This window comes from Oryzias latipes, chromosome 22 (genome assembly GCF_002234675.1).
Source record: "Oryzias latipes chromosome 22, ASM223467v1".
NCBI lineage: Eukaryota > Metazoa > Chordata > Actinopteri > Beloniformes > Adrianichthyidae > Oryzias > Oryzias latipes.
This window is the reverse complement of record NC_019880.2, coordinates 2,888,850-2,960,340: the sequence shown is the minus strand read 5'-3', so window position 1 is coordinate 2,960,340 and position 71,491 is coordinate 2,888,850. Positions and strand designations below refer to the sequence as shown.

Genomic DNA, 71,491 nt, shown 5'->3' with positions numbered 1-71,491 from the left:
ATGCTTGGATCATCTCCAGGGAGGTGTCCAGGTGGCGTCAAGACCAGATGCCCGAGCCACCTTAACTGGGTCCTCTGGACGTGGAGGAGCCCCCCCTCTCTGGGTGACTAAGGTTCTCCTCCTATCACAAGGGCCACCCTCCAGAGGAGGATTCTTTCAGGCGCTTGTATTTGGCGCCTTGTTCTTTCGTTCATGAACCAGAGTCCATGACCATAGGTGGTTAGTGGAATGAAGATCGAACGGTAAATTGAGATTTTTGCTTTCTGCTTCAGCTCTCTCTTTGCCACAACGTACCGGTAAAGCAACTGGAAAACAGCGGCCGCTGCTCCAACCCGCCTGTTAATCTGCCGCTCCGATCTTCCCTCACTCCTGAACAAGACCCCCGGGGGCAGGGGCACTTCACCCACCCAGAGAGGGTAAACTCCCTTTTTCTGGTCGAGAGCCCTGACCTCAAAAAAAAAATGCCCTCAAAATATGAAATAGTTTACATGGATTCTTTTCAAAATGAAACGCATTGTGCCATCATCTAAATCCAGCAAATGGTAGTTAGTCATGTCAGCACTGACTAAAACAAAGAAAAAATAATGAATACAGTTAATTTTTGTTGGTCCACCTCAGCTAAAATGTTAACAAACTAAACATTAATCAGACCTACATGACTCTTATCAACCATGAGTTGCACTTAAAATAGACAATCCTGCTTGTAATCTGGTGAACCGTATGTATCAATTCTGACCTCAAAGCATAGGTCATAGGTTTTAGTCAGACTTTGGTCAACTATGAACGAGTGCAGCTTGATGGATTGTTGAAGGCTTATGGGTACCAGTCAGGAGCAACACATAGGATTAAAGTTTGACTTATTTTTTTTTCTTTTGCTAGAGGAGACTTATAGTCCAAAAAAGTTACTTTTAAAACTTTAGAACTCTTAGAAAGCCACATGGAGGGGTAAAGGAGACACATCAGGCTCAGGAGCCTCAGGTTGCAGAGCCTCTGCTACTGTGACACAGATGTCACAAGAGATCGGCCTTTCACTAGAGCAGAATTGTACTTTTTAATTCTTTTTGGTCCAGTTGTAAACCCAATTTGGTTTTCTTTCTGTTTCAAAGGTGTTGGCCACAAAACCCCAGAATGGGCTTCCAAAATCTCTCCAGCAGAGGACTGTGGTGTTTTCTGTCTATAAATGTCAGCATCTTGACGTTCTGCACCGCAAGTTGGTGTTTGACAGCTTTTGTTGCTAATGTCATGCATGTGGAAAGCGCTCAGATGAAAAGAAAATAAGATCTCCTTGATGTTGCCTGCTTTTCATTAGGAATCCATTCCAACAGCAGAAGCAAAGGTTTCCACTCTAAAGAAAACCACCTAAATTACAAGCATCAGTCAAAGTGTCATTTATGCTGCTAATGTCAGTTAATGACGGGAGCCTTGCGCTAAGAAAAGCTCAGTCCGTCGCGGTCAGACGGCATGTTTGGTGAGGAGAGTCCAGCTTCGCTCCAGAATGAGCTCAACGGCCAATAACAGGCTCAACAATTAGGGGCGCTGATTGCAGTACGAGGGGCTGCCAAGCAGTAATTTCCATTGTTAATAACCAAGAGAAAACATTTATGTCTGATGCTGAAAATTGTGTTGCTTTTTGCAGCGGTGGCTGTCAGCCATTTGTGGTATTTTATCATAATTAGCTAGACAAACATCATACTCATGGACCAGAGTACCCCGAGCTGCTGCAGCGACATATTTTTTCAATTAGGTAGCATTCCATGTCGGACGGCAAACATGTATGACCGCATTTCATGAGAAAACCACTCATGCGCACACATACATACAAATATGCAGTCAGAAAACAAGAAAGCTGATCCTGCTGCAGCTGAGTGGGTCTGACGACCCAAAACCTGAGGGAGGAAACCCCCTTTTAGAGCTGAATCAACGAATATAGCAACCAAACACACATTTGGGGGTACAACAAGCTTCTTTTCATGCACACAAACTGGTTTTATTGACAAAAACAGGACTTAAGGGTGGAAATTCTCACTGCAGGTCGGATGTGGAGACGTGGAAGCTGGAAACGTTTTTGTTTTCGTACAAACACTTTTGATTTCATCCTCTCCAAAGATGACCTTAGCTGTGTGTTTGTCCTAAACCAAGTGGACACAGAACATAAAAAGTCAAAAGTTACTTGTGCGAAGTAATTACACAACTGACGTGCGCATCCATGGCCGCTCTGAAGTTTGAAAGAACTCCCCAAAGTGCTGCTGCAGCTGCAGCTGCAGGCTGACCTCATGGGAGCAGCTCCATCTGATATCAGCCCTTAACGCTGAAAAAAGGTTCTTCTCTAAACAAGTTAGGAAATGTTGAATACAAGATGTTTTCCCCTGTTTTAAGAGAAAACAATTAATCAAAAGGAGAAGTGGAATGCGTTTTAAATTCCTAAAAAAATTGTGCTCTGCCCTTTTAAGACCAAATTATACATTTAAATTAGCTCATTTTTATTGCTCTGAATAGAAAAACGAATAGTAAAAAAGTGCATGTTTCATAAAAATAATATATGTATTCAAAAAAGGTAAATTTCTAGATAATAAATCGTCTTAAAATAAAAAGTACAATAATTTTACACATTGGTAAATCAAATCTAACTCTTAAGTCAGTGCCTTGAAGCAAGACCACTGATTATCTTAAATATAACAAATTGTTCAAGATAAAATAAAATAAAAACATTTTTACTAATGATATTGCTTTAAAAAAGATCAAAAGACTCAAAATAATATATTTTTTTTAATCCTAAAGCAAGTCATTACATTTCATTGAAAAGTTACTATAAGTAAGTTTTTGTTCAAGTACAATAAGTTTTCTAAGCTAGACTTGGCGGTGAACTTTTTTTTCTTCTTCTGAGAAACGCTCACAAAAAAACAGATTTTAGAACAGGAGGCGTTTCTGTGGCTTTCTGTTTCTGTTTCCTGCCTGATGCTCACTCAGAAAAACTACAGTTATAAAAACAGGGTTTGGCTGCAAAACTATGGCAGTTCTCCTTCTATTAAAAAAAAAAAAACTAAAACTTTACACCTGAAACAAACATTTACAGCCCAGAATTGTTTCTGATTCCAACATATTTATTCATTCTAACTGCTTAGTGTTTTTTCCCTGGCCATCACCTGTTCACAAGTCCTCAAAGCCAGGATCAACAGACTAAAAAACTGCTATTACCCATGACCCATCAGGCTCTGAAGCCTTTCCAACACTTTGACATTTCTGTACATATCTATACTGCTTTTATTATTCATTTGTCCGACTCCTAATACACTTTGCATGATGGCTGCGTTAGACTTTGTTGCGCTCCTTGTAATATGACGATAGAGTATCTATTTCTATTTCTAGTTTTCTCTATTAAGCCTCCAAATTATGAAGACATGTGGAATCTTGATTGCAGAAGTCAGTTGCAGCCTCCGTCCGTCTGACTTCACAGCATGAAGAAATGCAGGATGGATCCAAAAGTGTAGGATGGTACATTTCGAGCTTAAACTTCAAAACTTATTTCTGTTGATCAAACAGTGGGTGTTGTCTTTTGATTGACAGGCCCCTCCCTGTTTCTGAGAGCTCTCTGTTTACACTTACAGCCCCTCACACCCCTAACCTAATACTACCGGTGCAGGCGTACAGTTTGGAGCCAGATTCCAGCTCAGACGAGGAAAACAAAGACGTGGATCTCTGTGTCTGCAAGTGAATGAATCAGGATGGAGTGGAGAAGGGAGATGTTGCCCCGCCCATTGTGTTTTCTACGTCACAAATGCGCTTTTTCCAGCTGCATTTTTTTGTCTGCTCCTTATTTACGACGATTTGAATAAAAAAAGACTCAGAAATGCAATTTTAGGCTTCATGTCCTTTATAAATATCCTCCATCATGAGAAACAAACTGTCTCAAAAACATGTTAAAATCACCAAAAACACCTATTTCATTGGAACGGGTTGTTAAATGTTAAATGAAAGTCGGGGCTTAGTGGCCAAAATGGTGACGTCCACCAAATCCTCAAATATCCTCTTCAGGATCATTTGGGTGTTCAGTTCACTGATGGCTCCGAGTCCCGGGGCTGCGAGGTCTAACCTGCACCTAACGGGTGACCTTTGCTTCCATGGTACCAAGCTCAGGATGTGAGGCGCCACCGCCGGGGTCCCCCACCTGTACACAAGGACAGGATATCCTCACACCATCGTCAACACATCAGCAGATGGCTTTCAGACGTGTGGAGATAACACGCTCATGAGCAGCAAAAGCACACGCAGACCGGGCGGGGGGTGAGCGGCGGTGGAGCCGCCGCAGATGACAGACGACATGTAACACTTTCATGATCCGAACAGCCGGACCCTGGCTGTTTACAGGTGGTCAGCGCGGTTTAGCTCGCTCACGCATCCGCTGCTGCTCACATGATCTCTGTGGATCCTCCAGCTGCTGAAATGAGTGGAGGGATTCTCAACAAACAGGGCTCCTCTCTGAAGGAAAGTTCTGGGGGAAGGACCATGCTGCTTTGAAGTTTTACTTCACTTTCCAGCAAATTTCTTTTAATGGCATTTGAGTTTATGTCCAAGTGGAAGTACAATAATGTAAATAAATCATTTGTTTCTCCTGAAAGTCATTGTTTCTTCAATAAATAATTACCTGTTTGCTCAGGTATTACAAGCTAAAGGCCTTTGAAGATCAGAAGCTCAGGTAGCAAAATGGGGCTCAAGGATCATTTTAGACCATAATATAGGATCACGGCAGAGTTTTACTCTGCAGAAGCAAACCTTAGATTATGCAACAGAGATCTTTACTAGGATTCATCCTCTATTTCTGACAAAGTTTGGCACTGCATTTTGCTCCCAGTCCTTAGAAAAGACTACCCAATCTCTTTCAGAATCTTCTCCTTTCTGACTTCTCTGAAATAATTTCACCAAGGAATCTTTACAGGATCCCAATTTTCTTTTCATCTGCTCTCCTGGAAGAGTGGAGTTGTTCATGTGCTGCCCCCTGCTGTTGGTAAATATACTGTCAAGTGGTTTAAACGTCCCCTTCTGGCTCTGACACCTGTCCCTGACACCACGCATTACCAACAGATGCTGAGCAGTAGCAGCTTTTTCCTTCCGTCAAGCAGCCAGCAGGCTTTTCTGTCTTTTTTTTTTGTTGTTGCGGACTTCCAGGCTGGCACTCTTCGCGTCAGCGTGGCCTCCAGCTGGTGTCTCCTCTCTGAAGGTAATGTGGTGAGAAGCAGCCGTTCTCTGTGAGCATCAGTCTCGTGTCTGAATGGAGAAGAGGATGAGGAGGGAAGGCTAATGCCTCACGGCTCCACGCGTCAAACTGACATCAGTCACAGATGAGGATCATTTATCTGAGCTGTAAAGTGCAGCTCTGCAGAGGCTGACATACTGCATGTGGAGCTCTGAGAAAGGCACTTCAGGGACGTACTCACATCTTCTGTCCACTTCATCAAAACCATTTAAGCAAAAACTGGAAGTTTGTTTTGCAACTATAAGATTTTATGATTTAGAATAGTGGAGAAAATTCAATTTTACTCATTTTATGTTTATGTTTGACTCCCTTTTTTTTCATCGCTTTACTTGGGGTCGGGAAAGTTTCTCCACCCTTTTCTTTTGTTTTTTTTCTCAAGAGATGAAAGTGTTTTTGAAGGTACTCAAAGTCTACTTGATGCCACTGAGGTGTGCGACGCCAGACTGATCTGGCTGACGCGCTAACATCTGTGCACTCCGATCAAAGATGCAGATCATTTTATTATTTACGTCATCTATAACCAAATTCACTTTTATTCTTCCATTTCCTGCCGCGACATCCTGTCTGGCAGAAACAAACCTGTCTGAGCTCAGCTCACCAACCTATATCTACAATTTATACCAGAGAAAACAGCCACATCTATAGGATAAATTACTCAACATGGCTCCTGCAATACTTGACCATGAAGTCATAATTCTTGAGTTAAATCTCTCTAAAGCTGTCCAACTCTGAGAAATGTTGGCAAACGTCAACTTTTTCTGTTTCTGCAGCAGGTCGGTGAGTTTGGAGTTTGCGTCTCAAATGTGGATCTCCTGATTGGTCAAAGCAGCAGGTTGGAAATGAAACTGCTGATGGCGGTCATCTCATTGCATCTCCTCCTTGGTGGAGCATATCAGATCCAGGTAATGAGATCCAGGTAATCAGATCCAGGTAATCAGCGGCAGGTCAGACACAAGCTCTCAAGATCTACAATCTTGTAGGAGAGTTGCTGACTCACCCTGATGTTGGACCTCTTCTGGACGTCATGCTCCTCTTCTGTAGCCCTAGTGGGGCATGGAAGAACTTCCCGGATCTTGTTGCAGATTTTTAACCCAGCTTGCTGTAAAAGTAAACTTTTTTTCAACGTTGCACCTTCATTTGAGACACGTTGAGGTCTAAACTGTGACTGAACCTTCTCAACACCCAGCTGTTTTTCTTTGTCACTGCTCTGATGTCAGTCTGCTTCTGTGTACAAGTGTAGATCTCATTTCATCATCTCAGTCATCTCACGATTCAAACTGTCACACGGATGAGCTCAGATTGGACTATTCTGGATTACAGGGAAGTGTATCTGCTTTTCAGGGATTTTAATGAGTCAAAAACAAGCCCACATCATCATTCACCCACCGTCGTCTTTGACAGTTAGCATGAGTTTCTGCTAAAGCACATTACAGTTTTTCTCAGTCGCTTTAGTACAATTCTCAGATCAGAATGAAATTCCCAAAACTATTTGTTCAATCTTCACATCATGATGTCACTTGTGCACATCATGTAAGCAGTTTCTCACTTCTTTGAACAAGTTGCAATTGCTTTGGTACATCCGTGCAAATGATTATGTACAATTCTCTGCTCTTTGCTACATTATCAATTGTTTATGTCATGTTGATCAAAATGTATTCTATAGTTCACTGTGCAATAGTCTTACTCCTCAAATCACCTAGTCATTAGTTCATCGTATAAGTCATTAACTGCAAAATGGTTGACCAAGTTGTCATAATGTGACAAACATATTTCGCTGCATTGCAAGAGAGGATATTTGCTGTGATGTGGATGAGAATTTGTGGCCTAACATACAGGAATGACAAGAGGTGTAGGAAGACCACACCAATTCCTACTGCACTGCCTGTACTGTTGGACAGAATATTGTCCTATCTTTTTTTCCCTTTGTGTTACTGTTACTTTGTGTGGGTTTTTTCTATGTTGGTATGACATGGTCTGTCAACAAATTACAATATGAACAATAAAAGTGTAAATGTGAATCTTGTCCAGTCTCTTGCAATCAAACAAAAAAGGTGTAACTTCCATTTGACAATAATTGTCATCAAAACTTTAGCCATAGTTTCCATCAGAACCTCCCTCTAAAGTACACAGTTATATTGACAACATGACTAAGTCATTTGACTGTCTTGTTCGTAGACAATGACACAAGGACCTGACATTCTGATGGCACTGACATGTTCAATGACATAAAGACTTAGTTTTGAGAGATGAACCAAAGATTTTGAGCAAGTTACAGGCTTTTGCAAGAAATCCATAGTGTTTTGCTGTTTGTACAAATTGTTTTGAGAAATGCACACATGTATTTGCAAACTTTAATTCTGATCTGAGAATTGTACTAAAGCGACTGAGAAAAACTATTATCTACAGAACATTATTCCCTGCAGTCTTTTTGTTTGTTGCTTGTTTCTGAATTTGTGTGGCTTTCTGATGGATTGGATTTGCAGGGTGACCCATCCAGCTATCTTCAACGTTATCCATCTAGACATCACAAAACGGCATCTAGACAGTGAAATATGAATCTGTTGAATCGATAAACTTTCATTTAGTTTAAATATCTTTGCCTTTAACTTGATATTTTATTTTTTTCAGAGAGAATGTGTCAGTGAGATGAAACATCTAGTACATGAATTACCTTCATGTTTCACTGCAGTGATCATTTGGGCCCTTGTGAGAACATTTGCCATCGTTCCCATTGAGGTGCTGGATTAAAGTGTCTGTATTTCTGCAGAAGATGTTGCTTGTGGAAGCATGTCCATGTGGCCTTCAGAAACAAACAGAGAAAACACAGCTGTGGATTTCCACCCCTCAGACAGCCACCTCTCCACCATGGAGGCCGGAGCACCCGTCTGCCTGAGAGGTCCAAACCCTGCGCGGCGTCCTCGCCCCACGCCGTGCGCTCTGTTGACTCTCTGGTCACATGTTCCTCTCTCAGACGGCGGCTCTGGCAGAAGCAGTCAGCTTCCCTGCGCGCCCCTCTCTTTGTCTGCAGATGTTGCAGACGTTTATTTGTATTTAGAGACTTTGTTTTCCTCAGTTGCATCAGTAAGCTGCTCCGGCGTCGCTGGGGCCACATGCCTTTGAGTCGGACGGTTTTCAGCAGCTGGGCGGCTGAAGCTTCACGTCCTCAGGGCAGCCTTTGTTGCTAACACAACACCAGAGGTGAAAGTCTTTTCCAGTTCATTTTGCTGTCAGAAACCTGAAGGGAAATTTAAAAAAAAAGTAAAAATGGCTCAACATTTCTTTTTTTTAAAGTGACTGCAAATTAACACATTTCCAATTGGAGCAGCTCTGATTATAAAGTCTTACAGACTTTAGTTTGTTTTATCTGTTGCTCCAAATCATGAGAAGACAACAGGCTTTGCAACTGCCTGCAAACAAAAACCTGATGGCAGCGCAGCTTCACTGGCTAAAGGATCAGTAATCCAGGCCAGTGAGATGAAACTCATTTGGGTGGAAAAGTTTTCTTCTAATTTTGATTTCAGGGAACTGTTCCTTTATTCAGGAAATCGTTGTGTTATGGATGGATGGATGGATAGATAAGACAAGAAGTGTCTCCTCATTATTGTCTTTACTGTGTGGTAGAAAAATAAAAGAAACCTTGTTTTCCGGTGGATTTGTGGTAAAAAATTGTATTTGAAAGTCTTCATGTTGAGTTTCAACACTTGATTCATGTAAAAAAGGAAACGATGGCTCAGGGTGAAAATATTAAGAGGTAAATGTAAAAGATGCATCTTTTATGCAAGTTCTTTCGCCTCTGGCTCTTCATCTTGTAAAGGAACTTTACAAAATGAGTTTGGAGGTTTTTATGGTCTTTTCCTCCTCTAACTGGAGGAGCTAATCTTTAGTGGGATAAATAATGTTCAGCAAAACTGTGCTGTTGGTCAACGGCATTTGAACATCATCAAAGACTCGACTCTGACCCGGCAGATGGCAGGAGTCGGCCCCGACGGAGAACAAACACAAACACGCGGGTCTCCTGGTCCTCCCATTGGCCCTCTGAGAGGCACCGTGTCACTTCCTCCTGAAGCAGAAAGGCACCAGCTCCAAAAGTTTTTCCACCTGCTCCTCAGCCTCCGGCGTGAGTGCCGCCGCCGCAGACAGGAGTCAGAGGCCGCTTGTTGTTTCAGCTTCCTCATGTCCAGAGCGTTCCCTGAGGATCCCGTCCTGACGGAGACGGAAGATGAGCCGTCCTGGAGAGATCCACATGACACAAGGAAGACGCAGCGGAGAGGAAGGTTCAGAGGACGACGCTGAAGAAAACACACTTTGATGTTCACTTTGAAAAACAAGCAGACAGAGAGAAACAACGTCTGCTCTTCTATTCTGAAAAGCTGAACATTTCTGTTCAAATGACTGGATTTTTTTCTGTTTAGTGCTACAAGTGGGGCAGATCCAGATCATAACTTCAGATGGAAAGCAAAGCTTTATAACCAGGTGATCAAACTTCCAAACCTCTGGTTGACAAAACAAGATTCATGCAAACCTCCACAGCCAGGAGGAGGTTTGTGTGACGCCACCAACCACACCGCACGAACAGTCTTCTTAGAAATAAGTTAAAAAAAATGTTACCCCATAGGCTGATTTTCTTTAGACCCACTCAGATGAAATGTTATTTTTTACATGTTTCTTGCAGCATTTTTCTCATATACGGAAAGGAAATTAAGCTTAAAATTCCTTATCTCACGTAAACAGATGGATGACGGATAGTAGGGGCGGGCTCCCGCTGTGCCAACAGCCCCGCTCACAACTCGGAGGCAAATTATAATGAACTACTGCTAACTATGTCCTGGAAAATGGCAAAGGTGTTTTGATGCTAAAACGGCATAATCATAATTAAAGGACCACTAGGAATGATTTGAAAATTCATCAAAAGATGATCAGAGTGGGAGATTCACCAAGAAGTCTTATTGTAAAATCTCCCTAAAACGTGTTTTCTTAAACTAAAATGAAAACTTTCCTAAAAAGATGATTTTTTTGTTTTTGCACGACAGAAAATAAGACTATTTTTCTTGAAACAAAGGTCTCACTTTCTTAAAGAAATCGTTTTTGCTGTGCAGGACGAGATCTGAATGTTTAAAAATATATATATATATATATATATATATATATATATATATATATATATATATATATATATATCTTAGAAACACTTTTCTGTTTTGTTAAATCAAAACGTCTGTTAAGTCTTGAAAATGTGATGCCACATCTTCCTGAGTCTAACCCAAAACCTTGTGTTCTTCTGAAGGTTCCAACATTTAGGTCCGTTTCTGCCTCCGCTTCCACCAGAACGTCTTGGCTTCCAATGTTCTTTCCACTTTCTCTGATGATTTTCTGTAGAAGCTGGACTCCTGGAAAGCATTCTCCGTCTCAGAGGATGCTTCGTGTCTTTGTGCTGGCTGCTTCTGAACCTGAGCCAGCTGTGTTTCATTGATGTAAAGATGTCGAGTTTGGACAGTCGGCGACTGATCACACACAAACCACAAAGTAAACCAGTCACTCAGCTGTCAGTGTGCACTTTACTTCTCCTCTAAATGGTTTCAATAAGCCATGCTGGAAGTGAAAGGGCCTTCAACAATCCTCCCTCTGAATATCTAACGACATGCAGCCTGAGAAAGCTCCAGCAGCCTCCCAGCTGCACACCCCAGCGCTCGCTCTGCAGCAGCAAATTGACTTCAGCTGCTGCTTCTCCTCTGGATTCTTGATTTTCCCTGCTTCACTTTGGGGAGAAAACTCCTCAGATCAGACGGTTTGATGATGATCGTGATGATGATGATGATGATGCTCGTGTCATGACATCCGTCCAGCTCCCTGCAGCGTGCCAGTTTGAGACGCTCTTGCAGGGCTAAAATACAGGCAGAAATCAGGCTGTCAGCCTGTTTACATGTGCTGTCACTCACTGGATCTTTAACTAAATGAGAAACAGTCTAACATGTGTCACTGTGCATCAGTCAGATCCATTTGGCAGAAAGAAGCAGCGTTTGAGGACTGAAAGCAGCCAAAAGCAGGAACCGTTTTGATTTGCATTCAGACGCACAGATTTTCCAATCTTTGCCTCACTCTGAGGTAAAGATTGGGGATTGAGGACGCTGCGGAGTCGCCGCAGAGCTTTGCAGATCTCACTTCAGAGACAGATGCGTTCTGACGTGTCCTGATGGTCTGTACTACGTCCTTCTGTCAAATTAATGAGCAAGACTTTGTTTCTTTTTTGAAAATCAGACCTGGAGTGAGTGAGTGTTGGGTCACAACATAACACAAATGTTTTACTTCCAGCTGCAATGAAATGGAGTTAATTCCGTCGCCATTTTTACACGATACGGATGCTGCTATGTTGGAGACAGAGGTTATCAGTGAGCAGTGATCGGTCCAAGTCGGCCTGAACCAACGTTTCCATGGTAACAAATCTTACCAATCAGGAGTTGTCTTGTTAGAAGCCCACACCCTTCCCACTTGAAAGAGGGCTAAATGAAATCTGTCGAACATTTTAAATGTCGGACGTGAGACCTCCTACTTTTATGAAGGCATCTGATTGGTTGGCTTATAACTTGCACCATTGGGTCCAGCAGGGATGAGACAAAAGTTGTCATTTTTCAAGAATAAAGTGGTAAATTTATGAGAACATGACAAACTGAAGCCCTCTTCAGGTGGACAGATTTTACTGTTACAATGGGCGGGCTATGAATCTTCTGACACACAAGGTGTATATTTGTATAAACCCCTTTTGTCATCGAGGATAAACTTTATTTATATCGAATAGGTTTGCATGAAAAATAAATGAATAGACAAAAGAAAATAAAGTTGGTTGTGTAAACCTCCATCCACATTCCATGCGAACTTAACTCCATCAAAGCAGCCATTTATGGTGATGCCAGAAATGCTTTAGTTTATCATAGGAATCTATGTGCCGTAATGCATTATGACCTCTGCAACTATGCAGCCAACGACATAAATGGCTTTTTCCCGCCAAGAATCTTCTCCTGCAGAGGCCCAGTTTCCTGCTAATTCTTTTCAGTGTCCGCATGCTTACATTAATTCAATGTTTACTCAAAGACTTCTTTAGTATTTGGCTGCTCCTGATTCACAGTGGTTTGAATGAAGAAATTCATTTATCTTTAAAAATGTGCTCTATCATATGAAAAATACATGAAGATGTTAAAAACACAAAGAACTTCGAAGTGGGTCTTTCAGAAAACTCCCCAATGCTGTCAAAAATCCAGCAACCTGGAGATTAAAACAGCTAAGAACTGTTGAGACGTGTTTTCAAGCTGTTCTTGAGCAAAAAGGTTTCATTTTTTTCTGTCATTTATCCTGAAGTTCATATACCTACAGATAAGCCTTTTCTCAAAGCGTGTGATAAAGTTCAGTTGGAAGTGAAGATCTCATCACCGATTCTGTTTTTCATCAGAGTTCAGCCTGCTCTGTATCCCACCAGGACACATCTTTAAAGGCAAATCCCCTACAAGATGCCAAGTTTAGTTCTTTTGAGCTTTCCTTTTCACAACCCACCTCCTCTCTTCTCCACCTTTCTCCAAATCTCCCATCGGTCCTCAGAGGGAAACACTCCCCTCAGCTTTTCCTCGACTCACTCCATTCCTTTTGTGGTTTAAACTCCCTAAAACCTTATTTTCCATCAGAATAGATGTTATCTTCCTCCTCTTGTTTCTACGATAGAGTATTAAGGGCCAGCATTAAAGAAAATGAATGAGAAAAAACTTGTAAAACTATCAGAAAAATTCTACATTTACAGGAAAAAAGCCAGAAAATTGTAAAAGGTTTTACTAGAATTGAGTCACAAAATTGTAAAAAACAAAGTCAAAATTTCAGGAAGAAAAATGTTAAACTGAGAAAAAGGTTTACAGGAAAAAGATTAGAAAAGATATTAAAATTCAAAGTTTTACTTACAGATATTCAAAGGTTTATGAGTAAAAGAACTATACATATATACTACAGAAAAAAGTCATAAAATGTTTTTTGAAGTCAATATTTAAAAGATAAGTTGTAAAATTGTTTAAAAAAATGAATTTTTGTAAAAAGAAACAAGTTTCAAATTTGGGAGAAAAAAGTCAACATTTTACAAGTGAAAGGTTGAAAAAATATTTTTAAAAAGTCTAAATTTGGAAGATAAAAGTTGTAAAATATTTTTTAAAAGGCAAAAATCAAGAATCAAGTCGTAAAATTGTGAGGAAAAATATGTTAAAAATTACGACAAAAAAATGCGTAAAATTATGAAAGTCAGAATTGTACAAGAATAAAGTTGTAATTTTTAGAAGGAAGTAAACAATTCACAAAAATAAAATGATTTAAAAAGTTGTAATTTCACAAGTAAAAGTCATGCTTTAAAAAAAGCTATCATTTGCTGTACATTTGGATAAAAATAAAGCAAATTCGGTGAATTTTGAGCAGTGTGACGTCCATTCCATCTGTCTGCGGTGTAAATTACACAAATAATGTTTGATTATCCTTAGATTGTAAAACTGAATGTAATATATTCTTTTTGAAAAGCCGTTTTTGAAGCAGTGACTTACGACTTTATTCTTGTAAATTGTTAAATTATTTCATTAATGTTTGACTCTTCTCGTAAAATTACAATTTTATTCTCACATATTTGTTGCTTTTATCTTTTATAGAGGCCCCATAATCCTGCGTCTAGTTGAAATCTGGTGCTGCAGTGCCTTCAGGGAACTGTAGTTTTCCATGTTAATGCCACACATTCATGGGGGGTCGTGGTGGGACTGGGTCGGCTTCCCCAGGTCAGAACAGGGGAAGACCTTGCTGCTGGGTGTGCTTGCAGGGGTCGTTGTGTGTGGTGGTGGCTGCTGCTGGGTGGTCCGGGTAAACCGGCATGCAGCGGTTGCTGCTGGTAGAGTGGAACAGCGCTGGATTGCAGGTGAAGCTTACATCAACTCTTTGTGGATTAATGACCAAGAATGTAAGATTTATTTTTTTTAAGTTAAAAGTAAAACGCGAGCGGGAACAAAACCTAAAATGGAAAAACTCCTGCAAACACGTAAAATCACATCCATGATTTAAATCTGAGATAAGTCAAGGTCGGTTTAAGGTGCTGGGAGCAAACAAAACTGTCATATGCTTGAAAAGTATCTTCACACCACTTTGTATAAGAAGAATCTTAACATTTTAAGATTTCTTGAGATTTAAAAGCCACTGCAGTGGATGTGTAGGTGCATCTGAAATCCATCTTTAGGGTCTTACAAACATCTCTGGCTTTGTTTGATTTCCAGCTCCAGCTCCGTCCTCTTCTGTCTCTGCTTCTGCTCATTGTCCGCACCCCCATCCCAACCAGGAGGACAGTGAAGGTCATCCATCCCACCCCAACATCTCTGCCCACGGTTTCTGTAACCTGTTTTCCCTGAAAATCCCTCGCTGCATTTAAGGAGTGTTCCACATCCCATATTACCACACCATTTTGTCATCCTCGACTTGTTTTTACATCAGATATGTAGGTGCAAAGCCCGGCGAGGCACCATGGGAAACAACAGAAACGGTGAGAAATGGTGCGTTCAGGCTCTGTTCGACTCCAGGAGACCTCCACCTGAGAATCTGATACAGTTTGTCTGTCAGAAAATGATTTAAGTAGCTCATTTTAGAGGAATTTTTCTAAATGAATGCATTTTTGCAAAACATTGTTTTGAGGGGAAATTAATTCGAATTGATCTGAAAAAATCTGCCAAAGTAAAAGTCACGCAGAGCTTAATGGGTTACAAAGAAATGCCTTTACTTCTCACCATTTGGATTCTGGAAGAAGCAGCTTTGGGTCATGTTGGTTACACATCTCACAATATGTTAGGGGTATTGTGAAAAACGTAGTTGTAATAGGGTGATGGACACACCCCATGTCTCACTGTGTTCAGTGTGTCTTACTACTGGGGCCAAAACAAAAACAAAAATCTAAAAGAAAAACCGTTTTAATGTGGCATTAGTTTCACCATTCTATGGGTCTTAAACGATGATTTAGTCAGTAAGTCATTCCAAGTTCATCATTCAAACAGTCACAAACACACAGAGTCGCTTATCGGACGAGCAGCACAATATGACCGTACCGCACCTTCTGGTTGGTAGTAGAAGGTTAGATGTTGCAGGTGACTTGAATCAAGACACAGAACCACTGTCAGAGTTTGTGGCAGCCCCGCCAGTGACGGACCACACAACCATGACCGGAGCCTCAGGACCTCTGCACTCGGACATGGTTTAGCAAACGCCGCACAGCTGCAAGCCCGTTTACCAGATGTGAGGGGCACTAGGGTTTCCAGACAAACCCTTCACAACCCATTCCACCACTTTGACTTGAATGACAGACGACCGTTGCAGGCGACTCCACCGACACAGAGACACCGCCTTAAACGTATGCATTACAAGACCATGTGACCTGAGCAATGCAGCAAAATGAGTGTCGGGTCACCTCACACAGAAATGATGGTCATCAGAGTTGCTGGAGAAGGCGAGGTGAGCAATACGTCGAAGTCAACGTGGTCCCTTGTTTTGACTTTGTTGAAGGAGGTGCAACAGTCTGAGCCGCATTATTGTAGATGGTCCAGTCACTGCAGGTTCTTACCTCCGAGACATCAGGGAATCCATCATTATCCCCCAATTCCCAACTTCCTGTTCAGGGATACGAAGTACCAGAATTGTCACAGTGGGACTTCAGGAAGTGGGAGTGCCTGATATGGTATGACCACCAATGACCTCTGACCTGAACCCCAGAGAGCACGTATGGGACCAGCTGAAGCAGAGACTGGAGGATCGAACCTCCAAGTAACCTGGCGGAACTGCATGGAGCACTTGGGGAAGAGTGGAATAACATCATGAGGCTAGTGAGGAACATGGGACGTCTCCATCAGACTGTCATTGTGGCAATATGGGGAAAAACCTGCTATTGGCATGGTCCTTTTTTTATTTTTTTATGGGATGTCTTTATCATTGTCTTAATTTTCAGGGTAGCAAAATTTATACCCATGAAAACGATGTTTCTTGTCTTGTATTATTATTAATATCAAAGGGAATGTTTTGGTGTTTCATTAAAATTGAGAGCAAATAGGAAAAACAGAAGGAAAATTTCAATATCCCTAACTTGAGTGAGCAGTGGAAACAGGAGGACAGACAGAGACGCTTGGATCCGTGTAACATGTGGTCGGCTCGCTCGTCAGCTTTTAAACGTGTAGTAAAGTTAAGAAAACAGGAGATGTTTGAGGAGTGAGGGCCAACAGTAAAGTCACACGTGTGGCATGATGTCATGGGACCTGATGAAAGCCGCAGAGCAGTTCACGTGCAGATCTTCTGGTTCCAATAAAGTCATTAGAAATGTGAACTCTCTGCTAAACTGATGTCAAGCTGTCTGAGCGGCGGAGCTGCATGTGAACTCTTTTAGCTTCCCTCATCTGCTCAGAGGGTTTGTAGGTTTTGAACCGCTGCTAATTCTTTTTCGGAGCTCAGCCTGCAAGGTTTTTATTGGCTCGCGGCTCTTTAGACGAGCATCATTTATCTGCAGGGACTGATAGGGCTGTTAATCAATAACGATGACTCATTGATTTCTTGGCTGGCTGACATTCCCCAGCCACCGGAATTTCAACACACTCCCATTCCCCTCGATCTAGCGGCGGTCCGAGTTGCTTGGCTGTGGAAGACGGCGCAGTGAGTGAAGAGCTGAGTTGCAACACTTTTCAGGCCAAGGAGGCCAAAGAATAAACACACAGTTTATGCTTACGTACTGCGAAGCTTTTGCATTTCAGCATCTCTGCAGACATTTGACCCCAAATGTGGTCCATGTTTGTGAATGTCATGCAGAAACAATCCCTGGAATGTATCTCAGACAGAAACATCCAAATCTCAGAACTCTGTTTTGGTTTAATTTTCGTGTTTGTTTGTTTTTTGGGGATAAAATAAGAAGTTGTTTTTTTTTCCTTTAGGTCATTACATACACAGAAGCCAATCAAGATCAACCTTTTTGCTCTTCAGAGACTTCAAGTGCTGAGTTTTCTGGAGGATTTCAGCCCTCAGAGAACAATGTTTGTTACCAAACATTCAGACGGTGGAGTTGTGGATGTCACAAACTTCTTTAGCACCTGGACTCCTTTCAGGCTCGAACTCCAAGGATCCAGTGAAAGATCACACTGGACTGAGATGCTGAGATTACAGAAAGTTCTTGAGAACTTGTTTTCTCTGAAAAGCATGTATTTGCCTACTTGTGCGCTTCGTCCAACCTGAAACCATGAACACAAACCTGCCTACAGCTGAACCCCTGCAGGCTGCAGATAAAACTCCAGCAGTTCCAGACCAGTTCCGGTGTGGGTCTTCTAGAATAAGTCCTCTCAATGTTGTTCTTTCTCTGCCAACTCACATAAAAACTGCAAAAAAGCTGCAGTTTACATGATGCACCTGCTGTATTTTCACATCTGCACATCATGAGTTTCTTTTTTGGAACCAAACCTAAATGTTATTTATGTCACTAAACATATGGCACATGGGGCATTAACACTGGGGCAGAACATCCTTCTGCCCCAGTGAATAAGAAACAGCTTAGAAGAACCTTAACTGACCGTTCTGTGTCTGAGTTTAAACACACAGTTCAGCCAGTACTTAGTGATATTCTGAGAAAATACTCTGAGACCAGCTCCCATAGTATCAGTCCTAGTATAAATGACCACTTTGTTAATGATGCCTTACAAGCCCTCAGGAGTACACTCGATGTTGTTGCCCCCTTGAAACCTAAGTTCGTCAGACAAAACCGAGTAGCACCGTGGTTTAACGCTGAAACTCGTTCTCTTAAACGAGAAACCCGTAAGTTGGAAAGAGAATGGCGCCGCTCCGGTTCAGAGCAGTCTCTGGATATCTGGAAACATAGCCTATTAAATTATAAAAAAGCTCTGCGTAGAGCTAGAAGCCAGTACTATTCAACCTTAATATCAGAGAATGGAAACAATCCAAGATTTCTTTTTAGCACTATAGCTAAATTAACTCGCAGTCAGAGCTCAGTAGAACCACATGTTCCTGTTTCTCTCAGCTCTGATGATTTTCTTACATTTTTCGATAGTAAAATCTCAAATATTAGACATAAGTTAAATCAAGTTTTTCCTACTATCAGCCCAGAGCAGGCTGAAGCGGTAGAAATGGAGGCATCCATAGAAACCTCTGTAACATTAGACTGCTTCACTATTGTGGATCAAGTGGAAATAACATCAATTATTACGTCCTCCAAATCCTCAACGTGTCTGTTAGACCCAATTCCCACTAGACTTTTTAAAGAAACTTTTCCCCTAATTAATGATCCCATATTAACAATGATAAATGCCTCTCTGGAAACGGGTTACGTGCCACAGTCTTTTAAATATGCAGTTGTTAAACCTCTTCTGAAAAAGCCCAGTTTGGATCCTAGCATCTTGGCCAACTATAGACCGATATCAAACCTGCCCTTTATTTCTAAAATCCTAGAAAGAGTTGTAGTTAAGCAGCTTTACTGCCACCTACAGGACAACAGCCACTTTGAAGACTTTCAGTCGGGGTTTAGACCTCACCACAGTACGGAAACTGCACTAGTTAGAGTCTCTAATGACTTGTTATTGGCCTCAGAAAAGGGACTACTTTCTATTCTGGTCCTGTTGGACCTCAGTGCTGCCTTTGACACTATCGACCACGGTATTTTACTCCATAGATTAGAGCAGGACATAGGGATCAGAGGATCTGCTCTCCAGTGGTTTAAATCCTATCTGTCTGATAGGTATCAGTTCGTTAATGTAAATGGCCATTCCTCTCAGTGCACTCGAGTCAACTATGGAGTCCCACAGGGCTCAGTCTTGGGACCGATCCTGTTTACGCTTTATATGTTACCCCTAGGAAACATAATCAGGAAACACAGCATTAATTTTCATTGTTATGCCGACGATACGCAGTTGTATTTATCCATGAAGCCTGACCAGAATGACCAGATAGAGAAACTGAACGCCTGCATCAGTGACATCAAGACCTGGATGACAATTAAGGAGGATTAGGAGGAGGAGGAGGATTACCTCCTCTTGAACCCAGAAAAAACTGAGGTCATTATACTTGGTCCTAAAAACCTCAGAGATGCTCTGTCTGCTCAGATAGTCTCCCTGGATGGTATAAGTATAGCCCCCAATTCCACAGTTAGAAACCTTGGGGTTTTACTTGACCAGGATTTATCATTTAAGGCTCACATATCTCAGGCATGTAGAACTGCCTTTTTTCACCTGCGGAATATTGCTAAGATCAGAAATATACTTTCTAAGAGTGATGCTGAAAAACTCATCCATGCATTTGTTACGTCGAGGCTGGATTACTGTAACTCCTTGTTAGCAGCGTGTCCTAAGAGTTCCTTAAGAAGTCTCCAGCTTGTTCAGAACGCAGCAGCTAGATTGTTAGCTGGAACCAGCAGAAGAGATCACATCACTCCTGTGTTAGTTTCGCTCCATTGGCTCCCAGTTGATTCTAGAATTAAGTTCAAGATCCTCCTGTTAACCTATAAGGCCTTACATGGAATGGCCCCGTCCTATATTAAGGACCTCATAGTCCCTTAACAACCAATCAGAACACTTCGCTCGCAAAATGCAGGACTGCTTGTGGTTCCTAGAATTGGTAAAAGTACGGTTGGAGGTAGAGCGTTTAGCCACCAAGCCCCTGTCTTATGGAATAAACTCCCAGCTCATATAAGAGAGGCCGACTCAGTTTCTACATTCAAAGCTAGACTGAAAACATTCCTCTTTGGACAGGCTTATTGTCAGACTAGTTAGTATTCAGAGATTATTTAACTTAATGTTAGTTTGTTTAAATTAAACTTAATAATAACTATTTCTTTTAAAAGGCTGCTAGAAGTTGAAGCTGGGGTAACTATGGTACACTGGGGTTCTGTCCTCTTTCCTTTTTTACTTTTACTTCTACCCTTCCTCTCCCCTATTCTTGATCATAATTTATCATTTAGTTCTCCATGCCTCTGTTTGGTGCAGTGCGATTCATGTATTGTCCCTCTTTTCCTCTCCCCTCCTGGGGAGTGGGAGTGCTTCCAGACTCCAGTTGGCTCATCCGTGCTCCAGTTCCTGACCGTTTACCTCGCCTTTGCTCCTGCTCCTACACCTGGCTGTGGATCCTGCCTCTGGCTCATCTCTGGCTCGTCTCTGCTCTGTACCTGACCGAGTACCTCGCCTCTGCTCCTGCTCCTACACCTGGCTGTGGTTCCTGTCTCCGGCTCGACTCGCGCCTTTGACTGTCCCGATAACCACAGCTGGATGAAGCTCGTCTGCTGGACTTTTATATATGTAGTTGTAGATTTAGATAAGTTAATTCTTCTCTAAGATTTCTGGTAAATCGCCTGTCCGTCCTGGGGGAGGATCCCTCCTTCATGTGGGCACCCCTGAGGTTTCTTCGTTTTTTCCGGAATCCGTTTTTTTTGGGAGTTTTTCCTTACCGCGAAGGGGGGTCTAAGGGCAGGGATGCCAGTATAGCTTAGTCTGTTTGTTAGTTCATTTTAGTATTTTTCTATTGAACTCTTTGTATTCGTGATCCTTTTGATTTCATGTTTTACTTCGAAGCCCATCGAGACGACTGTTGTTGTGATTTTGGGCTATACAAATAAAATTGAATTGAATTGAATTGAATTAAATATCATTGGTGGCATCAGGGTGATGTTTGCATCTAAATCTGTTTTTATTAGGAGATGTTGCCTGACCAGGCAGCATCAGTGGATGAGCTTCAGATTGATCGGAGGTGCAGAAGCAACCTGGTTGCCATTTCTGTTGCTCCAGATGGGAAACGTCAAAAGCTGTCAGCCACAAAAAGCTCCGGTTACATGACACAGATTAAAATAAAGCGATTGAGGCCCACAGAGAAAATCTCGGAAACAATAATTCATAGCTTGTGAGTATGGCTGTGCCAAAACAACCAAGTTTTGAGGGGTTATAAACAGAGCTGGGCAGAGCAGCGCTCGGGGAGTCGACGCAGAAGTTCAGGGGAGTCAGCCAGGATTTCAATTTTTCACCCTTCGCTGCCTCGTCTAACCACAGAGCTGTGAATCATGATGAAATCTTTTTGTTAAGTGCCTGATTGGACCTCCGTGAAGTTCCGCAGAGCCTGCACCTCCACACAGGCAACATGTTTACCTCTTCTCCCCACTGCTTCCTCGGCCTGTAAACCTGATCAACTTCAGAACCAAAAACAGGCGGCTCGGGGGTCAGAGTGTTAATACGGAAAATGGCTACCACACTTTTCGGCGGACTGCACATCCCTTGCACGGGGCTGCAGGTACCAGTGGAGGGAGCCTGAAGTACAGGCTGAGGCTCGGTGCCAGACGCGGAGTGCACAGAACCTGCCGGCTGGTAAGCTGTTTACATATCCTCAAAGTGACTCTGAATGGGTAATAAGAGCAAATCAATGAGCAAAAGGGGAGAGTTGTGGGTGAGTGGAGCTGCCCCTGACGCAGCCCAGGCTGACAGTACACACTGGTATGATGGATTAGTGCAGCTGCTAAATTACATCCCTCTAATTGAGCTCTGCAAAGTGTGTCGTAATGTACAAGTCAGGCTTTAAAGGCCTTGTGAACGCAACGCTGCATATTTGTTCCACAGCAGAACCGAGATGAGCGTCCAGATAATCAGGCCTCCTGGAAAAGCATTTCCCCCCCAAACCATCAGGGGTAAAAATCCTTCACCTCCTCATCCACCCACGAGTGAGTCCTGATGATCTATCTCCCTCTCAGCCAAGAGACATGAGGTGAAACTGAAAAATATGCATCAACAGAAAAGAGACTATTCTGAATTTAACCTCTAATGATTTTATGGTAAATTATAAGCAAAAAAAAAAACATGTTTTCTGATCATTTTGTCCATCCTTTTTTAGTGTTAAAGCCATTGAGTGTACATGAGAACTGGGGTGAGTGATTCCTCCCCACCTGGTGTTCCAAACAGGAAGTGCCCACTAAAGGCAAAACCCCAAAGACTTCTATTTTTCAGAATAACCAATTCTTGCTTTGGTACCTTTATTTTAACATATTTTCGACTACTCTTCTTGTTTATGACATTTTTCCCCTGTGGTGCATGTTATTCAAGTTATAAACTGGTCAATCAGATGCCTTAATTAAAAGTGGGCGGAGCCTGCTGGCCTCCACTTCACAGAGGAGATTGATTGACAAGGTCAGATCTGCCAACCAGGATGTAGTGCGCAGCGGAAAAAGAAAATCGTGCAAAGTAGCAAAATAGCGATACTGCGAAGGTTGAATCGCAATAAACCGAGGAACACTATGGCCCACTTTAAAGTGGTAGGGGTGTGGACTTCCAACAAGCTCACTCCTGATTAGTGAGAGTGGTTGCCATGGAAACATGGATACAGACCGACTCAGACCAATCCCTGCTCAGCCTACTGACGATTTCTGGCTCCAACATGTTGGTGTCTGTATCATAAGCAAAAATGGTGAGTGAATTGACTTTATTTTATTGGAGCTGGAAGTCAACCCTTTTCTATGATTAAAACCATGGCAACCCCTTTTTTTCATCGCCATATTTTATATTATTTTCTTACAAGGTGCTACATAATAGAAAACACACCTGTGAGTTTCTGCCTCTGAAAGGCCATAAATCAACAGCTTTAAAATCTTCTCAAGTTCCTGGTTGTTAATCCCAAGTACTCTATCTTGACAAGAAGCCGATTCTTCATACATCCATTGAATCCCAAGTATTATTCATATGTTTATCCTTGTGTAATTCAGCGGTTTGATAAGTTTAACACTTCCAAAGATGTTTCTCGTGAATCTACAGCGTCCACCGTGTCTTGTTACCTCATCCGGCTGCCTGGGAGCAGGCGGGGCAGCTGAGGTCAGGCCCGTCAGCAAGCTGGCCAAAAATCTCAGCTATGTCTCAACTCTTCGGGGGCTGCAGCCCATCTGAGGCTGAGTGTAGCACAGGAAGCTAATCAGCGAAAACGTGTGTGGGTGGAGTCTGGGCTCTGCCTTTGAGCGCTCTACCTGACATTAAAGGCGAGCGCGCCTCTGATGTGGCTGCAGAGGACTAACAGGGTTGTGTGAGCGTGTCAGGCAACCGTTGGGGCGCTCGAACCGCCCGCTGCGGAGCTCTGCATGGAAAGGACTGCAGGCTGAAGAGGAGCTGGCAGCACTTCTGATTGTAATCCCTTCAAACCGGAGCTCCCGTGTGCTTTCCCATGAACACCTGTTCGTGTGAGTACACACGCTCACAAAATAAAACCTTTGGGTTCAAAGAGGACTGATAAGAAAGGAGCACTCCTACATTTTATGAGACACTTTGTTGGCTGGGGTTTTACCGATGTTCCCATGGCACTGACTGAGCACCAGATGTTGTGCCGTGTTGTTTTTATGAATGAAGCTGAGATGCTGAAATAAAATCCCCAAATAATATATCATTTCACGATAAGCTTTTCTCCTTTTTCTGAAAGCCTCTTAATTTTGCAATGTTCAAGAATGCAGAGTAGCGTTCAGCCTCATCACAGCAGAGTAAAGGGCTCTCCACACTAGAGCAGTCACACCTGTTGGTCACATAACGTTTACTTATCGAGGGAAAACCGAGTCCTTTTATGGTTAACTAAAACAGGCACAAAAAAACTGTAAAGATTCTTGTTATACAACCCAAAAGCGTTGCCGTATTTTGACCAACCAATAAAATCGGATTAGTTTCTGGATTTGCCAGAAACTCTCCACTTCAGCTGCAAACGAAACATCCATTTACTCATCATTCCTTTGAAACCATCCATCTGTTATCCCCTTTATCTAATCATCCAAACTAAAGCTATCGTTTTTTCCACCTCACTCCGTCAACGGTTATCATTGACTCTAACCATTTGGTTGGAACCAGAAGGAAGACATTTTCTATCACACTCGGTCCAGTTCTTAGATACAGTCTTTGGTCGTTACACAACTCCTGATTATTGTCTGCATATGAGATCTAGACATCACCCATAGAGAAGGCCTTGCTTCTGGCTCCAACCAAATGGAGTCAATTCAGTCGCCCTTTTTTTTTATCACAATACGGACGTTGCCATGTTTGAACAAGAAATCATCTGTGTCATTACCCGACCAGTCCTGGCATGCTAGCAGATTACGTCACTTCCTTATTGTAGTCAACAATACCCCAGTTAATCAATTTTGTTAAGATTCCCCATTATTCCTATATGTTTTTGTATGTTTCTTTTCTCATCAATGACTGGATTACAACGCCAAAAAATAAAAGAACGTCATCTTAGTGCAACACTGTATAACAACCGATATTGTTGTCATTACAGACAATAAATATCTCAATGATGCGTGATAGAATTAAAGCCACACGGCTTGGATTCATTCTCTCTGTTTGATTGTTTTTATTTTTCGTTTGTTTTCAGGAAATGAGAAGAAGATTCCGGCCTCTTTAGCCATCGCTAACGTTTTTGTTAACTGAGTTGATAAAGTGTCAGTAAGTGGCGCCGATGGGAGTAAACTGACATCAAACAAAACAGAAGAAGAAGAAAACGTTAGTAGTCCTTTGTTGGATTGTGCGGTCCAAATCCGTAACACTTCTTTTTTTTTTTTTTCATTTTTTGTCAACATTAAAATAATCTTAGATATGACAAGAAACTTTTCCATTTTTACATGTTATTATTGCTATAAACATCCAAAGACATACTCTGAATGTAACGACTGGTCCAAGTCAATCCGAGTCAACATTTCTATGACAACTACTCTCACCAATCAGGAGTGAGCTTTTTGGAAGGCCACACCCCTACCACTTGAAAGCAGGTTACACAAAATCTGTCAATCAAATGTTTCAAACGTTCCACACGAGACCACCTACTTCTATTAAGGCATCTGACTGGTCAGTATGCTTTTTGGGTGCATCCTGTTTGGAATGCGAGGAGTGGGGGGTGGGGGACACTTGGTCCAGTTCTCATATACAGTCAATGATGCTGATCGTGGATGAAGCTGGACTGTTGCATCAACAGTCGGAAGCAGCTGCTTCAGATGAGCAGCTCTTCAGGCTCACGTCAGTCACTTGGAGGGTCTGGCAGGCTGCAGATGGACAGGTCATGGCGGGGGCTCTCAGCTGTGAGCGTTCAACACCACCACTGACACAAAACTGGACCAGCGACCGCCGGCCGCACATTCATCAAAGCAGTCTTGGCTCGGACAGGGGACACTGGGGGACCGCCGCTGTCATCGGGCTCATTAATTATGTCAGTTAAAGCTGTTTTTTTATTAGCTGGATGATAGATAGATCTTTAATTGTTTTGTTATTTTCTCTCCTTGTGAGAAAACATGGACTCAAACATGGGAATGTGCGGACTCTGCTGCTGCTGTGTTTGGATAGAAAACGTCTTACGGAAGCCCTCTGATATTCTTGACAAATGCAGAAAGCTGAGCAGCATCCATGGTTTTAATAAAGCAATGAGTTTGTGCTGCAGCACGTGATGAAACTCTGAGGGTGAAGATTTATGAAGAACCTCTTCGTGGGACCCCTTCGTGGGGCGTCATCGCTTTCCTTTTTTTCCACCGAATGAGAGGAGAAATGCCGCAGAGTCAAGTGGATCCGCTCGTTCATCAAGCAAAAACAATAAACATTGTCTGCCAGCTTAACGTATATGGACTGGTGTATATGTTACCGTGAGGAGACAGCTGAGTGAAGATGCAGACAGGAAAGAGTTCAGACGTGGAACAAAGACGTTCTCACCCCTGTCAAATCACTGAGGTTCACTGGTTACAGTCGGCTCGTTTCGGAGTCCAATAAAGGGACTTGACCACAGATTTGCTGATCACGCAAAATGAAAAATTTGCGGCTTACTTTCAGTCTAATTTCCGAATCACAAAAAAGTTCGAGCATCAACTCCCAACGTCGGTGATACTTCAGTTTTGGTTGTAAAGGCAGCGGTTCTTGAGAGGACCTCACAGAATTTTAATAAAAATACGGTTATTTGCAACCAAAAGTATTCAAATAAAATAAGAGAGTATCACCTTAGAGAGTCAATATAGTGTGATTTATGAAGTCAGAGTCCTGAGTTGCATAAACAATAGTAGAAGCTGAAAACTGGAATGGATAAATGCGGCTCTGAAATGGTCTAGACTGGTGTGTTTTCAGCAAAAAAGAAAAAAAAAGTAGATGTGGCCAAGAACGATAAGACTCTGGGTCCCTTTTCACAGTTTAAATCTGTCAGGTCTTTTATTTATAGCTTCACACAGTCATATTTATGACCAGGAGCAAATAGGAGGTCAAGAAAAAGCTCTGCAGCCCACACTTCAAAAAAAAACAACGAGGGGTGGAGGCAAACATTTTACGATGAAAATGAAAGTGATGAAGAACCTTGAGAACTGACGTTTTAAATAAATTATTTATTACAAAAAATAGTACTAAAGTTTAAAAAAGTAGATTTGGCTGATAAAATAGTGAAAAAACAAGAACCTGGATCTTATTTGACATTGATTTTATTTATTCACTGAAATCGTTTTAATTCTTAACTCGGAGGTAGTGAAAGATATAACATAGATGCAACAATAAATGTCAACATGTTGGTCGTTAAAAAAAAACAATGCTCAGACAAAAACGGTTTCCCAAAAAGAGGAAAAGTGGGCGTGGCTTTGTGAGACAAAGTCAAAAAAAAGGTTATATTTGCGAAAACCAGAGTGTACATTTATGTACCACTTTTTGTTTTTTATTATTTTTTATTTATTTGTTACATTTAGTGTGTGAGGGAGAGGGGAAGAATGTGTGGGGGTGGGGGGCGTGGAAGAGAATAAAAGGAATAGAGGTGGAGAAAGTGGGGGATACAAGCGCTGATTTGAATAAGTTGTTATTTTAAGCTGTGTAACAACTATCCCAGATCTGCTGAGACGACAAATATTACATCCAAAGTTGAAATTCTGGTCACATTTTGTAACAGACGAATATCACAAAATGTGACCTTGTTAAAAAAAAATAAACTGTGTTTAAAATGCAACATCACTTCTGCTGTGTTTTAGGTACATTTATACATTTAAGAAATATTATTGGTGTTTTAAATTTTTAAACTGATTTCTAATTCAAATTCCTTTACTTTTACTTTCTTCAACAGATGTTTTAATTAACGCAGATCAACGGCGATTGTCCACTAAAAATATGACAGTAAATTACCCAATATGATTTTTGACCATGAACTTTTTAAGACCCACTCTGATCATAATTTGTTATATTTTCAAGGCATTCCCAGTGGTCTTTTGATTGATTACGCAATTTTTTGCTAAAAAAAAAAAAGCAACCTATGATGTTTTAATTTCTGCAGAGCAGCAAGAGTTCATAAGAAATTCAGTTTTGACTGTTGGTGCTGGAACTATGTAATTATCATTTGCCTACACGCTATTATCACCATAATACGATTGTGTCAGTTCTATAGTAAGAAAGTAAGAAAACAATGACCTGAAAAGTGCTGACTATACAAGTTATGATGTTCCTGTACTGCTTGATAGAATGACCCACTTTTATGTTATCAACCTCGGCCACCAATAAAACCAGACTGGATACACTGAGAAGGCAGAACTCCTCTGTGACAGTTGGCGATGTCACAGACCGATTCTCCTTCTGCAGAAGTCTAGCCCCTTGGTGCTTCCCACTGCCCCTATAAAAAAGCCCCTTACTCCCCCAACCTAACAATACAACAATGCAACAAAAATGGCGAGGAGCGGAGCAAGGAGCTTATGGCCCACCCAGTGCATTTTCTATCTCATAAATACCATTTTTTGTCTGCCCCTGATTTGAATCATGAAATACTCAAAAATTTTATTTTTATGTAATTTCATTTTCTTTATACATGTCCACCATCATCAGACAAATGACACAAGAACAGGTTAAAGACACCAAAATCCCATGTTTTATCACAGTGGGTCTTAAATGTTATTTATAAGCAATGGAGGATTTTTTTGATAAATAAATATATTTTTTATCAAAAACTCAAAATCAGTGTTTGATTAAGAAGAACTGTTTTGCTTTTTTTTTGTTTCTGAACCATGTAATTGGAAAACACGACCTGATTTTAGAGTTTGGAGGAGCTTCCTGAAGACGTTGCAGCTGAAAATCCTCCAGGTGCTTCCTGTCAGCTGACCCGTTCTGCATTCAAGCTCTGCTTGGAGAGTTTTCCTGAAAAGCTCATGAAGTCCAGTTACTTGGACTGCTTGACTTCATGAACACAGCATGACTTTGGAATAGATCAAAACTGCTCTGAGCTCTTCTGTCCGTGCGTTGCCTTCATGAGCTGTGCGGCGGTTGAGTCTTTCTGTCTCCGGAGCGCAGAAGCTTCCCTCTCAGCTGCTGAGGAGCGGCGGTCTGGAACGAAGCTCATTTGTCTGTTACAAGCCTGGCTTTAGCACCAATGCTTTCCAGATGTTACAGATGTTATTACCGCATTATGGCTGCTGGTAGAGCCCCGACTGTGAAACCAACCACAACAGCCCGGCCTCGGTACCAGCGGTGGAAGTGAAGAAGTTTGACTCAGTGTTTTTTTTGGCAACGGACCACAGAGGTCTCTAAAGGTTTTTACTGATTTATTTAGGAAATCTGAGAATCAAGTGCAGAGAGGATGAGGTTTTTCAGTAGCATGTTGATGGAGAGACTTTCATACTTGGTGGACGTGGAGCCGCAGTGAGGTACTAATGTGGTTTTAGGAACTTTAAATCCATCGTTTAATGGACATCTGTGTATTTTTAGACTAACATGTTGACATTTACGGGCGTCCCGGAACATCACATCTTCAAAGAACATCCACCCACTTCATTTATACAGAGCCGAGTCATAACACAAGTCACCTCTTTGTTCAACAAGGCCCAATTCATTTCACACAATGATCAACAAGAGCAGAGGCTGCCTGACCAGTCAGACGGATCTTTACCATAAACACGCGTGATGAAACCGTGTGATGATTTCCAAAATAAAACCATCCGATTTTGTGTCAGAGCTCCTTAAGCATGAACCCTCAGTCACATTTGACACTTAATTGATTTTCCTGCTATTTCAACCTTTTAAAATGATTTGATTTTTACTGAGAGTTTTAAGTTGGGGTGTTTTCACATGCCCCTAAAAATGTCATGCCTTTACTTAGCCTTTAGGGTTAAACAGAGCGATGTTCATGGTCAGGAATTCACGGACACTTAAGTTACAGAAAAATGCTCATTCATTGAAAACCTCCACGTGTTCTTGCAGCTGTAAGTAGAAGAAATTAGAAGCAATAATGGTGCAAAAATACTTCTAAAAAAACAGTTTTGATGAAAATTTAAATTAAAAAATAACACCAAAAAACAGTTTTTGCAGAAATCTTATGTGTTCAGGGTCTCACATTAAACAGAAAGGCGTTAGTTTTGTAAATTTAATGTAGTTTACGTTACGCACGCTGGTAACAGACTCCAACTTCAATATATAGAAAAGCATTTCCAACGATCTTCTAATTATGATTATGCCAGTTTTAGCCAGAATCAAAAACCTGTGTCAATATAGGACATAGTTTCAGCAGCAGAGCAGCAGGAGTTCATTACAAATTCACCTCTGAGTTGGGGGGGAACCATTGGCGTAGAGAAACCCCATCCCGCTTTTCCCTCCCCATTGCTAAAAGCTCTCTGATTTCACCAGCTTACAGCCTCTCACACCCTGACCTAATGGTGCAACAGAAATGGAACAATATCGGATCTATCCAGTCGGTTGGTTTTGATCCAGTTTCCAGCTCAGACGAGGAAAACAAAGACGTGCATGGATCTAGTCTTCTACAAGTGGATCATCCTGAAGTGAACCTTGTGGCCCTGCAGTGTGTTTTCTACGTCACAAAAGCGTTTTCTTTGTACCTGATTCACAACAATTTGAATAAAGCAAACCCAGAAATCCAGTTTTAATCTCAATTCTGTTTATATATATCTTCCATTATCAGAAATATTCAACAAGAGCATGTTGGAACACCATTTACATCGGAGTGATTATTCAAGACATTCAATGGCTCACATTCAATTATTATTCATTACCATTTCAACAAGAGCTAAATTCCAGCTTTCCCTCATGTTATAATTGTGTTTCATTTACAAAAATCAATAGATTTGTTTAAAGGGAACAATCACTCCATATTTAAGCATTCTAAAATACAAAATAAACGCACAATAAGCTAGAAAAATTCATGTCCATTAATAAAATACATGATATACTTTGGTATTCTGTTCTGTGGTTGGTAACTATTACTATATAAATGAATATTAATCTTGATTTACTCTAATCAACCCATGTAAATAACATATTTGGCTTCTTTATTTTACATTAAACATCAAAAACCGTCTTGGTCAGCTTAAAATGGTCCATACAGGCTTAAATGAAGTAGTTGGTGGGATTATGAGCAATTTTGTTTTTATTTAAATTTTTGACAACACTGTATAGTTAAAAGTTAACTTGACAGAAAAACTCATATTTTCATATGTTACATTTCTGAAATCGGGTAATTAAATAAATACTTATTATTATTAAGATTATTATTGTTGTTGTTGTTGTTATTAATATTATTATTATCATCATTATTTTATTGGTTCTAAAATTAATGTTTAAAAAAACGATTAAAAAGTTCATGTTTCTTCCGCTATGCATTTTGGGAAGTTGAGTCATAGTTTGTTGTTGTTGTCACGTGACGCTAGCTAACATCCGCACCGATTAGCTCCGGATAGCGGCTCCGGAGGAGCGGGGATCCTGCAGAGATGATGAGCGGAAAGACGGTCATAGTGACCGGAGCGAACAGCGGCATCGGGAAGGCCACGGCGGCCGGGATCGTGCGGCTGCGGGGCCGGGTGATCATGGCCTGCCGGGACCTGACCCGAGCCGAGGAGGCGGCCCGGGACATCCGGCTGCAGACCGGCGCGGACGGCTCGCTGGTGGTGGTCCGGTATCTGGACCTGGCCTCGCTGACCTCCGTGCGCGCTTTCTGCCAAGGAATCATAGAGGTGAATCGTTGATTTAGTTCACATTCTGGGCTGATCATTTGAATTAAGATGCAGAATATGATATTATTTTTCTCATTTTTTGCCTTTTATTCAGTAAAACGTCAGAAAAATGTGATTCTCCTCCAGTTAACCAATAAATCAAATCAATGAACAAATATTTTAACATTTCTAAAAATGTGTAATAACAAAACTGACATAAAAGTGGAGAATTCTGCTGAGCAGGACGAGCCTCGCCTGGACGTTCTCATCAACAACGCCGGCGTGTACCAGTGTCCGCTCACCCGGACGGAGGACGGCTTCGAGATGCAGTTTGGGGTCAACCACCTGGGTCACTTCCTCCTCACCCACCTCCTGCTGGACCTCCTGAAGCGTTCGGCGCCCAGCCGCGTCGTGGTGGTCTCCTCCAAACTCTACAAGCACGGCGACATCAACTTCGAGGACCTGAACAGCGAGCAGTCCTACGACAAAGCCTTCGCCTACGGCCGCAGCAAACTGGCCAACCTGCTGTTCACCTGCGAGCTGGCCCGGCGCCTGGAGGGCAGCGGCGTGACGGTGAACGCGTTGACCCCCGGCATCGTCAGGACCAACCTGGGAAGGCACGTGCAGGTCTCCGTGGTGGCCAAGCCCCTGTTCAACCTGCTCTCCTGGGGCCTGTTCAAGACCCCCGAGGAGGGGGCGCGCACCTCAGTGTACCTGGCCTCCAGCCCGGACGTGGAAGGCGTGCGGGGAAAGTGCTTCGCAGATTGCCGGCCTCAAGTCCTCCTGGACAAAGCCACGGACCAGCGGGTGGCCAGCAAGCTGTGGGACATCAGTGAGGTCATGGTGGGAGTAACCACCTGAGAAAGAGGAGGGTTTCTGCTCCAGGGAGTGGAAACTTGGTGTGCCTTCATCATCATCATCATCATCGTCTTTTCTGCTGTTTGAAGTTCCCGCTGCCGTCGGACGCATGCCGGAATGACGCTCTCAGGAATATTCGTGACCACATCTGATGCTGTCCAACGACGGCTGAAGCTGTTGTATTCATGTTCCAGGGTTGCCATTCATGGCGCTATAGCAGGGGTGGGCAAACTTTTTGACTCGTGGGCCACAAAGGGGTCTAAAATTTGACAGAAGGACTGGAACAGGAACAGATACGTGGAGTGTTTTTGGGATAAAGAAATAAGATGGCATTTGGACAAAAAACAGGCTTCATTTTGAAATTAAAAACTAATGTACAGAGCGTTTGGGAGTTTCCATTTCAAAACTTTCAACTCATTTTAGTGCCAGTTGCAGCTATGGATTGACGTCCCTCTGGAAAAACGTAGAGAAATGCTGCATTCATGTTTCTGTTGGAATGATCGGAAAAATGACTCGAACGTGAGAAAAACAACAAATCTTCCAACACCACGTGAATTTTCTTCATGTTAAGAATTTTCTTTCTGTAGTGGGAGACGCCCGAGACACAGGGAAAAAAATTAAACAATAATTATGATTATGAATTACAATTTATTCTAGTTTTGCGGCCAGATTAAACAATTTAATGGGCCGCTTGTGGCCCCCGTAGTCTGTTCGCCCCTGAGCTCAAGAAATTATTCTTTCAGTAGCCGTTTTATTTTGACAAAACCAAAGATCAGAAAAGGCCCGTACAACAGCTTCCGCTTCAACCCTTTCAGAATAAAAGACGCAGTAAAACGCTTTGAAGACGTTTGCGACAAACACCTCGGAGGAATTTAAAACCATTTTTATATATATATATAGTTGATGATCAAACACTTTAGGTTTGGATTTTTTTATTCATGAAGAAAATGGAGATAATCAGCTGTTTTATTCTGATTTTCTTTTTTCTAAAATCTGAACCAAAGCTGTACCCAATAAACTAAACTTAATTTATACATTTACAGCAGAGCTTTCCTTTTTGTGAGCATTTGTTTAAAACCAACGGAGTGAAACAATCAAATCTTATTTGCGTGCATTAAAAAAACTTTTGCAGGATTGTGCAGAAGGATTGTTTTTCTTGCCCCTTTTACTCATTTTAGTCCAGCTTTTGCTGGTTACTCTCTAGGGAGCATCTCTCTTGATTTAGACAAAGTTTATTCCTTTCTTTCCGTTGCTATAGTGATGTGTTTTTTAGTGAAAGGGGGCAGCATCTTAGCTCAGGTTGAGGGGTTCTTCATCCTCGGCTCATCCTATAAATGAACGTTATGCTTGTAATGGAAACCAGAAAAACAGGAAGTTCTGTGAAAGCAGGCCTTGCAGTGAGATGACGACCAGACCTTTCTGCGTGATCATTTCGGAGTTGCTGGAGGAGAGCGTGCTCCGTTTGGTCGACCTTCTGTCCTCCTGCGGCAGCTGCGGCGCTGAAACCGGACCATCCAGAACCTTTTTTCAGAGCGGCGTCCACCTTCGACGGTCACGTGACCAGCAAAGCCAGAAAAGATTTGAGGAGAAAAACAAACTGAAATGCGACCCCTCCTCCTGAATCTGCTTGATGATGAATGCGCCTCCTCTGCTGGTGACCCGGAGGCGGGGGGGGTGCTCCTCGTCACGCTCGGGGATTTCAAATCAGGTGCGGGTAATAGAATAATGCTGAGGGACCTGCTTCATTAACACCACACAGCCTGTGTGTGTGGGTGTGTGTGTGTGTGTGTGCGGGTGTGTGGAGGGTCGGCTCAGATATCAGGGGTTAGTTTAGCCTCAGTCAGCCATGCTGGCTGCCCCGAGAGCAGCAATTAGCCGGGAATGTTTACTCTCCAGGTGACCCGTAAACAGCACACTTCTGCTGGTATGAAATGGTAGCGGGACCTCCAGGATTCATGACTTTCCCACCTGGACCGTTCATTAGGATATTTTCTGGATCATTTATGGAGAGCTGGGCAACAATGCAGAAGCACAAAGGCAGCCGCTTTATCAAAGCCATCAAACGCTCCTGGGCCATTTCTAAAGGCAGCTCCACTCTACAGTGACGTGCGGTGAGGTTAATGGCTGGTGAGGCACTGACGTCATCAATCAGATTTACAAACATATGAACCATACTGAGTAACTTATTCACCATTAAATTGACAACAGTTAACGTGTTTTGTTTAAAATATCATTTCAACATGTTTTTTCATATACAAACTGCAGCATAGAAAAAAGCACAAACCTTATTATCATCTTACCTTTACTTGTAAATAAAGCCCATATGCCGCTCCTTCTGAAGAAAATGACTTGCCGCTTGCTATCACTTCTTCTATTATTTTTAGCGTCATAATCTCAGGGCTCATCGGCGCCCCCTAACTTGAGGCACGGGAACTTCTGGCCTCACCCAGTTGCTTTTTTGCCGGCGTTTAGCGTTCAGCACAAGAAACACGTCCCTCACAGTTATTTATAAAAACAAACACTGTACATCATATACGTCTGTTAAATTATGTAAACTCAGCTCATATAGTACAAGTGATTGAACCGACATACAGAGAGACAGCAGTACCGACTGACTGCATAGGTATTGCGCAATCCAAGGTGAGGCTCAGCGGGCTGGTGCCTCATCGCACGTCACTTCTTAGTATCTGAACGGCAAATGCGGAAATTCAGCGATTTTGAAAAGAAAAAACACCCAAAAATGATACATTTAAATGGAAAATGACTGCAAAGCACAAATTACTGAACTTAAATATAATAATAATTGAATTTATTTTTCTTTTTTCTTCCCATAATGACAGGTGAGGCACTGCCTCACCTGCCTCTCCTGACTGCACGTCACTGCCACTCTATTTGTTTTGCAAATGACGACAATTAGTGCAATTACACAATCTGATGTCCTAAATGGGCGCAGTAATATTCATAGGCCCTGGAATGTTAATCTAAATGTAAGAGCCTCGCTCGGGCTACTTACGCTTTAAGCTGCAGCACATAATGATTCAATTAAAAGCACATTCGCTGGTTTTTTTTCTTGCTGTTTGCAGAGCTTCTGTTCAGCAGATTTATCTCATAAACCTGAATGCACAAAACACTTTCCTGAGCTGTTTGTCTATAAAACATTTTTCATCTGAATTTGTTCTTTTAGGACTGAACCTGTCACTAACCAAAGCGCCACAGAAAAATAATCCTGATACTTTTTTAGTCCTCTGCCCACTAATTTCAAATCAGGAAGAGCCGTAAAAGGGGAAGTAAAACACTCATGAGTTTACGGCCTAAACAGGAGTGAAAACTGCCAACTTGTAGTCCCTTTAATCACACTGAACGCTGGTCTCTATTTTATTTTATTTTATTTTATTTTATTTTATTTTATTTGTTATTTATTTGCTGTTTTTATTCTTAGGTTATTATTGAATTGCTTGCTTCCTCGCACTGTCACACTAGTGAGAAACAACATCTCGTCTCACCTGTGTATTTCTCTGCAAATACAATGTGTGGAATGACAATAAACCACATCTTGAATCTTGAACTTGACTGGCCTGCCTTTGGTTCTGATGAAAACACAGACACTAACAATTAGCTCTCTGGCCCCCAACGCCAGAGAAACAAGGGGGCACAGGGGGTAGAAGGTGCAAGCCCCAGCCGGACCCGTAGAGCAGCCCTCCCACCGCGCCCAGGGGGCCCAACGAGGTGCCCCGCCCCAGGGGGGCACACCAAGCCCCAGATAGGCAGCCCACCACCACCCAGGCGTCCCGGGCATCCCCCAGCCCCAGGCACGAGTCAGGGCCCCCCGGGGAAGACCCCCCCCCCCCCCAACGCTCCAGCCCACCCCCCACCCCACCCCCCAGGCCACGGTTAGTCCAGGAGTGAACTCCTGCTGCTCTGCAGAAACTATGTCCCAGAATCAGCAGGTTTTTGTTTGTTTGTTTTTTTTTTGCTAAAAATGGCATCATCACCATTAAACGGCCACTGAGAACGCTTTAAAAATAGATCTAAAGATGGGACCCAATGATCCACAGCCCTAGAGACCATTCGGATCATGTAGCCCTTGTGCTATCCTAGGCACTTTAACGTTGGGAGTTGGGTCATCTAGACCCACTAGACAGTGCTCTGAACCTTTTTTCTTCAATGATTTGTGATCTTCACTGGTGTCCATGGATCACATGAAATCTTTCCACCTTTAAAACGTCAATGTGAGGGTGGGGTCATCTAAGATAGCACATAAAAAAATAGTGGAGATATTAACCATTTACTGCAGACTGCAGCAACTATCTTCTCAAAGTTAGTTTGTAACAGAAACTTGTCTTGCCGATGCAGACAAAGATTATGGCATCGGATCTTTAAATGCCTCTCTGCTGTAACAGTCATTAGTATAATTTTATTTAATCTTTTTTTTGCCTTTGGAAGAGCAGTGACTTCTCTCTGATGAGAACTTCTATAGTTAATCATCCATGATAGGAGGGCACGAGTTGGTTCATATGTTCTTGCAACTTCCTGGTATGTCTGCAAAAAAAAAAGAGGAATATGAGTCTCTTTATTGCACAAAAATGACAAAAAAAGGATGCCTTATTGCTCATAACACATTTTTTCTTTGTCTGGAACATTTCATGAGCCACTGTGATCAAAGGCACAGTTTTTACAACCAACAGTTCTCCAAATCATAAAGCCTGTTTATTTATTGTTCTCAAGTGTAACGTTGTTTGACATTTTGGTGGAACAGTGTGACGCTCTAACAGATCTTTGTTCTGACACTTTGAGGAAGGTGGTGCCAGCTCTTTATCAGCGTCTTTCATCTTCTTTCCCAACCCCGCTTGGAGCAGCACCGAGCTTCGAGCGTTCTCAGGATAACAACCTGAGTATTTGGTTTGGCTCGGCTCGTTCCAATGTGCTCGCCGCCTCAGACCACCCAAATGAACTTTTCAACTTTCTCCCAGGATCTCGCTGAAATGGATGTACCTGCTTTTGTTTTTCTTGTGCAACAATTACAGCAACTCTAAAATTAGCTCGTTAACTCCCCGAAGTTGATGTTGTTATCAGTGAGTAATGTGAAAACAGATTTTAGTCTGACGCCATATTTCACCACAGCGCTGAGAACGGAGAGTCATCTGAAGACAAACACCAGGGTCCATCTGGGAAAGATGAGAAAAGTCTATAGTATTGGAAATAAAAAAAACTCTCAGTATTCCTGCAGCTACCAGTACATTTTAAATCTTTAAATGTAAACATGAGATGATGTGATTTTGGTCGTTTCCTGTAGTGTTAAAATGATATTTATTTCCACATAAACATACTTTCTTTCCATCCAAATTGAGCCCCCAGTCTTTATCAGGCCAGGGACCGGTTCAATGCCACACAACATTTTAACAGATGGGCCTTTTGAGCTTCCGGTTTCCCGTAAAGTCCCACTCCAATCATCTCTGAATCATCTAGTTGAGTGTATCTTCAAAGCATTCTCAGTAGTATTTTTTTTATTATGGTTATGCATTTTATTTAGCTAAAATCTTGAAAGCCTGTGTCGTTTTCTAGGACATCGTTTCTGCAGAGCAGCGGTAGTTCATTAGAAATTAACCTCTGGATTGTGGCGCGGAGTAAGCCCACCACTCATTCATTTGTTTGCATGCTGTCGGGCTACCTTACAGCCCCTCACCACCCCTACCTAACATTACTGGTGCAACAAAATGGCGAGCACTATTTGAGCCATCCAGCCATTCAGTTTGGAGATAAATGCAAGTTCAGACAGGAATTACCAAGATGTACATGCATCTTCATATTTTAGATAACTCATCTGCATTTGCCATGTTGATTTCTAAAATAATTATGTCTATTTTTTACATAATAATTTAAGTAATTATTCTTTGTTTTGTGCTTTTTTGATAATTCAGGATTCTTATTTCTGTCTGATAAAAGTTAGGAACCGAATAACAAAGCTTGTAATAAAACTGTTACGGTAGAACAGGGGTGGGATTATAAACGTTTGCTTCATTCCACTCCCTTTCAAGCAATCATGTTTTTAATGTCTAATTATACTAAATTTAAGTTTGATACATCATTGTATGAATGTATAACTGATCATTGTAACGTTCTTTGTGTATTATTCTTTTTTGATTGCTTGAAATAAACCATTTCAAATCAAAATCATTTGATGCATATATATATATATATATATATATATATTTAATTTTCCATTTGAGTCTCGATAAATCATCCAAATAGATTTCTGTTTTCTTTATCTTCTTAAGTTTTTTTTGTTTTGATTGCCTGAAATAAATCAATTCCAAACTTGACTTAAATAAATCGATTCTTTGGTTTAAGTTCTATATAACCTATATCCAAAAGTGCTTTAAAATTGTCAACAACTGCAAGTTTTTATGTCAACAAAACTTTTTTTTTTTTATTAATCCAGACACTTTGTGGAAAATAACAACAATTCAAAAATGGATCCCTGAAGAGCTTAAAAAAAAATTGGCATTCATTTTAAAGATAGCCGCTCTGCAGAAACTATGTCCTAGAAAACCACGTTGGAGTTTTGGGGATTTTACCTAAAAAGTGCATAATCATAATAAAAACCACTACTGGCAACGCTTTGAAAGTAGATCCAGAAGGGAAACCTCTTCTTAGCATGAATGCAGCAGATGCAGGAAGTGAACCAAACATTGTTGATCCACATGATATCCTTCAACACGGAGGCTGTAAAGTGCTGCAGGGAATAGTCGTGTTGGAGCAGGGAACACGGGTTAATAAAGGGTCGCAGATCCACGTCGGTGGAGCAGCGGCGAACGAAAGGTGAGTCTCCGAGAAGAGAGCCCATAAATCATGTAGAAGAGTTTATTGTAAAGTAGCAGAAGGACTTTGTGGGGCCTGGGGAGCGCTTGTCTTGAGCCTACTGCTTGGCCGGAGGGACGTGTTTGTTTTAACCAATCCAAACAGTCAGGAGAAGAAAGAGTGGGCCTGCTCCTCAGAGCCGCACCGTGGGACTGTCCTCTCCTTTCCCTCTGCTTTCTGTCAAACATGCACTTGTGTTCCCCTACATTTATCCTCTCTGGAGTTGGGGGGGCGTGCTCACTCATGTAAACATAATCTCTGGCCATTGTTTACCCTATACCTTCAGCCAACCGTGTGCTTTCCTTTTGTCCAGCTGAGGATGTGGGATCCAGTGTTTGACTGTGTTACAAGGCCTTCAGAGGAATTTACCAGTTAAACAGTTCTGTTCCAACCAGGTTAGGGCTCAGCTTAGAACCACACTTCACTTTTTTTCCCCCTCAGGATGAGAACCAATAGGGGGCTTTACTCCAACTCCTGTTCCACTTTAAAGGCTGGAAGGGGCAGATTTAAAAACCGTAAAGCAGAACATAAGGCGGCAGACTTCAGTGGATCCCGGATGTGCTGTAAGATCACTGACATCAACCGAAGAATATGACCTTCTAGAGGGAGAAGCAGGTGGTTGAGGAAGCAAAGAAAACATCATTTTAACACATGAGCCCTTCCTATCCTCCAGGTTTTTTAATGTCGCCCTCAGACTGTCGTAAAAAACAAACAGGTTGAAAACATCTTTTATTCCAAATGACATAAAACTTTTAAACCAGTATGGCTACACTCAACAAGGAAAGGGCTCGGCCATTTTAACCACCATATGTAATTAATTTATTGATTTTCTCCTTTTTATTTGTTTGTTTGTTTGTTGGTTTGCTTGTTTGTTTAGACCCTTTGTCGTTAAGGCCATGTCACACATCCACATTTCCCACATATGAAATTGAAGTGATATGTGCATGACATACCTAATTTATAAGTGTTTCTTGCGTTCGTCATTCGGCAATGTCCGTCAAGGGTTTCGGCCGACAGGTCGTTACGTAAATGCGATTTTAAACTTGACAACATTTTTGGTGGGTTAAGAATTATGCAGTTTGTGCCTAATTAACTTAAGTTGTACGTAAATAACGTCAATCGTATGCAGGGTAGCCACTGTCTCCGTAACTCCAGCTGAGGACAAAGGACTCCTGACGACCTGAAACCATTTAGTCTGCGTAAACAATACCATCCAGTTTCAGGTCTGGCTCCTCCCCCTTGAGCACATATAAACCAGCTCTTTTACCAGCTATTTCAGAATTGACAAATCCTTTTGGATGAAAGGTGAAACATTTACAACTTTATTAACCAAGTCCAGATGACAACTTTTAAACGTACTACTGTGATAGAGTCAGAGATGGATTGATGGATGGACGGACGGACGGATGGATCGATAGATCTTAAAGCACTCTGTCCTGCAGCGCAGTGAAAGGAGCCTATTACTCCGTGTCCACCTCTGTGCAGACATTGTGTTGTGCAAAGGATGTCTGGAATTGCCCAGAGTTCTTTGCGTTAAGGCCTTCATCCTCTTCTACAGCACAGTTCCCCCTGTGTCCACCCTCCTCCTGATCACAGATGCACACTTCTTTATCAGTTTGTCCAACCGAAATCCCTTGTGGTCATACTGCCACCCCAGCATACGACCCCATAGAAAACAGCACTTGCCACGACCGACTGATAAAAGCGGAGCAACATGTCGGCACACACGTCAAAAGACCTTAGCTTTCTCGGGAAGAACAGCCTACTCTGTCCTTTCTTATACAGGGGAGGGTAGGGGCTCAGTTAAGGTCGTAGAGTAGAGTCAACGGTTCCTCCACAGAAAAACATGTCATCAACAGTTGTTATCAACCTTCATAATACCAGAGCAGTCGCCAGCGACACAAATATGATGCGCTCTTCCAACAACTGTGATTCTTCAACTGTTTGCATAATTAAAATAATTCCAACGGAGCAGAAAAAAGCGGCTTTGCGCCAATATACGACATGCACAAAGCTACTTTTTTATAGCTTCAGAATCCATTGCATTAATTGTAAACAGTAAACAGTGGAAGAGTAATGGTAGTTCGAAGATGGAGTTAAAGAAACAGAAAGTTTTACTCTCCAATCTCACTGAAACATCACTGCACCGTAAGGAAGCTTCATGTAAACACTCCGCTCTCACAGGCATCTGGGATGGCAACACAAATCGTGCAGCCGATCAGTATCCCAGATCATTTTAAAAGGAATGAGCCAAGAAAACTGTTATCTGCTGGCAGACCCTGGTGGTGTGAGGATGGAGCGCTTTGGTTTGGTTTTTCAGGCGTGTTCTCGGTTGAGGATTAAAGATTTGTTTTTTTTTATTGGTTATCATCTTGTTCTGTTTTGAGTTGTCAGTCACTCCAGGTGTAGGTTAAAGATCATCCACAGCCTCTGGTCTTTAGTTGTTCCTTGTCAGGTTGTCTACTGTGTCACTCTTTTGTTGCTCTTGTGATGCTGTCATGTTGAAGTGTCTGACACCAAGCCATTGTAGCTCCAGACAAAGTTAGTCTCAAACATGAAAAGCTTTGGGAAAAAACTGAGTGTTGGCTCAATGGAAGAATTTCACTGGACTGAGTTTGCTCAGCCCAGACTCACTTTGCATCCAACCAAACAGGAAAATGGAAGAAAACTAACAACTCTTTACACTGAATTATAATTTCATGGATGTTTCACAGATTCTAAAGAAAACTTGACCTCAAATGCATATAAAGTTTACACACAGGTTGTGTGAAACTCGTAGGCAACAGTTCTAAAGTCAGCAAAAGCAAGTTGGCAACAATTAAGTTAGACGTCATGACATTGGAAGCCAATAAAGGAAAAAAATTGAGACAAATGGGAAAATTCTGAAAGACCCACTCTGATGAAAATTGAGTTTTTAACATGTTCTTGTGGTATTTTCTGCTCATGGGTAAAAAACAATTAAGCTTAAAATTACATTTGATTATTTCTTTATTGAAATCCTTGTTAATAAAGAGCAGACAAAAAGTGACATTTGATAAAAGCTTGTAGGTGTGACCCAGAAGCAACTGCGCCAAACCACAAGTTCTATGCTCCGCCCCCTTCTGATGAATCCAGTTGCAGACAAATAGATCCATGTACGTCTTGGAATCTGGATCAAAACTGTACGGCTGGATAGCTCCAATATTGCTCGCCGGTTGAGAGGGGGCTGTAAGCTAGTGGGAGAGCACTTAAACAATTGAATCGGTTTGTTCAAAAGGGACCCAAGTCCAAGAGGTTTGCTTTCCAGGAAATGATTTTAAGTACATAGCTTAAAGGGAGGCTACACCAAAAGATTCATACTTTAACCCAGATTTAGCACCAGTTCATAGCTTACAAATGCTCTAATAAGAAGCTCCTCACTTTTATCACTTCACAGGACTAGCAAACTAAAGTCTCTGGACTTAGGCTCTTCTTGAGTTATACAGGGGGGCTGTCATATTGGATAACTAGTGCTGCCATCTATGGGATGAAGCAAAACCCATGCAAGAGAGGCCCAAGTCCAGGAATTTAGCACTTCATGCATTTTAAATGTCAAGCATAGTCAATACATTACAATGGACTTGGGACTATTTTGCACATAATCAGATAGCTTTACCCTTGAAGACCATAGAACATAGAATATCTCTATTTTGAAAAAAATGTGGACTTGGGCCCCTTTTGAACTAACCGATTCAACTGGATGATAAGGGGACAAGCTTGACCTGTGCCAACCCTAATTTAGAGGTGAATTTCTAATGACCCCCTGCTGCTCTGCAGAAACTATGTCCTAAAATGACATGGCTTTTTTCTTTTTTTTGGCTAAAAACGGGATAATTATCATTAAAAGGCCACTGGGAATGCCTTGAAAATAAATAAAAGAAGATCGGAGTGGAACTTGAAAGATTTCTGAGAGATCAGTTTATTATTTTCACGAGAAAAATTAGAAACATCTGAAACATTCCAGAGACTCCTTTCTGCTTTAGCGTGCGAGTAGTTGTCATCCGATGAAGACCAGTGAGGTTTCATGCTCCAGTGAAGCTAGAGAGGATTCCTGGAGCTCCTCTTCCTCACCTCTCCTCTTCCCAATTTACCCCCTTCCTCATATAACCTCATAATAGGGTGATGGGGGGGGGGCTTGGCCTGCGATGAGCCTTGGGGGGGGGGGGGGGGGGGGGTTACTAGGCAGTGGCCCCCCCCTCCTATGGTTGCCGTATGGAGTGGGCCCCCCCTCTTTCGGTTTTATTTGCACCTTAGACATGTAGGGCCCTTGGTAGGGGGGGTGCTTGGACATCACCGCCAGCAAGCAGCAGATGTCCTCCTAGCACCCTACCCGCCAATTTTAACCGCACCTTAGACATTTAGGGCCCCTTGGTGGGGAGGGTGAGGGGACATCACTGTGAGTAATCAGGAGATGTCCCCTTAGTGCCCTACCCGCCAATTTTAACTGCACCCCCCTTAGTACACACACCCCTCCCCCCTCAATATATACATCCCTACATAAACACACACACATGCACACACACACCCTCTTAAACACACATACACGCACACACATTTTGCAAGGAAGGTGGGACCTGGGACCATCTGTCCCCTGCCTCTTCCCTGGTGGGGGGTACGGGCCCCTTGCAACGGCGGCCGTGTCCCCGTGGTGCCGGCTTCCTGGGCCCGGCGGTGCTCTCTCCGCGCGGTGGGGGGGTTCACATTACATCTGAGCCGGGGGTGTTGGTGTCCCTGGGGGGTGGGTTCTGGTCCTTGCTCCTGAGCGCTGGGCCCCGCCAAATTTCCAACTGTGGCCGAGCCTGGTCGGGCCATATTTACAACACCCCTTGTGGGCCCTCTTTTTTTTTTCCCCGGGGTTCCCCCATTCCTGGGCGGGGGCGGCGGGCCCCTGCCTTGCTCCTCCCTGGACCAACCATGGGCCGGGCGGATGGCTGCCTGGAGTGCGGGGCGGGTCTCCCTTGGGGGGTCCTGGCTCGTACCTGGGGTTGGGGCGGGGGGATGCCCAGAACTCCTGGGTGGTGGTGGGGTGCTCGTCTGGGGCTGTGGGTGTCCTTCTCCGGTGGGGACCTGCGTTGGGTTCTCCCGGCGCGGCGGGGGGGCTGTTCTCCTGGTTGGGCTGGGGCGGCCCTCTCTTTCCCTCCGTGCCTCCCTGCTCTCTGGCTCTGGGGGCCTTGTGGCGGTCCTGCCGGCCCTGGCCTGGGTGGCGGGCTTGGTCGCCCGGGCGGCGGTTGTTCCCTGCCGGTTTCCGTGTGGCTCTGGGGGGTTTCCGGCTGCCGCTGCTGCTGCGGTGGGGGTCTTGGGGTGGGGATGGCTGGGCGCTCTCCCTCCTTCTTTACACATTCCACCATCCATTTTAGAAGAACATGAGCACTCACCTGAGCACGGGTGTTGGCTCACCTTTGCACTGGCGGTTTGCGTGACTGAATGAGTGAAATGTTTCACACTAGTTGGTTTTAAGGCATAAGTATGCGTGTGAGCACTATATTTTTTGTGTACACGTCGACAGATGGACATTTTTGCAGCTAGCAGGTGTGTTAGACACTTGGGTGTGTGTGTGGACAGGCTCCGCCCTTTTTGTACTGCATTTGAGCCTTATCATGGTGATTAACAACCAGTAAACTTGTTGCTTTATGCTGCTTCATGGTCTTATCCCCCTTCCTCTCCTACTATCACCCTCCTTCCCCCCCCCTCTCTAACGTCCCTCTCTCTTCTTCCCCTCTTTCCTTTTCCGTCCGGTCCAACACCAAAGATCTTCAAACATGTTTGAAATTAATAAAGTTTGGCCTCAATTACAAAAGGGGTTTATTCAGACATACCTTTGGTTTGTCTGAAGATTAATAACCCCTGTTGTTAAAGTAAAATATGTCCAACACAAGAGGCCCTCAGCTCTCATCTGTCTGCCCAGCTGTTGGACAGGACAAGTTAAAAAAAAAAAAAAAAAGCTAGAGAGGAAGTTCAGTCATAGATTTTCTTACACAACAGCAGTTTAGAGTCCTCCTTTTATATATTGCTTTCCAGTCACAGCTCTCCCAGACACAATCAGGTTTAAAAGACTCTTTAAAGAGTGAAGGTGCCCTCTTCTTCTCCTAGTCCACCTACACTTTGGATCATTTTGGCTCTTCTGTCCTGCAATGTCCTTAAATAATTGATGAAAATGTGTTGGAAGTCTCATAACTGAGCTCAGGTCAAATGTTTTCAGGTGAAATCCAGGTCTCATGACTGAAACGTCCAGCTTTGACCCATCAGCCCTGCAGAGCTTCAGCCTTCAGGTCAGGGATGGAGTTCAGCTTTACGTCGTCAGTTTCAGAGAAAAAACACAGAGCAGGCGGAGATGGGGTCCTCTTTACCTCGCAGGTCAACCTCACCGAGCCGGAGGTGCACCTGAGGGACCGGATCCACCTGACCCTCCTGCTCACAACCCACCCATTGTTAATATCACAGCGAGCCGAGCGGACATCTCCCCCCCTGAGTCTCCTCATGCCGTGAAGGAAAGTTGTCTGCAGAGCATCACTGAGTCAGCAGCTGTCGGAGCCAGTTCGCTCCCTCATTCATCTTAGACTTTCACTCCTCTGACTTCTTCACAGTTGCTAACATGCTTCTTGTTGGCTCAATGGACAGCCATAGTTCTTCACAACAGGAAAACGTCAGACACAAACTGAAACCTGAGAGCCAAACATATTTTCCGGATTTCTAAAAAAGCTGAGTGCAGATGAGAGGAAGTGGATGTTCTGAACAGTTTTAGCACCCAGAACTGTGATGTTCTGCCTCCCTCTGCTGCCAGACTAAAGAACAAAAGGGTTTGTTTTTTTATGATGCATGGAGACAGAGAGGCTGAGGTTCACAGAACAAGAGAAGGGAGAGATAGAGATCCTGTCTGTAACCCTTGTGCTATCTTGGATGACCCCACCCTTAAGGCCCGTACACACCGGGACGAATATTCACCAGCGTTTTTCGCCACGTTTTTTGTGTTCACACCCAGGCGATTTTCGCTGACGATGAGCCGAGCGAACATGCAATTTCATTCCCTGACATTAGATGGCGCTTAATGTAAAAAAGGAAATACCCTATGTACACGAGGTGGCGCTGCGCAACTTTACGCTTCTTAAATTCGCTCTTCACGCAGAAGAAGAGAGCGAGTATTTACGCACTTGTCAGAATCAAACAAAGAAAACATGAATATTTCAAGCACCAGTAGCTCCAGCTCCAGTTCCAGCGATGAAGAAATTATTGTTCTGTTGAATGATAAAAGACGCCGGAAAAGACGTCGATTTTGGGTACATCCCATAGTTACGAGAAGAGAAGAACATGGGGAGTTTTATCGACTGGTACAAGAGCTGAAAATGTATCATGAGCGTTTTCGGGGATATTTTAGAATGTCCGTCAGTGAGTGCATCTTCCTCGTCTTATTTCTTCGCGGCAGTGTAGACGCTTCTTGGCATATATCTTCTTCGCCGTGACGTATGTGTGCTCAGCAAGACAGTTTTGTGTTTGAGCGCCCCCAAGTTGTGTTTTCCTGTAACTTCAGAAGCTCCAGACACGTGTGCAAAAGCGCCATTCTCATTGGTCGTATAGTTTTTGACGCGGCGCGTCAAACCAAAAAACGAACCCGAGGCATTTTTTTAAAAATGACGCTTTTACGCATGGCGTTTTTCGCGTCGGTGAGCACACTCACATTGGTGCCCTTTGTTTAGTCACGAGCCGTTAAACGTCGGCAAATATCGCCCGCGAAATTCGTCCCGGTGTGGACGGGCTTTTACATTGACGTGTTCTCCCTACCATGACAAAAGTGGAAAGATTTCATGTAATCCATGGACACCAGTGAAGATCACAAATCATTGAAGAAAAAAGGTTCTAGGTCTAGTGGGTCTAGATGACCCAACTCCCAATGGTAAAGTGCCTAGGATAGCACAAGGGTTAAAGACACACTGCTAAAAAAAATGTGTTCTGGGTGTTTTTTAACATGCTCATGTTACATTTTTGTCCTAATGGAGGACACATAAAAAGAAAATTAAGAATAAAATTGTATTTCTAAGAAAGGGTGAGTTTCTTATGAACTCCTGCCACAGTGCAGAAACTATGTCCAAGAAAACAACATGTTTTTTGATTTTGGCAAAAACTGCATACTCATCTTTTAAAAAAAACACTGGGAATGCTTTGAAAAAAGATCAAAAGATGATTGGAGTGGGACTTTAAAAAAAGAAACAGTAAACAAGTTGGTGCACTGCAGGCAGTCCATATACCCAGAAGAGCAGTTGTGGCTGAAGCTTAAATATAAAAAAGGGAGCTTATTCTTTTGCTTAAAGAAAAACATGTCATCAGCAAAACGGAGGACTTTTGTTTACTTTCTCTGCATTTTTTTGTTCATGTCTCATCGCATCACAAATAGGTTACGGACTTCGAAAAGAAGCATTTAGAGCAAAGGTCTGTAGAAAAAAATTCCCAAACATTCATAATACATGGTAACATTAAAAATAAAAATTGTATATTTTAAATACAGTATAAGTTCAGACCCATTTTTTGCAATACAACTTCTTTGAGGATCATCTGACAGGAATCGTTGAGGTTCGTCTGGGTTCTGGTTCAAAAGACGGTGAGCAGAGTGAAGAGTCCGTACAGCAGAGAGCACGGGTAAAACACCAACAGCTGCTGGTCCTGCATCTGCAGGGTGGAGATGAAGATCTTTGAGGCAGAGAAGCTGCACCAACAGACGGCCAGCACGGCCAGAACTATTCCAAGGATGCCTCTGTGAACCAAAAACCACAGAAATCCCATGAGGTCAACGAGATCACACATCAGAGAAACCTAGTGTTATTGGTTTTTTTTTACTACTAAATGAGACATTTCTGAAGTATTTTGCTGCCTTATGGACTGGTTTATAACTCCCACAAATGAGACTGAAGGTTCCTCCTCTTTTGACTGGACTGAGAACCTCCAGGAGCTGTGGTGAAGGTGGAGATAACGCCTTTCTTTTCTCAGATAACTAAGCTGAGACTCTCACAGTGAAGGACATTTTCTTATTTGATCAAGTTCATCGTGGGACATCAGAGAAACAAAGGTCAAAGGAACTGTTTGGTTTTTTCCTATAGTGACCTCACAAAGATTGCCCTCCAATGTAAGGAATCTAACTCGCACGCATGAATGCACATTTTATTACAGCAACTTCGACGGCTTGCTGGACTTACTGCAAAGAGTGGAAGACGGCGAACACAGAGAGACCGACGATGGGCAGGAGGCAGTAGCCCAGGACGCTGGCCACACAGCCGTGGGACACGGCCAGGGAGCTCATGAGGCTCAGGAGGACGAACATCCCAACGCAGCCGGTGGCACTGATGCCATAAACGAAGCCAAAGTGGACTTTTCCCGCCTGGACGGATCAGATTCAAACATTATCTTCGTTACATCGTGTTTTTGGTGTTTTACCTCATGATGAAGGACAAAAGTATTTTTTGTTTTTCATTCAAATCATTGTGAATCAGGAGCAGATGAAAACATGCTGTAGTAAATATGCCAGGCGGGACACAAGCTTCCCTGCACCTGGGATGGAGAAGGGGGCGGGGTTGCTCTGCACTAACGGTCCCGCCCACAACTAAGAGGTGAATTTCTAATAAACTCCAGCTGCAGAAATTATGTCCAAGAAAACGACACAAGTTTAGTGAATTTTGGCTAAAAATGGCGTATTCATAATTAAAAAACTGCTGAAAATGCTTTGAAAACAGATCCGAAGATGATTTTTAAACAAAGAAGTTATTCTTTTAAAGGTTTGGAAACATCTAGATTATTTAAAATAAAAAATAATAAGGAAAACTTTTGGAAAATGAATCGGTCAAGTCAATTTTGTGAATCTTGACAAAAGTTAATAAGTATGTGTGATTTTGTTTGAATTCCATCTGTGCTGTGGCCCCTAACCATCATTAGAGCGCAGCCCAGAGCGACGCAGAAGAGGATGGGCCCCGTCAGATCTGTCTCGTTCATGATGCTCCCGTCTGCAGGCATGAAGGGGTTCAACACCGTGAGCGTCTTCTGCCACATGTGATCAAAGTCCACTCCAAGCTCTGAAAAGAACAAACAGAGAGAGCAACTCCTGAAGGAAGAATCCAAACTTCAAAAAACCAACAAACGCCTAGTTAAACTTTGGAGGAAGGTTTATTTATCTGAGATATAGAAGAAGATTCTTCACCAACAAGCAGCGGAGGTTCTTCTTCTTCTTCAGAGGTTTTCATTCCGGAGCTGCTGGACGTCTGTGGAGAGTAGATCTGCCCGCTGTACTGCTGCTCCATGAAGGATCCCAGAACATCTGGATCAGGATCGTCGAATCCGCTGGAGGAACCAAACACATTTTACAAGAAACGTTGGGTTTCCGTGATCCATTTGTGCTGCAGATCCTTTTACAAGAGCGAACAGGTGAGGAAGAGCAGCTCCAGGAAGCCTCGCTTTTCATGTGTTTTGATAAAAATCAATAATTCAGACACAGAAGATGTTTGTGGTTGAACTGGTTGCAGCCTTCGGCATTACTTCCATGACAATTTCAAACTGAAGCTTTATTTTGAAATTATCCAAAAAAAAAAAAAATTCAAAGAAAACATTAATAGCAAGATAAACGAAAACATGAGTTTTTCTCAAACCCATATCTCACCTCTGCAGTGCAGACTCTTTGTGTTGATCGTACGCACTGGGGTTGTAGTACTTCACCGTGCTGCCCTGGTCGTCAATGTAATACCCTGTCTGGTAGAAGTCCTGCTCAAACTGCTGAAAGTCCTCCATGCTGATCTGAAGAGCATGAAGGACACAGAAAACAGCAGCCCTTCCCTCAGTCTTCATCAAATTCAACAGAAAGCCTTCCTCTTCCTCTCTTTCAGCACCTACCTCTGACAGAAGTCTTGCTCAGTGCCGTCAGGACGGGCGGTGAGGTCCATCACAGACCTCACTCTATTAATACCCGGCTATATTGGGATCCGACAGCTGAACCTCTCTGTTCAGACTAACACAGCTGACCTGCTGCTGCAGGTTTGGTTTTCTGCAGCCTCTAGAGGGCAACATCGCTCCACGCTTGAACAAACTGCAATTTTACATGATTTATTTTTGCTGTAAGGAGTTTGAAGCTTTATTCTTTTGATCTTATGAAGAAAATAATCAGAGATATTGGCTTAAGTTTGATCTAGATCCACGTAAATGAAAGAAATAAACAAACTTTAATAAACAAAAATTAGCTTATTAAAAAAAAATTTTGGCTGTTATTTGTCCGTTTTTCTCATTGTTTTCCTCATATGTACAATAATTGAATGTGTATTGAAAAGCCATATTTTAAAACAGTCATTAAAGTTTAATTAAATAGTCAAATTGCTGATAAAACCTCAAGTTATACTGACAAAAATGTGTTTTGGCAAAATTTTTCTCCAGCTTGTTTTTCTGCAGTTTTGCTCTTCTGCCATAGGGAGGTGCTGCAGCGCATATACAGTTTAAATCAGCAGCAATCTCTGCAGTCTTTTGTTTTTTAGCACAATTTTCGCCTATTTATTTAGATACACATTTTTAATCTTTTTCTTTAGTAAATGTTTCCATCCCATTTTTAATGTAATATTTTCAATCTATCTTCTCTGTTTCTCCGGGGGTGCAGTTCCGCCTGTGACCTCAGCGTGTCGCTGTTGCGCCGGCGGTCAGCCTCCACGCGCTCTGGGAGCTCCTGGGTCTGAACCTGCGGCATCCAGCCGACAGATTGTCCGATTTCTAACTTTATTTTCGGCGCTTGACATTGATTGAACCATTAACCCCGCGGCGCCAACAACGCTAATGATTTCTCTGCTTGTTTTTAGCAGCCAGACAGCAGGGATTTCTCCGCTTTGCCGCCGTTTGGCTTTTTTTTTCTGCATCTATTGATTCGATCACCTTTCACTTCATGTAATGTTGTCTGACTTTACATGCAAAGAAATGAATACATTTGTTCCTGCACCAAAGAAGACACGCATGTTTGTTTCTGTGCATTTTATCAAACAATAAAAATCATTGAAAGTTTATTTTAGTAGATTTTACATTGATTTGGGGAAATGCTCATGCATTTCTAATATAATAAAAAGTCTGTTTAAAAACCTATGTAGGACATTTTCTTTTTTACATTTTGATTTAAAATAAAATTTAGCATTTATACCACTCCCTCGAGAACTAAATAACAAGCTTTTGTCTATTTTAAAGAAGGTGTACAGACAGACTGGGAAACATTTATTTATTTAAAAAAAACATAAAAAATTGGGGGAGATGGGAACATTTTAATATCCAAAATCTGTTTTGTAAATGTTGAACTCTATGAGGTACTGATAAAGTTTGATTTTGAACAAAAAATGATGCTCCTCATTTTGAAAATCTTTTTGGATTTTTTTCATTTTTGACATTTTTAACATTTTGCCAGATTTGTGAAAAAGATTTTTATTTTTATTTTAGCTCACATTCTAAATCAAAACAAACAAGCAAACAAATAAACAAAAAAGTGTCTTTCGATTTCATCACTGGTTTAAATAAGAAAAAATATTCACATTTTTATGAAAAACAACACAAAAAGATCATTTATTTTTATTCAAGCTGCAGTTTCAAAGGAAAATAAAACTTATTTTATAAGAAAATAAATGATTAAACAACGTGACCAAAACATTTATTGAAAACAACAGTTTGATAAACGTGCTGTCAGTGTAGAGATGAGAAACAATTAAAGTTCTTTAGTCACGCTTGTAGGTTTGGCTAATTATAGTTTTTTTCTGTATGATTAAATATTTAGAAGAAACTTTTAATTATGTTAGTTGTTCTAAAAAATGCCTGAAATCTTTTTTAGACGCTGTCTGAGATGACAGCAGCTATATTGTCAGTCTAACAATCTAACATTTTGTCACAGCAAAATTAATCAAAAGGTTTTTTTTTATCGTGTTAACTTAAATGTAGGTTTGTTTTCCGCCAAATGACATTTTTAAAGCAGATATGATTTTTTTTCTGTTTTTTTCTCATCAACACAAAAACACTGTTGCCACCAAAGGTGAACAGTTTGACGTTTCTGAAGTTTGTTTCTGGAATCTGAACACATTAGAAAAAGTTGGAGATTTGATAGTATAGTGACTTTAGAGGATAAAATCTGCACCAACTATTTCTCTGATTAGTTAAATCCTGAGAAATGTCTGACTGGGAGATAAAAAGGTCTTCGTTCACAGCATCAGACCAGTTTCACTCACTGCCAACAAAGCAGAGCTGGATTCTGCCCTGGGATTTGCAGCAGGGCAGAATCCGACTCGTTCAAAGCGTTCCGGGTTTGAATCATAGCTGGATTTTGTCAGTGGAGAGCGTGCACGTTACTTCCTGTCAGGCTGCAGAAAAGGCTCGTTTAGGGTAAATCAGTGGCTTTAAGATGCCTTTGCATGACCTTCGCTGAACCTTTTGTAACTCTCCCCCTGACACTCACGCAAACACGTGATCCTGAGGATAATATGAGTGAATTCTCCAGGCTGTTGCTTCGGTTCTGCACGAGCTACAGGTAGACCTCTCGCTGCCCCCATCATTCTGTCAAACTCTTCAGAAACCAGCAGGCAGAAGAAAACAGCCACGGGTTCTTTCTGCGGCTGCCGCTGTTCCGTTTGCGTGTTCTCTGAAAGATGGGTGGTTCCTTCTTCTGAGAAACTGGTGGAGTTGCTCCAAGGAGAAGCACAGAGAGACCCAAACTGAATCTGCCCTGGGATCCGGTCCAGACCGCTGACCAGGTGAACATCTGTCCATCTGCAGTCCAACACCACAAACTAAGAAGGGACTTCCTGTTTTTGGACTGAAATACAAGCAATGCTGCATGTTTTCCCTTAAAAGATCCTCTCAGAACCTTCAAACGGATCCTCCGGTGCTTCCAGAGCCTGCAACTGCAACTCCTGACCTCCTCAACGAGCACAGCTAACTTCAGCTTTATCCCACCTGCAGCTTCTCCTGCTGTAAAATTCAATAGTCTTTATCATTTCCTCAAAGATCTCAACTGATACATTTAACTCAAGAGTTCAAATCAGTTTCATGCATTTTTGTTTTTATTCTAAGGGTTATTTTAAAAAAAAAAACATCTTTGTTTTAAATAAATCCGTTTGCAAAATTTGCTGCTGTTGGAAACTCTGGAAGCTGCAGAAATGTCTGATTTTATGTTTTACCAGCCTGAAATCCAAACCGTGACATCCCAGATACAGGTTTGTTACCTCCTCCTCCCGGCGCCTGTATCTCTGATCGGACTAAAGAGCAACCTGAACTTCCGGGTTGAACCCCATTTGAGGATAAAATCGGCTGGAAATCCAATAATCAAAATGATGCACCATCAGAGCAGAATTTCCCTTTTGTTTGCTGGTAAGTTTGTTTGTTGCAGACAATCAAACCAAAACCAACAATAAAAATGTAGCTTCTAATTACATTTTAGGAAAATCTGTTTAACAGTTCATGCAATTTCTTCAAAGATGGACTCAACAAGTCCATCAAAGAACAAGATGGAGGAAAGCTGCTTCTCGTTTTTCTGCTCTGGGTCCGACTTTTATTTAGGATTTTATCTGTTTTCTCAGAATTATTTTCTGTTGAAAGACGGCGGAAAAAGGACCAGTTTGGGATTTCAGCAGATCCGCACACAGAACATGCATGATGGGTAATCCCCCCCACACACACACCCCCCACACACACAATCCAATCAACCATTTTCTGCACCAGCTTTCTCTAGTTGGCGAGCAGCACAGGCGACAAACCCCCACCCATATGCACCAGAAAGAGTGGGAACAGACCAAAAAGGGCTCACAGCCTTTCAGATATTAAGCTACCTGCTTTCATCAACGCAGAATTTCTGAATCGTTTCCCAATTCACCCCCAGTCAAAAGATCTCCTGATCAGTGATTGGTTTGTGGAGTTCTAACCACCTTTCTGCTCAGAGATGCTTAAGATGTTCGGAGGAAAACAGCAGGTGGGGGAAAACACTTTAACACATCCACGACCAGAACCTCAAACCTGCAGATGGGTTTCGGATTCTTCGTTGGTTTCCCACAGGCTGACTGAGGAAATCAATAGTGCAGTGAAATATTTAAAAATATATCAATCTGAAACTTGATTCTAATGAAGGTCATAGGTCAAACTCCAGCAGCTCCAGTCACTCAGTGACACAGATGGAGATGTTTAAAAAAAAAGGCATTAAAGTGGTTTTCTTGTCGTAGTTTGATTGCTTACTCCAAACAAACAACAATCAAAACCCATTCCAGATTTGACTGAATTATCTTCTGTTTTTACTTTACTTTATTTTTAGGTGTTTGCTTCATAATTCTGCAGAAACTAATGTTTCTATGCTGGTTTTGTGTCTGCCGGTCTCCGCACACTCAAAAAAATGTTCTGCACAGATTGAAAATATTTGTGTTGCTTTGCAGCTATTCACACATTTGAGCTTTATTTTTTACATTAAATTCTTATGAGGTTAAATAAAATCTACTATTTCAAGGAGGGAAAAATCTAGAGGTGGCTTTGATCAAGATGTTTAAACCTTTATTTAAAATAAACATGTTCAGGAACACAAATCCAGGTGATGTTTTTAGCAGAAACTAAGTGGAGAAACCTTTTTAATAAATCCAAATCTTCATATTTGGCTCAAAAATTGCACATTTCGAAGTTATTTGTTTGTTCCCTCCTCCCCCTATCTACTCCTCTTCCTCCAAATCTTCGTCTGCATGCTGCTGAGTCGCAGCCCAACAGACGTAATCTGGAGTTTCCTTCCGCACAGCAGCCATATGGAGCCGCAGCGGCGCGCGGAGCTCAGCAGTCTCATCTTCAGATGCCGACAGCAAAACAGCAACAAGCATAAACAGCAACTAAGTTTGCTTCAGAGAGTCAGAGAGGCTCTTACAAACAAACACCGCGCTGTCAAAATAAAAGCATGACGCAGAGACAACAAATCCGTTTAACGCATTCTTTTTACGCACGCATTTTTACGCACCAAAAAGGAAGAAATGTGTAATAATGAAACTTTTACAGGACAGGTGCTTGTATTAAAGAACACACAATAGATTGATTTGAGTTTACTCGATTTTATAAATTGTTTATCTTTGTCTCTACAGAAAACTCAAATAATTTCGTGACGATTTAGTGGCAAAATTTGCAAAATATTGTCTCCAAGTACAATTTATATCACAAAGAAGCAACATGTTTATTTTTCAAAGAGATGCTTTTCTTTTCAAAACAAAAGCTTTACAAACGCACCCATTTTTTAAATCAAATTACGAGAATAAAAGAGACAATTTTGGTTTATTGAATCTGCTGCTGTAATCTGCAAAGATTTCCAATGTAAAAACATTAAATCTGGATTTATTCTTCCTTATACAGTAATGGTTTGGGTTAGATGAAATTATTAAAGCAGAAACGAGGTCCTATAAGACCAATATTTGATCAAAACTGTGTGTGAACTGTGTATTATCATCTCTGCTGCAGACAGCGCGTGGGCAGAGACACATAGGTGTTCCTATCCAGTGACAGGTTTGGTTAAAGCGTTTGCATGAAATCTCGGTGTTACCAGCTTCACAGAAAAAGAAAAAAAAACGATCATGAGATGCTATGAAGTTTTCCGGCTGAGACTTTATAGAATCACAACCACGGAACCGCAGTGGATTTGTTTGTGGGATCCAATAAATTCGTGACGGACGATCTGTCAGGAGTTTGTAGAGATTGGTTCACAACAGCAAAATAATTAAATAAATAAAAACCGTGAATCTTTGAAAAACATATAAAGGAAGTGATGCAAAATATTGTATTTTTGTGAATGTTCTGGGGAGCCTTTGGAAAGCTTGAGGGCGCCGTCAGATGAGCTCCATGTCTTCTGTTACCCGGAGCGTTGTTGCCTCCAGTTCTGTTAAATCGTCCTCGGAGAGGGGGGTGGGGGCGGTAAGTGACCGCAGAGACTCACATGAGGTTGTGTTTACGCCTCGTCTCTACATATTTCACGCTCACTTTACACGCGGACAAGCGCGGTCTTTGCGCGCTGCGCACTCTGGCTGCGCTCTGACGCACAAATCATCCACGCGCTTCGTGACCGTGTCCGTGGCCCGCGGACTCGCCCGTCTCAGTTTATTTTCCCTCCGAGCCCCACAGCTAAACAGTTTTGTATACACCAAGAAGGCAAATATTTGAGTCGGAAGAGTGTACAGTTTGGAGCGGCGGGGATCTGGGTTTACGCACGCACGGTGCGTGTTTTCAGTCACTTTTCTTTCCTGGGCTTGGGTGGGGGGACGTGTAGCCGTGGGGAGGGATGACTGGAGTGAACAGGGGTGAGTATTTTTCACGCTGCAAAAAGTTGGGGGAGCTGAGAAATCTATTAAAAAAACCTCAGGGTTTGGTGCAGAACATAAATGTAACAACAAAAGATGACACGAGTGTGGAAATTGAGGCACAACAGTAAATAAATCCCTCTGCATAAATCCGAAACACACAAAAAAATCTAAAATTATATTCTGAAGCCTAAATATTTGTCCAATTTTCTGATTTATTTTGATCGTTCTTGAGGTGGAAAACAGCTCCAGGCAGCCATTTTTTGTAGCGTGCCCAGCATTGGCGGATATGCGCGCTTCCCGCGCATCTCCATTGGCTGACAGCTCCGAGGACGCGTCAATGTTTAATCGTAATGTTTCCCTGGTTGGCTGAGGACTGGAAAGGTCCAACCAATGTTTTTCACTCGCTTTAGTGGCTGCGGCTCCCAAATTAATTGCAGCTATCTGTCTCCTATCGATGTGTGTGTACATGTGTGTTGTGTGTGTTTCCCCTTTTCCTCCCAAACCGAACATGAAATAGTTTGTTGGGCTATACTTTCTTTCTTCCTGTCTGTTCCCCCTTCCTCCCTTCCCGTCCTGGTTCGCCAGCAGAGGCAGGAAGGACCGAAGCCCAGCTGTGTTCGTCTCTGTCGGTCGGAGCCGTCGCCCCCCCTCACTGCTCGGTGATGTTGGACATGGGAGAGCGCAAAGAGGTGAAGATGATCTCCAAATCTTCGTTCAGTATAAACAGTTTGGTGCCAGAGGCCGTGCAAAGTGACAACCAGAACCAGCACCACCACCAGAACCATCACCGGTCCGGCTGCGCGGAGGACGCCGAGCAGAAGGCGCCGCTTCAGTGCGCGCAGCCGGAGGGGAAAGTCAGCCTGAAGAGTGAGGGATCGGGCCAGGACGGCTGCGCGGAGGAGAAAGACAAGCAGGAGGAGAAGAAGGACGGGAAAGACGGCGACGCGCCGGAGAAGGACGGCGAGAAGAAGAGCGGCAAGTACGAGAAGCCTCCGTTCAGTTACAACGCGCTCATCATGATGGCCATCCGGCAGAGCCCCGAGAAGCGGCTGACGCTGAACGGCATCTACGAGTTCATCATGAAGAACTTCCCGTACTACCGGGAGAACAAGCAGGGCTGGCAGAACTCCATCCGGCACAACCTGAGCCTCAACAAATGCTTCGTCAAGGTGCCGCGGCACTACGACGACCCGGGAAAGGGGAACTACTGGATGCTGGACCCCAGCAGCGACGACGTCTTCATCGGTGGGACCACGGGGAAGCTCCGCCGGCGCTCCACCACGTCCCGGGCCAAGCTCGCCTTCAAGCGCGGCGCGCGGCTGACCTCTGGGCTGACCTTTATGGACCGGGCCGGGTCCTTGTACTGGCCCATGTCCCCCTTTCTGTCTTTGCACCACACGCGGGCCGGCGGCGCCCTGGGCTACAACGGGACCTCCTCGGGTTACCCGGGTCACCCGATGTCCTACAGCACCATGCTGACCCAGAACATGAGCAGCAACCACTCCTCCTTCCCGTCCTCCAACGGGCTCAGCATGGACCGCCTCGTCGGCGGAGACCTCCCGTACGCCACGCACCACCTGACGGCGGCGGCCCTGGCGGCCTCGGCGGTGCCCTGCGGCCTTTCCGTACCTTGCTCCGGGACCACGTACTCTCTGAATCCGTGCTCGGTCAACCTGCTGGCCGGACAGACCAGCTACTTTTTCCCCCACGTCCCGCACCCGTCCATGACCCCGCAGAGCGGCGCGGGCGGCGGGGGCGGCTCCTTACAGGCCGCGCGGGCGTCTGCCTCCAACTCCCCGCAGGCGCCCTCCTCTTCCTCGCTGCAGTGTGACAGTCTGAGGCCGGCGCTGTCCGGCTCTCTGCCGGCATTCTCGTCGGGACTTTCCGGGGGTTTGTCTGATTATTTTACGCACCAGAACCAGGGCTCGACCCCCAACCCGCTCATACACTGACTCCCCCACACCCACCCCCGCTGAAGGAGCGCGAACCTGACCGGAACTCGAAGCTGAACATTTTACACTTGAACGTTTTACATGTACAAACAGACAAAATGATTATAACTACCTTCTATAGAAAAAAAAAGAGGAGAGACTTGCAGAAAAAAGAGCAGCACTGAGAAACTCATAGAAAGCAGCACTGACATTTCCAGGTATTTTTTTAATCTTATTATTATAATAATAATTATTATCATTTCTTCTTTTTCTCTTCTACTGCTCATCTCCTTCTGCAGTTTGAATTTCTGTGTACATAATGTCTGTTACTGTAAATGTCCGGGCATTGTCTCTGTATAGTGCTGTCAGTCAGTGAGGTGCAATGTGACCTGAGATGAGAAACCGAAAGAAAGACACGAGAGCTGTGCGCGCGCTTCTCTTTACTTGATTTTTTATCATATATATATATATATATATATATATATATATATATATATATATATATATATATATATATATATATATATATATATATATATATATATATATATATATATATATATATATATATATATATATGATAGTATTAACTATTTGTTGCTAAGGCGCATCTTTTTATTTGCATCATGCGTTATTTCCACGCAGTTTCTCAAATTTGAAGCCTCTTTCAATTTACTTTATTGTTTTTGTGGAGTTTTTGTTTTTATTATTATTTAAGAAGGTAGCACAGCGACTCAGAGTCCTGCAGTTCATCTCCTGAAGGGTTTGTCAGGTTTTCATTTTTTATTTTTCTGGTTTAAAAACAAACTGTTTCTGCGCTTTCTCCAGACCAAAGACGCGGTTTCACTTTGGAGTCAGTATTCTGCTGTGTAATGATCGGCCTGTTGAGGTTAGAATTGAAGGAAGGAATAAAAAAAATGTGGAGCAAATGAGCGCGTGAGTGGATGAAGGAGTGGCTTCTGTCGCTGCAGAAAATGTCCATTTAAACGAGATGCTCCTTTTCTCTTTTAGAAAAAAATTGAAACGCATTATTTTATAATCAATATTATTACTTATAGCGAAAATGACTTTATTTTGTGCGCATTCTCGTTATGTGGGTGGATATTTTCCGCAGCGAGAGGGCCAGCTTGTTAAAAAAAGGCAAAAATGTGGATTTTCACGCTCCTGTTTCTTCTTTTTGTATAATTAGTAAAAAAAGAAAAAGGAAAACTTTGTACTGATTTTTTTTCTTTTAGGAAAGGAGGGACAATGTAAAAACCCACTTTGTTTGACAAAAGAAAATATGCCTCATTATCTAACAGGCTTACTTGGAATGATTGTCTTAATTGTCGTCTCTAAAACAAATTTTCATGGTTGTGATACTATTGTGGTCTTATCCCGTGTTTGTCGCTCACAAAACTAGGAAAAAAACGATAGAAAAAATGTTTTAATGATAAAAAATGCGAATAAAATAATAGGATACATTCATAAGTGACGTTAGTCCATTTGTCTTTTCTTTCTGAGCTCCTTGTTCCACACGAACAGATGATCAAATGTTGTTTTTCTAAAATTATTTTGCAAAAAAAAAACCGAAAGATTTCCTTTGGTAAGTTGTCAAACTGTCCTTTGGATGCGCGCGCCCTTGCGCAGCGGGTCTGATCCTTGATCCTTGGATTCTAGACTTAAACCTCTTTGAGGTGGAATCTGTCTGGTTCTGGAGCGCAGCCGCTCCTGCTGTGTCTCTCCTGCTTCTACGGTGAAGTGGATTCGGTTCCGTTCGGTTCTGCTGCTAAATTCGTCTTTCATATTTTGTCTGCAGATGATGAAGATTATTCCCATAAAATCATAGAAAAACTGCAGAACATAAAGCGGGAAATTATTTTATTTTTTTTTTTTTTAGAGCAAAAGAAAACCAGCATCGCGACCTCTTTTATTTTGCTTTTTCGTAATTTCACGAATGTTGTCATTTCTGCAGTTTGGAATTTGATCCGCTGTGGTTCTGGAGGGTTCGTTAGAGGTTGATCATCATTTCATGTTTGAGAAAAGTGTGAAATAGTTGCTGTCTGCGCTGGCTTCTTTGGAGATGTTCATTTGTCTGTTAATGAGACAAAATTTAAATATTCAAGACAAGGAAGTAAAAAACAAATATTTAATTTCGTATATAACTTCGTATAAGTAAATAGATACTTTGCAGGAACCTTTTCAGTTAAACATTTTATTTCTGGTGATGAACCAAAATAAAAATAAAAAACGGAATCATTGTTGACTTTAAGATTTATTTGTATTTAATGTTAGAAGTTGTTATTGAAAAATAAAAATAATAAACGATTGAATTATAACATATAATTCGAGCCCCCCCCCCCCCCCCCCCCCCCCCCCCCCCGAAGCACCTGCGCTCAGTTCTCTGTTGATTGTCGATTTTGCGTCAAAAGAATGAAAATCTGCGCCATTTCTGACGTGCGTCTTATTTTTTTATTATTGTTATTTTTTTTTTTTTACTTTTTTGCGTGTTTGGTTGCGGTCCTCAGTTGTTCTGGATTATTGTTGGGGTTTCAGAAGCTGAAGCAGCCGTTTCCTCTGAAGCTGCTCATCTTTCTTTGTCTCTTCTTCATCACGGGCGCGTTTTTCCTCCCGGTGTCTGCATGAGGACGTGCGTTCATGCTTTCGGTTTTGGTTTAGTTTTTCCTTTTTGGTAACTTTCACCATTTTAATGCAGATCATGGCAAACCAAAGAGCTACGACTGTTTGGATTTTTATTTATTTCGTAAGTTCAGATTTATTGTTTGCTGTCTGTCCGATAAGAAGGTCAAAGGTCATTCTCACCTTTCTTCTCTTGGCATCATCTTTTTTGTATATTTTAATGATTAGATGGAGCATAAGATATTAGAAATATCCATATCTTTTTTGTTCTAACATAACAGCAACATTCCTGTTCTCGTTGTTTGTGTAAATCGTGCTGTGGTTTGGTTCTGCTGCGGTGAAATCTCCTCTGTGATGTGAGAAACTCTGCTGAGGTGAAGTTCTTCTCACTGAAGCTGAAATCAACATCCAGCTGCAGACTGCAGTTGGATCTGTGCACGTCTGGTTGGTTTTGGAGATGAAGATGTTCAGCTCTCATCCCACTGTGAGGCCTAAACTGTGCCGCTGTCTGACCTCCTGCCCGACAGAAAAAACTGATTTGAAAACAGTTAGATCAGAGTTTCTTGGTTTCCATTGTGTGAAACGGAGTCTTTGGGCACGCTGCCTTTGAGCAAAGGAGGCTGCTGGTATGAGGCCTGGCTGAGTGGAGTGGATTTGTTCCGGTGTGGATTTATTTTGCTTCTGGTTCAGCTTCCTCCCACAGAAACGAGCAGCTCAGGTTAGATTCTAAATATGGTCAGGCGTGAGCGTGCACGGCTGCTGAGTGACGGACGTGGACATGTGCACGCTTTTAGTTTTTTCGTTTAACTGCAAATTAGAGCAAAACTTCTGACACAAAAATATGTCATTTCATATTAACTTAAAAGTAAAACCTAATTATAAACGTTTTTTTTTTTTTCTGAATAAAATACATTAAAATCAAAATTGATTTCAAAATAAAAGGAAACTAAAAAAAAAAAAAACAGGTTTAGCGTCTACAAAAAAATACAAAACTAGAAATTTTAAACCTTTTTAAAATGTATTCTTAATAATTTCATGTTTTTTAAGCACAAAGCTGTTTCTTCTATAAAACAATCTATTTATTTACACATTTGTCTATTTGTTTAACAGAACATTTGTTGTCACTTCAACATAAATCACCCTAAAATTTGGCAATAAAATGGCAAATGTTTCTAAAAAGACATTATTTTGAAATGCATGATTTTAATTTGTTGTTACAAATATGAGATCATAAAAATAATGCTGCTGATGAATTAATAAAAAAAGCAGCATTATGGTTTCTTTCTTTAAAATACAACATATTGTAGGGAAAAAATTCTATATTTTAATTTCATGATAGAATCTATTACAAAAGGTACCTATTATTTTTAGATTTTACTTTAAAATGATCACTTATGATTAAAAAAAATGGAAGATAATAATAATAAAAATTAATCTGATTAGTAAATGTATTGATTTTTACGTTAATGAAATTTTAGATTGATCAAATTACCTAATTAGGAAAATAATTAAGATAGGGAATTGGCTCAAAATAATTGAGTTTTTTCATCACCTCTATGACTAAAAGTCAGTGAAGTAAAATTTGTTTATTTGTCTTTAATGATTCAGTCTAACCTGACCTTTAAAAAAATGATATCAATGTTTAAAGAATTTTTGTTTTTTTCGTTCAAAGATTTCCCAACAATATAAATAAAGGAATCAGAGTGAGAGGATCAGTGAATGTTTGAATTTCTTTATGTGCAGAGCAGCACCAGCTCTGCCATAAAACAGAAGGTTAGGTTAGGTTAAAACATTTTTATTTATTTGATTTATTTTTCTTTTTAATTTTGTGAAATCTTAGTATTTGTTGCCAACATTTCCATCATCAAACTAAGTATTGACTCATTGTTTGTTTTTTGCATCCTAATGAAAGTGGGATTTAGTTGCAAAAATAAAATTCGAGTCAGTCTGACAGAAAAACACAAAAAACAAACTAGGTCAAATGATCAGGTTTTTTGTGTTTATGTACACATTTATGCGTCTTCATTGTTTTTTGTGGTGGAGTGTGTAGAACCTCTGCCAGATGCTAGATGGCAGTATTAATGGTTTTGCTGTAGCTGGAGCTGACGTTGCATCCATGTTTCCAGTTCTTTAGTGAAGGTCTGAGCTGAAATGGCGTCAAACATCCTAAATCAGGCCTCAGTGATGAAGAGGTTTTGCGTCAAATACCTGACTTAAGGCAACACCAAGGCTTTTGTGCAGTTTTTCTAGAATTCTAGAATTTTCTCATCCAGACTGTGTTTTGTTGGTGATGAAGCTCACCATCAAAGATGTGACACCCAGGCTTTCCACTATTGATGATGCTGTGGACCGACAAAGCTGGAAGATATCCCATGATGCACTGGGCTCGTCTACCTAATCTGCCTTCGAGTCAGCTTGGCTTTTGTCTTTCAGATTTTTCTGCGTTTAATTTTTTTTTTACTACTGCTCGTGTCTTTTGATGAACTTAATCCAAAATACCTTCTTATTCAGCAAAAATGACTTCTCTAAACACCAACAAACATTTAACTATTTTAATTGTTTCATTAATTTAAAGGCAAACCAAATGTGTAATAAATAATGAAAATGTAAAAAATAAAATAAAATTCCCCCGCCACATTTTTTTATATTGGAACATTTTCAATTTTGTGGTAAAGTAAATTAAAAAAATAATAAGTAATGTGATTTCAATAATGAACAGAATTTGTTTGGACTTGGTCCCGTTTTTATTTTATTTAACATCTCGGGTCAAAATGATTAAATATTATTTTTGTTGCTGGAAAATGTGATTTTTTTTCTGCACCAATTTAAAATTGATATTGTATAATTTATTGGTATTTCTTTAAGTAAAGTTTTTTCTTTTCCTTATCGTGAATTTAAACAGATTTTTAGTTGACAGATTTTGTCATTTTGATATTTTTTAAAGAGTTAAAGCTGATTTTGTTTATTAATTAATAGATTATTTAGATAAATTAATGCATTGCTTTTAGATTTTGTTCAAAATCTTCTGTGTTTGATCTTTCTTAGTTAGTGAGAATAAGAACCTTTAACTCTTTGTTCTTTCTTTGACTCAATGTGCTTCATCTGAAAACAGTTGTTGTGTTTTTTTTAACAGAATCCTGCATGAAAAGACAGTGAAGCATCATTTCTGCAGACAGAAAGAACTTAGAGGTCTGAAGTTGAAGCACGCTGGTCCGTCAGTCGCAGCTTCTTTCAGCTTCTCCCACAGTCTTGACATAAATTTACTTTGAATCCTCTGAGGGTATTTAAACCTCAGCAGAAACCACAAACTGCTCCTAAAACCTGAAAAAGTAGCGAATCATCAAAGATCAAAATCTGATCGTTGTTTATCTCACTGTGAAATCGGGTTTAAATTCATCTTCAGGAGCTCCTGCATTGGCTGGACTCTGAGGAGCGGAGTCTGTCCTTGCAGCAGATGTTCTGGATCTCTGCGTTAGAGCTGCTGATCCAAACTTGGACCGGTGTCCTTGGCTGGGCTCCTATCAGCCCACGATAACAACAAAGGGGGACTTGCTGCAGTGATTTGTTAGTTTCCTGGAGGAAAACTACCAGCTAAACTGTAACGCAAGAAGACGCCCATGAATGGAGCTGCTGGGGAACCCAATATGTGTTCGCGTGATGCTATCTGCCCCATGTTAAATGGGGTGACCAGCGGTCAAAAGACAAAGGAAGCAACAGAAGGACTTTGGTGGTGGTGAAAGGGGAGGGGTTTTTTATCCTTCTTTCTTACTTTCTTCATTTATTTTCACCCCTGAAGTATTTTCACTGTGAGGTTGTTTGCAGGTTTTAGCTGATTGATGATTGTCTGGAAATGTCTGCTTTCCTAAAGTTTGAAGGTGAAAGGGTTGCTTGAATGGTCCAAAAACAAACATGGTGAGGTGTGAAGCTGCCGCTTCCTGAGCAGAGTTTTGTGTTGTAAATCCCCGTTTGGTGGCTGCTCCGTAATTCCTTTCCATAGATCGGGCTGCGTCCGTCTGCAGGGCTTGGCTGTCAGGGGGGTGTGCCGGGTTAATTCCTCTGGGTTAAAAGGGTCACCTGACTGAAGCCTCTCCAGCTCTGCAGGTCAGGGCAGAATCCAGACAACACTACTTCCTTATGTGGCTCGAAACCTCCCAGAGTTCATTGTGGCGTGGATTAAAATAGATTTAAAAAAACATAGAAACACAAATGGAAATATAAGGAAAATGGACAATGCTTTAAATCCCACGTTTCACCACATGTCAAGCTGTCTGTAGATCCGTCAGTGCAGTAATGGAGCCACGTCAGTCTCCTTGAACGTCTGTGGTGCTCATGGTTTCACCTGAGAACACAAACAGGTGTGGTTTCTCTCATCTTCACACTGTCAGCAGTAAAATACAGATAAAATGTACTTTCTGCGGTCCCCCCCAAAAAAACAATCTTCCTCTTTTCTGTCTTTCCTCTTTAAAAATCTTTGGAGACCAGAAAGTTTGAACTTTGTGTTAAAGTAGTCTCTGTTAAATCAGAAAACAACTATTTTGGTCATTTGTTCCTTTCCTGACGAGAACCACAAGATATTCAATGCAACACAGGTCCACACACCTTCATGGCTGGAAAAGAGAAGAAGGCTTTTGTTTGCTTCCATGTTAAAGCTTAAAGAAAGAGAAAAGAAAAAAAGAGTCTGCACACAATACTGACTAACGGATGCCCTTTTTTCTCAAAAAATATGGTTTTAAATAAGTGTTTATATGAAAAACTTTACCTAACTTTCTGTTTGGAATTCCAAACTTTTACCCAGACCAAAAAAAGGGGTTTAAAATAAAAACTTAAAAATCATATTTCCTCCTGTGATTTTCATCTAAAATAACTTTAGTAAACTCTCTGGCACCTCTTTTATCTTTAAGCCTAATCAATCTTTCTGTTCCACAAAATCTCAAATTTAAATTTCAAAATTCCTGACTTAATAGATAATGCATTTATATTTTCCTCGTATCCAACTTTATGTTTTATTTGCATAACTCTTTTCTGCAGTAAATTGGTTTTATATGTGTAACCCCTCATGCATAGAAGAAGGCCACATATGTGAAGAAATATAACATTCAATACTTCACATTATTCAAAACAAACATAGTTTAATTTTAATATGAAACATTAAACTAATTTTGATTAAAGATAACCCCCTTTTTCAATTTTTGATCCATCAATAGCCTGTTTTGATTCTTTTCATTTTTTTTTCTACCCAAAATTTAAACTTGGTCTTTTGCAAATTCAGTGGAAGCTTATTGTTATCAAATCAATATTTACAATTAACCATTTCAATTTCAATACCTTGCAGTGATTTCTTTTCTGAACAAAAATTATGGGCGGCCGTGGTGCAGCGGTAGGGCAGTCGACCCATGATCGTAAGATTGCAGGTTTGATTCCCGCCTTGCACACCCATGTGGCGAAGTGTCGTTGGGCAAGACACTGAACCCCACCTGACCTCTGGTGGGAGGTTGGCGCCAGTGTTCGGCAGCGGAGCCAGCGCCAGTGTGTGAATGTGTGTGTGCATGGGTGAATGGGTCTGTGACTGTAAAGCACTTTGGGTCTTCGAAAGAAGGTAGAAAGCGCTATATAAATATACACCACGGTGTCATCAGCAAAAAGAATGACTTTCAAAACATATGAGATTTTGCAAATCTAATTTATACATACAATAAAAAGAAAAGGACCAAAGTTTGACCCTTGTGGGACGCCACATTAAATATACATGAATTTTAATGACTGAATTGCAAACTTTATTGTTGCCTTTCATATAAATAACTGGTTAACCAGTTAAGAGCCACTGCTCATACCCCCAAAATTACAAAATTTAAATTAAAATAGAATGATCAATAGTATCAAATGCCTTTGTTGAATCAATAATGAGTACTATTCAGTAATAGGAGTATCGAGCCTTGCACATTAAATTCTTACCTGTCCAGTTTTCATTTTTAGAATGATGTAAAATATGCTTTAAAAAAATCAATAAGAGGCCTAAAGCTAAGTTTACACCGGACACGTGACGTAGGTTAGCATATGGTGTTCACACTGGAGAAGCAAGGAGGGGCTTCTTTTTTGTTTTTTACAGCTTACTGGTTGGTGCATGTGCGCCATCTACAGTTGGAAGAGGTTTGGTGCGAAATGTTGACGAGGTGCAAATTTTGCTAATCTTGCTCCAGGCTTTTTTTTTTCCCACAAAACCTTTCCGTCATGTGACAGACTTGGAGTCATGTAATTCCGCTGGGCACAAACTGTGATTATTAATTTCTCCTCCATGATCAAATTTTGTATGGTTGGCACTTCAGTGAATTCAAAGGGACGCCATCCATACGTCACTACCAAATCAGAGTCTCTGATTGGTCAAAGTCCAACTGGCTTAACTTTCAGTGCACCTTCAATGGTCACGTTGTTTGTACGCAGAGGCTGGAAATGATCAACTTGCTTAGGTACATGTGAACGTGAGAGTTTTGAAGACAGAAGCCTGAACGCCCAATAACAAAAACGTTTCATTGGACGTGGTTGCTTGACTGTGCACTGCCGAAGGCTGTGTGCACGGAGCTTAATTGGTCCAGGTAATTAGTATCCAGTATTTAATGCAAAAACGAATCGGTCAAATCTCTAAAATGTCGTGTCGCCCGTCAATACTTCTATTTCTTATCAACTGCTGTTGAAATATATTCTGTTATTTATCATCATTGCCAAGGCTGTAGAACGAACGGTTGGACCAAAAACTGTCAAATATAATAATTATGTTCTTAAGTTCATGAACATGTGATGTAAGAAATTATTTATTTATGTTTTTGCTTTGAATCCAGAAACATGCTGAAAGCGTAAAGAACCCCCCTCCGGGTCTGAGAGACCTGTTTGTCAGGAAAACCTTCATCATCAAATGCTGAAATCTCAGGTGACTCACTGGTTGGGATTGGCCTGACCTCCCAGGCTCAGCTGGAACCGTGAAAAGGGAACATGAAGAAGCGGCTTCTTCAGGGGGATGACCTGAAGTGTTGTTGCAACTGTGGTTGAGTTGGTTCCAGAGTGGACCACAATGCTGTGTGAAGTATGGCGGGCGGGTCAGGGGTGGAGGGGTCCGTGTGACTCCAAATCCGTTGACTTAACTTAAAGGAATTTGTGAGTTTCAACACTAATTTGCTTCACTGTCAGATGTTTTAGGAGGTCGGCTCCAGACGCTGACATTTCTAGATTTGAGCTCTCTGAGATTCAAGGATTCATCGCAAACGTCTTGCTTGATGCTTTATGAACTTATTCAATGGATTGGACATGAAGATCACGCAGGAAAACTTTCCAAACTGTCCAGAAGTTCCCGAAGAGCCGCAGAGCACTCAACCAAAGTTGTTTGAACTGGCACAATTTGATGGATGTTCATGGAGGTTCTTCGGGTGTTGGCCTCCAACCGAAACGCTGGAATCTTTGGAAGAAACTTTGGAAAACTTGGGGGGAAAAATCCCTTTTCAGCCCACAGATCCTCTCCGAGGTGGAGAAGTTTCAAAACTTGGGATGGAAGAATCTCAGAAGATCCGCACAGGCGCCGGGTGTCAGAATTAAGTAGCATAAATATGAAACAAGCCTGTGTGTTTGTGTGTTGTCAGGCTGGGGGTTGGGGGCGGTTATAAATGTGAAGGACAAAGAAACCAGCCGACGGGTCGTGAATAATCGTTTTAATGAGTGTGTAAAGGCAGGCGCTCAGAGAGGGCCTGTCAGGTTAAACAAACTCTCCCAATCCGATTGTCAAAGTGCAAAGTGCTGTTGTTTCACTTCACCCCCTCCCCTCCACCCCAAAGTCCTTCCTTCCTTCTTTCCTTGTCATTAGTTCCCCCCCCCCGCCCCTCCTCCCCACCTGGTTCAGCCCTGCCAATTACAAGACAATAATATTTTCTCAAACCTGGTGTGATCTTTGGTGGAGATGTTTGAAAGGCCGCCGGTGTCGGCGCGCTCCGCTGCTCCCCGTCAAAGAGCATCAGGAGGGGCCGAGCAAAAGCCGACTTCAGCCTTCAGCCTTCAGCGTGGTGAGGCCTGTTCTCCTCGCCACATCAGCACGCTCCACCTGCTGCCAGATACAAGCATGGAGCGCCGGGATTCAAAGACGCATGCGCCAGGAGACTTTTGGGATGAAACTCGGCTGGTAAGTGTTTTCAAAACACAAACTTCTCTGTTCATCCTCTGATCCGAGCAAGTTAATCCAAAACCTTTCCAATGCTGAAAACATCATTTTTATAAGACCCACAACGATGAAAAAGTTGTTTTGGATGTTTTTAATATGTTCTTGGGGCATTTTTTGTGATGATGGAATATAAAGAAAATTAAGCCAAACATTACATTTCTGAGTATTTCTTTATTCAAGTGGTTTTGACTCAGGAGCAGACTGTAAAATGCAGTCAGAAAAAGATCCTATTTGTGACGTAGGAAATGCAGTCTCCCCTCTCCGCTCCAATCTGATGCTTCCACTGTCAGACGAAAATATCCATGTGCGCTTTTGCTTTCCTCTTCTGCGTTGGAATCTGGATCTAAACTGTACGGCACTAATAATGCACTGATAAAGCATGTTGACAAATGGATGATGGGAAATGAGCGCTGGATGAAGTTCCAAATAGAGCCGCCCACCACTCAGAGGTGAATTTCTAACCAACTCCAGCCGCTCTGCAGAAACTACGTCCTAGAAAAATGACACGGGTTTTTAGATGTTGGCTAAAACCGGCATAGTCATAACTTTAAGACCACTAGAAACGCTTTGAGAATAGATCAAAAGTGGGCCTTTAAAGCTGAAAGTCAAAAGAGGCTCAAACATTTTTTTAAATTTCTATTTAAGGGCCAACTTGGATTTTACCACAAGCTAACAAAATCATGTGAACTGGTGTTGGTGAGCATCACTGCTGTAAAAATCGAAATCAGTGTTTCAAAATCTCCTCTGGAAAGTTCAAACCCAACATTTCCAAACGTCTCCAACTTTCCTTTTGGTTGCCGTGTAACCCTTGTGCTATCCTAGGCACTTTAACATTGGGAGTTGGGTCATCTAGACCCACTAGACAGTGCGCTGAACCTTTTTTCTTCAATGATTTGTGATCTTCACTGGTGTCCATGGATTAAATGAAATCTTTCCACCTTTATCCACCTTTGTCATGGTAGGGAGAACACGTCAATGGAAGGGGGGGGGGGGGTCATCTAAGATAGCACAAGGGTTAAACCCAGATCCGATTTTTTGGAGTTATTTATAGAAGCCTTTATTGGTCGGTCTCCATCACATGTCAGAGATCTTCCACATTTCACACACTTTGCTTTCAGTCTGCAGGATTATGCGTTGGTTCTTGAATCTTCAGCACTCCAATGAAAATTGTGTTTTTAACAAGTGATTGTGGCATTTTTCTGATGATGGAGGATGTATAAAAAAAGAAAATTAAGCCCAAAATTGCATTTCTTTGCACAAATCATCGTGAATGAGCATCAGACGGAAAATGTCATTGGAGAAAGCCCCTTTTTTCCCGTGGTGTTACAGTAAAGATCAAAGTCAAACACAGAGAAAGTTATTTTATTTCAAATTACGATAGAAAATGGAGAAGGAGAACTTTGCGGTTTGATGTTTGCAGGTCCTGCCTCAGAATCCAAAAGGTTTAACAGGATTTTTGCACCAAAGGCTTTTTTTTTTTTCTTCAAAGAGCTAAGCAGCTAAAAGGCCGGTTAATGTGGCGCAGAAAGCGACAGAAAACGTAATGAGGTGCAACAGAAATGTGTCAGCAGCAGCTTTGCTCACTTAATGCTGACTAACTGTGTGTTTTTCTTGTATCAGTGACTCTTTGTTGTTATCGTGTTTTCCAATTGTACGGATAAGCCCGGTGTGTTCAAGTGTGTGTGCGTTTGACAAAGGAGGGCTTAGTTTGGATCAGGTGACCGGCGTGTTGAAGCTCTCACCACTCCGCTGAAAACACACAAACCCTCACTCGCCAGAACAAAGTCTACAATTTCATAAGCAGTGATGAGGAGACAAAATGATTTTTTTTTCATGATTCAAGTGGCACAAGTGGATCTTTTCTACCCCGTAGTAAAATCTGTTTGCTTTAAAAAAAAAAAAAAACATGGATCCAAATAGAGCTTTACAGAAAGCCGGCTCTCAGAATTACTGCTCCTTTTCTTCATTTTGTTCCTACAACAGGAGGAGTTAAAATATTTTCATACTTTCATACTTCTTCAAAGTTTACAGTTGTCAGGACTAAGCTAATATGAAATGAAATTATTATTAGTGTTTGACAATTGAAGACTTTATTTTCTGATATCAGAACAGCCACATTTAAAAGGTAAAGTTAGGTCAAATAATCAAAATGTAAATGATGAGTTTCGGGATTCTTGATTTTGTTACGTAAAATATGTATAAATAAAGTTATATTCTGTTTTTTTTATAGGTGTTCTCTGACTAGATTTCAGTTTGAATCCTCCTCCTCACAGGCTGCTTTGGTTCATGGGTTCAGGTTTTCTGTTTGACCACTTTTTGATAACCCACATTTCAGATTTTCAGAATAAAGGTACAGTTTTTACAAACATATCTGCAGCGGTGGAGTCTTCCAAACCAGCTTCCTGCACACGTCTGCTTTTATTTTCATTCATGTTTTTCATACTCATTCTAGTAACTACTGGTCAAAGATTTCATTTATAAATTCCTTATGATGCTGCTGTTTTTTCAAAATAACCA

The 71,491-nt window shown here is 41.8% G+C and overlaps 3 protein-coding genes and 1 long non-coding RNA gene across 4 annotated transcripts; 2 read left to right on the top strand and 2 right to left on the bottom strand.

Annotated features, from left to right (window-relative positions):
- The first annotated feature begins 30,137 nt into the window (after nt 1-30,137).
- rdh14 (retinol dehydrogenase 14) lies at nt 30,138-33,204 on the top strand. The gene is made up of 2 exons (XM_004082422.4): nt 30,138-31,226; nt 31,449-33,204. The coding sequence occupies exons 1-2, from the start codon at nt 30,984-30,986 to the stop codon at nt 32,064-32,066; spliced, it is 861 nt and encodes a 286-aa protein (XP_004082470.2). The 5' UTR covers nt 30,138-30,983; the 3' UTR covers nt 32,067-33,204.
- Nucleotides 33,055-34,595, bottom strand: LOC105356886. The gene is made up of 2 exons (XR_002872665.1): nt 34,364-34,595; nt 33,055-33,606 (listed from the first exon to the last, which is right to left on the bottom strand). It is a non-coding gene; the product is annotated as an uncharacterized LOC105356886 (long non-coding RNA).
- A 12,636-nt stretch (nt 34,596-47,231) lies between these two features.
- Nucleotides 47,232-49,936, bottom strand: LOC101169003 (protein YIPF5-like). Its single transcript, XM_004082421.4, has 6 exons — nt 49,803-49,936; nt 49,573-49,706; nt 49,117-49,256; nt 48,846-48,991; nt 48,122-48,303; nt 47,232-47,682 (listed from the first exon to the last, which is right to left on the bottom strand). Exons 2-6 carry the CDS (start codon nt 49,698-49,700, stop codon nt 47,520-47,522), a joined length of 759 nt encoding a protein of 252 aa, XP_004082469.1. The 5' UTR covers nt 49,701-49,706; nt 49,803-49,936; the 3' UTR covers nt 47,232-47,519.
- A 6,962-nt stretch (nt 49,937-56,898) lies between these two features.
- Nucleotides 56,899-58,179, top strand: foxg1 (forkhead box G1). The gene is made up of 3 exons (NM_001163158.1): nt 56,899-57,059; nt 57,201-57,936; nt 58,030-58,179. Exons 1-3 carry the CDS (start codon nt 56,899-56,901, stop codon nt 58,177-58,179), a joined length of 1,047 nt encoding a protein of 348 aa, NP_001156630.1.
- Nucleotides 58,180-71,491: the final 13,312 nt, after the last annotated feature.

Coding starts and splice junctions, on each gene's coding strand:
- rdh14 (XM_004082422.4), top strand. CDS start 30,984: ATGATGAGCGGAAAGACGGTCATAGTGACCGGAGCGAACAGCGGCATC. Junction 31,227..31,448: donor TCTGCCAAGGAATCATAGAG/GTGAATCGTTGA, acceptor TCTGCTGAGCAG/GACGAGCCTCGCCTGGACGT.
- LOC101169003 (XM_004082421.4), bottom strand. CDS start 49,700: ATGGAGGACTTTCAGCAGTTTGAGCAGGACTTCTACCAGACAGGGTAT. Junction 48,992..49,116: donor AGAACCTCCGCTGCTTGTTG/GTGAAGAATCTT, acceptor TGTTCTTTTCAG/AGCTTGGAGTGGACTTTGAT. Junction 48,304..48,845: donor TGGGCTGCGCTCTAATGATG/GTTAGGGGCCAC, acceptor TGATCCGTCCAG/GCGGGAAAAGTCCACTTTGG.
- foxg1 (NM_001163158.1), top strand. CDS start 56,899: ATGGGAGAGCGCAAAGAGGTGAAGATGATCTCCAAATCTTCGTTCAGT. Junction 57,060..57,200: donor GAGCAGAAGGCGCCGCTTCA/GTGCGCGCAGCC, acceptor CGAGAAGAAGAG/CGGCAAGTACGAGAAGCCTC. Junction 57,937..58,029: donor CCAGCTACTTTTTCCCCCAC/GTCCCGCACCCG, acceptor AACTCCCCGCAG/GCGCCCTCCTCTTCCTCGCT.